Below are 72089 nucleotides of genomic sequence, written 5' to 3'. Positions count from 1 at the left end.
TTACCTTCAATTTTTAAACTCTGGGTGGTGTTTTTTTTTTTGTTGTTGTTTTGTTTTGTTTTTGTTTGGGGTTTTTTGTATTTTTAACCGATTATTAAATTATCATTGACTGGGAAATTTATTAATAATAAATAAGATAATCTTTAACTTGTAGGGTTTGATTTCCACCCAGCTCAGCAGGAACTAAAAGCTGTTCTTATCTAATTAATTTCAGTGGTTTATACATCAGAGATTTCCAGTTTGAGCTCCAGTGTTACAACCTCACCACCACACTTTCCCTAATTGCCAGACTCAAACAGAAAGAGCTTTAAAAACTCACTTAAACTGAACTCTCTACTATCTACCTCTTATATAAGGGTCAAGTCTGCCTAAGAAGGCACACGTGGTGAGCAATTTTTGTTACAGACCTGTGAGAACACAAAGAAACAAATTTTCTGAAGCTGTCAGTATGAAATCTCTGAGCCTCACTGGCTCTACGTCATACTTTGAAGTTAATCCAATAGGTAGGTTGTAAGTAACTTAGCTGAGGAGAATTTTCCTAAGCATATTGAGAAAAATAGGCTGTCACTTAAAACACAGCATTTCTATGTCCATTCCCAGCACAGAGGACACCAAAAGCATTGATTCTCTGCAACCCCTGAAGCTCTTCTTCTCTGGGTCTTTTTTCTTCGTGTACCTTTACCACACACAGAAATACTCTCAAACAGGAAACTTAAGAATTATTTATTAACACAGCAATTATTTGTTGGCAAGTATATATACTACGTAGCTAGGAATAGTGTGGTATTAAGCTAGTATGATATGAATATGCTCAGCACTCTGGATGAGACAGGTCTCTGCTTGCCAGGTATGTGCCAGTTTGGTGAGATATGATTGCTCCCTTAGAAAAGGCTGATCCTTGATGCTGTTGTGTTGCTATTTTATTTTTCCTAGGTTGTATATCCTCTCATGGCAGCAAGACTTTTCTTTCAACTTTGAGACTATTATTTATATCTACTTAATAACATTCTGAGCAAAACTGAGTTTACAAAGCTAGATTGCACCAAATTAGGCTTCAGGTCTCAGGATTATACCTTGCCCATTCTCTCACACTCTTCTGTTATCCAAACTGTATAGCCGAATTCTCAGTGGATAAGGTCTTCTGTCCACTAAAATCCTGAAATATTAATGGGGAGTGTTTGGAAAAATTATGGGTGGCCCAGGCTTAGGTAATGTAGGGAATTACTCCAATATTTTAGCCATATAAACAATCAAGTACCAGTGGCTCTTACTGTTCAATTTGTAGCGCAGTCATAACAATCAGATTCTTGTTGCAGATGGAAGCCTCCGACATCTAATGTAGTGCAAATAATAGAAGTTTTAAATCAATAGGTAAGTTAACTGAATAGCATATTATTTTCAAAATCCTTCTATGGGCAAAGAGGAAGAGCAACACCCATTTATGTAAGTAAAGCTGAGATTTTACTGGTTAGTATAATTGAAATCATAATAGTCTAATTCAAAAATCACCATTAGTCTATATCAAATTACTTTAGAGAAACAAAAAATTGCAATGCTGATATAATAGCTATATGCAGAAAGGCTCTCAATAATAACAATAATACATTTAAAATAGTAATTTACACTCTTTCTACTCCTTTTTCTGCTGTTATATTTACCCTTTAACTGCTCCTCTGGGCCAACAACTTCATTATGGGTTTAGTGGTGATGGTCTGCTGTAGACAGTTGCTAGCATCTGGAATTGTTTTCAGGGAGGAATAGTATCATGTTGATGGTTTATTCTTTCTTTTTCCCATTTCTTGTCTTCTTCTATTCCCTTTTCTTTCTCTATGCTCCATCCTGTCTATTCGTGTCAAGGCCTTTATCAGACTAAACTTGTATTTCTCTACACTACATAATTTTGTTAGGCTTGTAAATATTTCCTTCTACCTAGAACAGCTGCTTGTTACCATTATCTATAGGAAACTACAGTTTTACACTGCAAAGATCAGCAAAAGTAAATGCAAAAAATGAAAAATAGATATAGACACCTGATCAATTAGAAAAAAAATGCTGTCAAAACTAAGCCAAGAAAAACAAAGTTACAGACAGGTCAAAATAAGCTCAGACAAACCTCAAGCCTGTAAAATCTCTGTCTTGAGACCTTGTAAGTTTAGTACAATAAGCAACATAGTGAGAAAAAAAAGAGGCAAGTTATTCCTAATGTTTTTCAGACTATTTTGAAAGACCATTTATTATTTCATCATTTACTCGCTGTTTATTGTTTTGGAGATGCACTAAAAGTTGAAGAGCAGGAAGTAAGAAAAAGCATATATAACTTAGGGGGATTTTGGAGAATAGGTGGGGGTTTTTTCTGTTTTCCACAAAAATTCTTTAAAATTACTGTTATCAGAATCAGATGAAGGGGTTCTATTACTTCCCTTAAGTTTAACCAAATACTTCTCTGTTAATTATCAATAACTCTCATTATGAGTTACCAAAGGGACTGGGATTGTCATTGATGCTGTAGGTTTAAAGGTCGAATTCTGTTCTTTGCTACATATCAGAAAAGTGGAGCAAGTACTTTTCTTAAGTTAGTTACTCTCCTTTACCTGAGCAAAATCTAGAACTATTCCCATGAATAATTCGGGTCTCATACAAAACAAACAGTACCATTATCTGTGCTTATGCAGTATATATATAATGATCATCAGTAACCATTTTGTTGAATCTGACTTACTATCTTTTTTACAAATAAAAGCTGCAGAAAATTACACCTAAGTTGTTAAGGTACCAAGAGGCATTATCTCATGAGCTGTACCAAACATTACTGTCATTCTACTCTAAGCCTGAAAAAAATGAAAAAGCCTTTTCAAAGCCTGGTGGATTCAGCCACTTCTTTTTCAAAAATAAAAGAAGAGAAAAAATAACAAAGGATAAAAGAGCAAAAATATTCCCAAAGTTACAAATTTTTTTATCAAGCAATAAAAACTGATTTTAGTCCCACATTACTTCTATTGGAGAGGTCCTGTACATTTGACAGTCTGCCCTTGAAGGCTACAATTTTGACTGCAAACTTTTCCATCTTGCATAATGTAATGATAACTTGCATGTACTCTCCTAGCTTGTGCTATGTTAATTTACTGGTGGAATTTAATTAGCCTTTTGCCACCAAGTGACTAAGATGCACCCTGTTTTTTCCACAAGTCATGTTCTGCTTTTAACACACTATCTGTCTAATTGCATTCTCATACCTGGTTTTTATAACTCTCTGTAAAACTGTCCTTTTAATAATAATACTTTAAAATTCAGGACCGTTCTGCTGCTCAGAAAAAAAACAAACCAAACCAAACCAAACCAAAAAAACCCACCCAGAAACAAAAAGCCACTTGTACAACAGCACATTTTATAGAGTAGCTTAACAGCTACAGCCAAAAGAAAATGAAGTTGCACATCTGATAATGCATAAAGGCAGACTGTGAGCTACAGGACTGATGTAGCTTTGCATTTTGATTAAAGAGAGAGATGGACAATATTTCTCTTGCCTTTCTCAAAAATCAGATTATATCTGCATTGGTTCTACTTATGCACATGACAAAAGTCCAATAATAACAAATATATTGATCACTGTGGTGCAAAACACTCTTCTATTATACGTTAGAGTAGCGGATCAGGCATAAACCCATTTATACCTCTCCAAATGAAAACTCAATATTTTAAAATTTTTTTAAATTTTTTTTAATTTTTTTTTTTTAATTTTTTTTTTATTTTCAAGGCAGTAATTTACATTTACTGGTCTTCTACTTGAAGCCATGACTATGAATTTCATATCCCAGAGTTAGTTCTTCAAGGTGGGTAAAACACTGCTCCCCAGATCTTTAAGTGGAATAATCTGAAGGAATATATACCATGATATATACAAGGTCTAATTTATCATGTTTCTTACTGTTTGAAGCTGCTATATTGATACAGTAACAATACATGTACATTGATAAGCAAACCCAACTTACATTGCATCTTGCATGTTTTGTATGTTACAAAACATACCTGCAAGAATCATTGTTTCCATGTTACACGATTACATCTTTCCAGTAAATGAGTAAAGCATATATTTTATACTAAGAATTTGTGCATATTTTTAGAACTAGAAATTGTTAACATTTTGCTACAAGTTTTTTATCCATTTGAAACGGTGTAGCTATCAGAATTCTTGATGTCTTCCATTTTGAGATTAGCTCAGTTTGTTAGAGCATGATGCTGGTAATGCCAAGGTCACAGGCTTACATGTATGAACATTCACTTAAGATTTGTACTTGATAATCATTGTGAGTTCCTCCCAACTCAAAATATTCTTTGATCCTAAAGGATTCCTGTTCCACCCCTCTGTTATCTTTTTAATGGATGTTCTGATCTGCTGGTATCAGAAATAAAGTCATTACTCTGATGGTTAACACTCATAAAATAAGAAAATACAAAGAATTGAGATGAATAAACAGATCTTTGATTATTTTACAAGGATGATAATGCAGAATTTTTGTTTCCTTAATTTAATGTTTTGCAGAGTTGTCATCCAGTATGAATATTAGATAAAAAAAGTCCAAACTTGTTCACCTGCAAAACAAGATGACAAAACCTTTCAGCAGCTTGCTAACAAACCAGGAAAATGACTAACCAACAAACATGCATAGTTTTGTACACGACTGTTTCCCAGATAAACTAACCTCATGGTCAAAACGTCCTTCATTTTCCATGTCTTAGCAGGTAGTAATCTGACTCACAAATACTACTGGCATTCATAAAGTAGTTTTTAATACCTTTCCTATATAGAAAGAGCAAAACTTGAAATAGGAATGACACTTACTCTATTTTCAATTGAACAGTCTTGGGTGACATACCCATATGCCAGTGATTCTGGAACAATGGGCATCTAGCTTGCCTTTACATCCAAAGATCCAAGGGAAGTAACAGTGACCCATGATGACTTGTAGGGAGAACAACAGTACCTCAGTCAGTCAGCAGCTCCTAGATTTTCACATTGCTTTTTCTTTCACATGACCCTCAGGAGTTCTTTGGAAAGACAAGATGTGAAACCTGTGCGGTAAACAGCCTCATTCAAACCTTGTACTTAAATGTATGTAAAGACAGTAAAAAAAACCAACAAAAAACCAAAAACATACCTTCAGGAATCAGTGCTTCCTTGTTTCACAATATCTCAGAGGCAGCACTTATTAAGGCCATTGAATATCCAATTTAAACTTTTGATGCAGTCACAGAGGATTTAGTTCTAAAATTCCTACTCTCAGAAGTGTGTTCTCTCCTAAGTTAAAACTTTGAGGTTACTAGTGAGAGAAGTTATTGATACCAGTCCATTTAATTGTGGAAAATTAACATATACTAAAAGGTAAACCAAATAATTTGCAGGACAGCAACTCAATTAGCAGAAGATATAGATGGAATTCAACTGCTGTTCAAGAGATACTTTCTACATTTTATGCCAAAGTAATCTGATAAAACAGTGAGTAGAACTTGATTCTGAAATTGAACATCTATGACTCTCCTATCCTAGATGTCTGACCTAATAATTAATCTTTAAAAACACATTTATTCCTTCAATATCTCTATCTAGCCACATTTTTATTTGTGCATTCATTTGAACACAAAGGAGAAACATCCTTTTAAAGTACCTTACTATATAATTACTGTCGGTGTGATCTACAATATGCAGTTAGGTAATTCTCTTGAAAGTTTAATGGTGCAATTTGAACCTGATTAGATAAATTCTAAAATCTGATGTAGATTTTCCATGATTTGGGTGAGAGTTTTGAAGATTTAATTGTTTAATAAAAGTTAAGGTTATGATACTGTTTACTTATCCTTATGTGCTTCAAATAAGAGTCAGAAAGGTTTATATCTCTTTGAAAAATAAATATTGGCATTTAAAACTTCAGAATAAGACATTTCTCCTAGTAGTATTGAGCAAAATTACCAAACCCCTCATGACAGCCAGTTTTGGTAGTTTCCCCTCAGTGAGTTTTCATTCTGGGTTCTGGATTTCAAGATAATCAGGGCAAATTAAACCAAAAAAATTTTGTGGGGAAAAACGTATAGCTTCTCCTTATGCTTAATAGCATAGGCTTAAGTCATAACTCAGTCATTCAGTCAGTTTTCAGGATGAAAGAGACCAGAAATTCAGTTATTCCTACAACTTCATGTAGATACATTTTAAGTCACTAATATATAGATGCATACTAAGACACATATTAAGCCATATTAAACAAAAGCATATTGAGTCAGCAAGATCTTTGAGGCAGATTTACTCATTTTGCTTTCAGGGAGCAGTCTTATTAAAAAAACAAAAACAAAAACAAAAACAAAAACAAAACAAAACAGATTATCTAAGAATTGGGGATCATTCAGATTATCTAATAAAAGGAGAAAGCTTTAAGTATGGAGGTAAAGTAGGAATACAAGTTAAATTATAGCAAGTTTTTCTTCTTTTTGTGTTGGGAATATGTAGAATGAGTCTCAGCTTTCAGGCCTGTTTTTAATTAACTCAAGGTATTTTATGATCTGATATTCCTTAAGATGCCAACCAAGTCTCTTTTTTCCAGTCTCTTGACCTGCTATTTCCTAGTTCCTTCCTGTGATTATCATATTTTCTGCTACAGGCACACACTGTACTCTAAAGTCTTCTTTCTTCTAGGTACATTTAGTTGCTTTTCAAGGGAGGAATAGCCTTCCTTTCTTCCTGAGCAAGTGACCTGTCTATGAGATATTTTAAAGAGAAATAAATGTGCAGTCAAAGAACAAATTAAATGCTCTGATACTGAAAGGAAGCATAGCATTTTTTGGAGATGGGTTCCTTGTGACAGAAGGCAAAATGTAGGTAAAACTATGCTAGGCAGTTTGGGGCTTCTTTTTTCTTAGGATTTGGCCCTCACATAGGTTACTTTCTGTTTTAAAACATTTATCTACAATTGTCTTTCAAAAATACTCTTAAACATTGGTGAAAAAAACATTTGATATCATACAGACAAAGAAAAATTGCAGGAATTCAATATGCTCAGCAAAGAAATTACAGGAAATCTTGTTTGTGTAGAGAAACGCTTATCCATTTATTATTACTGGAACTTATTGTAGTTCAATAAAAATCGTTTTACAAAAACAGTTCTTCTAACACTGGTGTTTTGGGGTATATTCTTCATTAAATGTTTAGCTATATGCTAATTACTTTGAGAGCAGAACCAGATTCTTACTAAAAATATATATATTATTTCACAGAAAAAAATTTATTCAGAAATATCTTTTTTTGCTAGAAATTAAAATATTTTTACATGACTGTCGAGTCACCTTTATTTACAGCTTTACTTGAAAGCATCTAAAACCAATTTTTTTTTTTTTCTGAATACTCCAATTTGATTCCTAACCATTTCTTCTAAGCTCTTTCCTTCACACATTAGGGTGAAGAGAGGCCTGTTGAAGTTATGCTGATAAAGACCATCACAAAAGGGATCCTGTTGATAGATTTTGATTAGCTTCATATTGTCTAAAGGTAAATTTAATCAAGCCTAGACACACACAAAAGTATTAGTAGCAGTAATAGTAGGATGATCTGCTGGATCTTTTGTTGCAGATAGAATGTACTTTTACCATCACAGAGATTTGACTAGCAATGTTATAAAAATGTGTGGCTGCAACATGGAGTATTAATATTCATTGATCCTTAGAACTTTTCCAATAAGTAAGATAGGTAATTATTGAGAATACTAAACTTGGAAAATGGCTTTAGAAGAAAGCCAGTACAAATAAAGCTCTATGTGCTTGTATAGCTCCTCCAGATGTATTCTGCCTGCTGTAAAATGTTACAGCACAGCACTAATTAAACGGCATACAGACACAACAGAGCTCTTCTGCCATTTCTACTGCACACACTCTGGGGCTCTACTCCTTCATTTCAAATCTCCAAACGTTCTTACAGCCCACAAGGGGTCCAAGACTCTCTGATAGTGACACACTTCTTATACCTAAGGATAGCAGTGGAAAGCCAATTATAAAAGCTTCCCTACTAGGTCCTGTGGTGTTTGAATCTTTGTAACCCTTGTGGGTTAGTTTTCTCTGAACTGGACTGTTAAATTTCTGAAGAGACCACCTTTAGAGGCAGTCACCATTTTCTGAATCAGAGCTGATGAAGAACACTGTGGAGGAGACATGCTGTGCTCTTTCAGGAGGATTTTTTTATAGTTACTTATGCTTTGTTAAGTTTAAACTTTTAAAATGAAGTTGAGGTGAAGGCAGTTGTGCTACACCATCACTTCTTATTGCCACTAACTTTATAAAAGAGAAGGTTTTTTAAAAGGTTGTATATATACCTGAAGTTCATCCTTGCCTCTACGTTACTACAAACTCAACTGTTAACATACTGTACTGTCAAGTCCAAGCATTTAAGATTTTGCACTGGATGAAACATAATATGTGCCCTGTAAATAATTAATTTTGACTTTTCTTGAAGTTTAATGACATGATTCAGGGTAAAAGCCAATTAAATCAAATTTCTTCTGACTAGCAGAGAAATTATTATTTCTCACACACAGTTGGCTTCTACATCAAATGAGAAGCAGCTTAAAAATTAAACACCAACTAAATTTAATGAGAGTGACCTTGAAAGGACAAAACATGGGTTTGGGAGGAAAAGTAGTCAGTAGCCGTAGGGAAAGAAAAAAAAAAAAACACTTCAGAGGTTTATATTCTGTAATTTTCTTTATTATTTGCTAGGGTAAAATCAGATCACAAAGATCTAACAAACTAATTTTACAAGAAGATTAAATTTTTAGTGACTGCAACTCTTTGTGAAATCAATGAATAGTTTCACACTGTCTCTCCATCTTGCTCTGGAGAACTATAGGTAAAAATATGAAACTTGGGAAGATTTTATTTCAGTATTTTCAGTATAAAATTTTCCATAAACCTCCACAAATTACTTATTTTTCAAACTCTGTCATACTAAAAAATCATATTCTCCACCAAAATCTGAGCAGAAATACAGCAGACTACAACCTTTTGATCACAATAGTATTTTAAAAAACTTTTGAACTTCTTTTCTCTCTGAAAATGTTAGAGAGAAGCAGAAGAGTAATTAAAGACCTTGGGCTTGTCTATTTTGGATATAAGGAGACTGAGGGTTGAGCTCATTGCTTTCAGGATCTTCCTGAGGAAGGGAAGTGTAGAGAAGTGCTTCTCTCTTCTCCCACTGTTCAGTGATGGGATACAGGGAAATGGTTCAAAACTGTGTCAGGAGAGGTTTACAGGCAAAATGAGGAAGCATTTCTTTGCCCAGTGGATGATCAAACACTGGAGGAGGCTTCCTTCCCAGGGAGGTGGTGTCTACCCCAGGCCTGTCAGAGTTTAAGAGGCATTTATTTAGGCAATGCTCTTAATAATATGATTTACATTTGGTCAGCCCTGAAGTGTTCAGACACTTGGACTAGAGCACTGTAGGTGATTACAAATAAAGGACCTGGGCAGTGAAGTGTTGCTACTTATTCTAGACTGACCTGAAATGGTTATTTTCTAACTTACAGTTTTGTTTACACAGTATTTATTTAAATTGTATTTTAACAATTTAGTTTCCTGAAGTCACAATTTATGAATGGCCATCACAGCCACTGTTTTGTTTCTGGGTGGTGCCAATGTTTATAAGGAAAGAAAATCTGAAATCACAAGATTTCTGCATATACGTCAGTCATATGTTTACATGAATAATGAGCTTTCCGGGGCATTTTCAAAGAGACCAAATGAACAAATGCAATATTTTTTTTCTGAAGAAATATATTCATGTTGTACACTTATTAATTTTTGAACATGAAGACCAAAGCAAATACATCCAATTTGCATGCCTTTCACCTGTCTCCAAATTTAATTATTCATTTCTACCAACTAAATCTCAAATTTATTTTAAAAATTAAATATTACATTTTTTGTAAAGATGCAGTAGAAACAAACCCCTGCTTTTTAAAAGAATTTTGATAGTGTTCTTCCTTCCACCCCCAAAATGACCTGCATTCCTCTGCTCAAGCCATAACAACCAATGACAATCATAATGGAGGCATTTGGCAATGATGGCTGAAAAGAGCTCAAAGTGGATTTGAGGGAAGCAGATAGCAACACAACAGCCAAGGGCTAATTTAAACAGTGAACCCAACCCAATCACAGTGCTGGTAGATGTCCAACTCAAGCCAAACTTGGAAGAAACTAACATGTCTAGTCAGTATGTAAATATGATGATGAGTCAATCATTTTACCCCAGAAGTAGTGAGCAGCCCTTTGAGCAACCCCCATGGCAGAGGACTGCACCACAGGTTCTTACTCTAAGTATGGACATCTCTCAAGTTTATGCTTGCCATGGTGATTCCTTACTCTTCAATACTGAGAAATTTCTTGCCTCAACAGGTCCTCTGTAAGGGACTAAGAGCTTGCTGGACTTTGTAAACTTTGATAAGATTATATCTTAGATTCAATGTGCACCTATAATTATTCAAACTTTTGGTTAAGTCTGGGACTAGGACTAAATTCAGGTGCACCCAGACTCTTCTGAGCAGAAGTTAGGAAAGCAAAAGTGTCATCTCTGAACCTTGTGACACAAAGGGAAGGTGCCTAATGTGTCTGGCTTACCCTGTCCTCTGTGTAATAAATAATCAACTGCACCTTGCCATGAAATTTTGTTAAACCATCAGCTCATTTATTATAAAACTTTCTTAAATGCTGATTCATATCAATAAACATACTGAAACTTCTTTCTTCCAAGTGAAATGCATTATTTCATCCACAACAGGAATGTCTGTGATCTGTGAAATGTAATTACATGTATTATTTTTGAGATGTTTGGCTGGTCCACAGAGGCATCTGGACATGACAAAACATATGAAAGAATAGGCAACTGTTGTGTCCTTTAGGTTATTAAAATTGAAAATCAAAACAGAAAAACAGAAAACAGAAGGGTTTTTTTTTTGTTTGTTTGTTTGTTCTTTGTTCCAGAATGGACACAAATAATTTAAAGAAAACATTGTGAATAGAGAAAAAAAAAATAAAATAAATGACCATGTCATCAATCTCAAAAATGTAATGTCTAATCTCACTCCAAAGATCAGAACATAAACAGGGGAAAAAAAATTAGTATGGGAGCTCAAGTAGGACCTAGGCAGAGCTATTGCTCTTAAGAGAAATGTTTGTCACTACATGTTAGGTAACTGCCATTTCATATACTTATACCTCACAGAAAATATAGGTTTCTACACTTATATTAAATTACTTGCTGATAGTTGTGCAAATTTTTAGAAATGTCACTACGATACATCAGTGAGATGATCAGAATTTGACTTTCAGGCCAACATTTGTAAATCTGGTATTGCCAAGCCTAAAGGTTTAAGCCAGTCAGAACTATTGCTCAATGATATGCAATACCATTTATGGAAAGCCATCTCATCAGAAGCAGCAAGAAAGTTGCTTGTGTGAATTTTATTTGGTTATCACACACCAAAATGCACTAACCTATAAGACAGTCTTCACAGAAATAATGTTCACTCACTTTTAATGAAATTCTTGGATCTTGAATTTTACAAGTCTTCCACTTTGGCCTTAAGTATGTAAACTCTCCTGCTGTACTGAGTGACTTCCCTTTGTTTTTAGATTGTTTCCCTTTGGTCTGCTCCAGCTTGTGTCACTAAAAGAAACTTTCTCCTCACTGATATTTACATAGTAAATTCTGTCTACACAGGGTATGTATTTGCTCATAATCTAATGTGAAGGTGGGCCTGTTCTTACACTTGTATTTACCTTGCAATTATACTGTTGGGAGTGACAGTGTTTGTACTGTTGGAAAGGTTTAAAGAATGTGAAGCTATAAGTTTATAATTGGAATGAGTATGTTTTTAATTGAAGTAGTGATATGCTACAGAGGGGTTGTCTCATTTAATTTTAGACAGCTAAAATACAGAAACCTACCTTTGACCTGGACACTTAAGTGTCTTTTTCTGTTCAGGAAGTTAAGACATAACCAGTGTATGTCAGATATGTGCTAAATGCATGTACACTCTGAAAGTGACTATTTTTCTACTTTAACTCAAACATACCTGATGGAAGGGAAGAAAGATGAGGGAACCAAGCTCTTTTCAGTGTTGCTCAGTGAAAGGACAGGAGTCAATATGTACAAACTGAAATCCATGACATTTTGTCTTCATAAAAGCAAAAAAAGAATTACTCAGAGTAGTAAACAGAGGTGGCCCAGAAGAGATACCCCTGGAGATATTCAGAACTTGACTTGATAAAACCATAAACAAGATCTGACTGACCCTGCTTGAACAAGAGTAGATGATCAAAAATGGTCCATTCCAATTTCAACAACTCTGCAATTCTGTAATTTTATTGCTCTTGGTTATCAAAAGATATATTATCTCAGCTGATGTCTCATGTCATGCTTGTAAATAATAGGTTCCTTTCTAATGATTATTCAGAACTTCCTGGTTCTTGAGAACAGCAAAAGCCACTAATTATTCCTCCAAACTGAATCATCAAAAACAAATAAAAGATTTCAAAGAGCTATTCAAGTTGTGATTAGAATAATCTGAGCTCAACAACAAAGTCATAAAAAATTAAAAATATAGCATGCAAAGCAAACAGAGGTAGATGTGCAATTATGTTAATAGTATGCAAAAATCTACAGGATATCTTTCAGGTTCACAGGAAACCATTCAAATCCTAACAATACCAATACACAATGAAGTAAACTGATGCACGAGTAGAGACAGATTAATTTAATTACATAATGTAAGGACTAAAAATGAAGTAAAATAGCTAGTGCTTGACTATTTCAAATTAAAACTTCTTTTTTGCTGATAACTTAAACTAAATAAGAAAAATGGATGTATTCTTACCTTTAAAAAAGCCCTTTGAAAATGTAACTCAGCAGTCTTAAGTTATCATGTCCACGAAAATTATTATCAGAACATCCAAGAAAACATATGAAGTAAAAATTGAAATAATTTATTTTCCCTAGATGCTTATAAGTGCTTTCGCCCCCAAGGTATCACTACACTAGTTCTACAAAGACTTAAATGTTCATTTAGTACTGTGTATCCTATTAAATCATCTTGTCTTTTGGTCTCTTTCCAGGAGGAAATAGAAAATTAAAAACACACCTCTATTTCATCTTCTTTCTCTTTTGAAATATTATCATACCACCAAAAATACCTATTTTTTATAAAAGAGAATTTCTGTTGTAGATAATTGGTCTTTAGTTTTTAAAATTTGTAAAATACATCTTGCAGGATCCAAGTTTTCAAGAAACTGATTTGGCTACTAATATAATATTTTTAGCTGCTGATAGAGGGGAAAATACTCAATCATCCCTTTGTATAACATCCTTCTCTCAAAATACAAAATAAAAGTATTTATTACACTTTTTCTTAATTAAATTAGTTTTTCTTAGTTAACAAATTTAGCTTTGCCATTTGTTAGTATTGCTGTGCAACCCACAGGATTTATCTGATTGATAATGTGTTCAAATACATTACCACATTTATTTACATTAGGCTTTTGCTTTTCTCCTTCTAAGAAGAAAGACTGCCTAATAGTATTAATAATGCTATTTAATTTTGATTTAATCAGTAAAAAAAATTAATAATTATTTGATCATAATTCAATATATATATAATAGTTTAAAAGCAGGAGCTGTGGAAAATATGTACCTTTCTGTCATGGGTTTTGTAAAGAGCATATTATTCTATTCCATCTGGGTGGAGCAGAATTGCTTATCTTTGCTCAAATGGGTCAGTGTCACTTATCAGATGGTGGAGTGCTACTTCTCTCTCTTCATTGTTTCACTACTTCCATGGGAATGTCTTCTGCTAATGGACCATTAAGAGCTCATCAATGACATGACACATTACACTGTACTATTGTAAGCTGCTCCACACAGGGAGGAGGAGCCAAACCATCTTAACCTAGATAAAAAGGAGCCACAGTCCCACTAGGTATCCAGTTTTTCCACCAGATCCCTGGAGGAAGACCGGACCCATCTCACCATTACTGGACCCTTTTTCTTCAACGGGACTGTCTCTACTCCAACAGAACCACATCTGCCACTCCAGGAGGGCTTACTTTGGACTGCTTCCAACATCCTGACCAACAGGGTGACAGGTTGTATTTCTGACTCTGTCAGGGTTTTTTTTCTAGGATTTCTTGTTTGTTTATTTGCTTGCTTATTCTTCTGTACTACAACATCTGTATTTTTATATCCTTAGTAAAGAACTGCTATACCTATTCCCAAAATCTTTGCCTGACAGCCTTTTAATTGTAAATTGATGATAATTTGGAAAAGGGGGGGAGGGGCTTACATTTTAAGGGAGACTCCAACCCTCCCTGCCAGATACCTGTCTATCTAAACCAAGACAGATTTTGGCGCCCAATGTGCAGCTAGAGGGCATTGAGAGGAAAAAGGAATAGCAGTTCTTTGGTGACCTAAGTTCTTGTGTATAGAAGCCTTGTTGGACAGCATCATGTGGTCCAGTTTTCCCTGGTTTGGGTGGCACGTGGTTGTGGCTGTATTTCTGCCATTTGCAAGCCCTTAACTAAATATGGGCCCCATAACTAAAGCTACTGTGACTGTCCCCCAGTTTATTTTATGGCTTAATAAGGTGAAGAACTCATGGATTTTTAATTTCCTCTGGAAGGCAGGCACATGGATTTAGGGCTATTGTACACTAACTGTGTGTTTTTGGAGTTACTTTAACAATGGTACCTACTGTGAGGAAATGACACCGGGGGAGGTTTTTTTCCCAACCCTTTACCCATCTCTTTGGGTCTGCCCCACCAGTTTTTGAAGGGTTTAAATCCTCTTTGAATGCTAATAATATCATACAATGGCTGGTGCTGCTAATAGGCATATTCTATTTAGCATTCAGAGATAAGGGAAGATAGACCTGGATAACCACCCTGATACCTACCCCACAGAATAGGGATGATACCCCAGAGCCTGACTCTGCCCCACAGCCTGCCTCAGAAAGGACCCACCCGGACTGGGTTGAGGTTCTGGTAAAAGAGATGCATGAGATGGGCCAGATGCTGAGGGAATACATTTCTCCAGCTCATGAAAAACCCTCCCCCTGCCCCGAGAAGGCAGAGACTGATGGTGCAACAGTGGAACCCACAGACGTTAGACACTTTCTGAACTTATTGTTGGAGATCAGGAAGGACAGACTAAAAACAGGGGAAAAAAAATAATAAAAAAACCAAGCTCACCTGAAACTTTTTAATGGGACATTAGATCTCAACTTAGCCTCTACTAATTGTGGAAGAAGTTGAAATATTTGGCTCAAAGCAGACCTTGACCTCTAAATGTAGGTTTCAGACTAAATCTCATCAAGTAACTGAAGACACTTAGAAGTCTTACAGGCTAAATTCCCTGTGGAAGACTGAATTTTCCTGTGGAAAAAAAAAAAAAAAAAAAAACCTTGATGTTGGAACTACATGTTCTGAACATGATGAAGTGAAATATATAACCCATTCTCTAATAAATAATGACTAAAATCACATCAATATGGAATCATTAAGATTGGAAAGGACTCAGAGAAAAACTTTGGTGCATCTTCCTTACACACATCCCCCCATATATACACACAGCCCATTTGCACACATCAGTAAGGTCTTTCTAAACATTCATTTTTTCCTGGCTGAGCACTTAAAGCTCTCACATTTTCCTCAAATGCCAAATGCTCCATTTCCTTAATCATCCCCCTGGTCCTTTATTAAACTTGTTGTTAGCATATCTACATACTACTTGTACTGGAGACCTCAGACCCTGGACCTGAAATTCCAGATAGTGCCTCTTTTCTTACTCTTTCCTAGGTAAGTACTCTGGACATCTGCCTGTGAGTAGTGTGGCAGCAAATATACATATGTTTTTAGGTATATAAGATTTTATGTATTTATGTCATCTTTACATTCGTTATGCATGTTCACGGTGGTAATACATCTTCAGGCTAGATCTGGAGACAAAGAAACAGCAGACTCACCTCTCATGGGCTGCTGAATCTGGCATGATATATTGTCCTCTAACAACTCTAAACATAGAAATATCCTTGATCAAAATCCCTCAGTTATGACTTTGACCAACTTTAAAAGACTGTGACAAGTGTATACTACATGCTACTAAACCCTAAATATTAGAGCATTATCTTCATAGTTGTGCATTATCTGTGATTTTTACTTTTTACTAATATTTAAAGAAAAAAATCACTTTTATTATGCTTATTCATTAGTGCATCTGCTTACAGAATTTTCTTCTAAAACTTCTAATCCTAAAATAGTAGATATCAGCCACTAATTTCTTTGTACCAATTAAGTAAATTTTGTATCCTTTTACCTATCAACTTCCAAAATTCTTGAGATCACAGTAATCTTGAAAACACACAATATTTTAAATAATGAATTGAAGTTAATAATTTAATTGGTATCTATGATAATTTAAGTGACACATGAGATCTTGGATATTGCAAAACCTTCTCTTACCAAACTTCTGATTGAACCAAAAACGTGTACTAGACTCTGTACAAAGTTCATATCATTTGAGCATAAAAACCTTTCTTCAAACACAGTACACCTATAGGTATAAACTTTTAGAGGCAGAGTATGGCATTAGGAGGCAAGATTAAGGCAATATATTAAATTATTCTGCAAAGAGAAACTATGAATTTTCCCTAAAAGTTATTATTAGAAGACCTATGTTTCACAGTACAATGTGCAAGCATAGATATATAAGAAAACTACACATTTCTCATGAAAGCAAAGGATATTGCCTCTAATATTCAAATATTTCATGTCTCCTACACGATTTATCCTGTTCTTTAGAGAAACATTGCAATCAAGATCTCAGTGAAGTTTAGAATTTTTAGCTGACAAATTAGGTCTTTTTTTGGCCACTTTCCCCCTCTTTTCTCTCCAAGGGACATCAGAATAATAGGTATTCTAACCTTCATCACAGTCCATTCACCCTCTAGCTATAACTAAATTACACAGTAAAATATAATTTTGATCATTCAAAATTTGTGTTAATATACTGTTCAGTGCACGATGAAATAGATACTTTAAAAAAGTAAATTTAAAGGTCATCTTATAAGGGTGAGAAGAAAGGTTCTTCCTTTTAGACCTATTTAAACATTGAATCAAATTCAGAAGTGTTTTAACTGTTGCCAGCCTTAGGTACTTAAATCTCAAATGCATAGACTAGACTTCAAATAATAATAAAATGCATAGAACTATTATAACACAGTATCATTTAAAGATTTATGAGTATTTGGTCTTAACTCTTGTCCTGCTTTAAGACTTTTCAAAATAAGATATTCAGATACATAATCTGATTTCTTTTACATAGTTTAAGTAGAAACTCAAATTCTCATTTTTTCTGTCTCTCAAAATATCAGAACTCTTATGCTATCAAGGACATGAAAAATCACCCTGTTTACAGTTATTTACCTTAGGTCACATAAAACATCATGAATTTTACTGTTGTCTATTCCAACTTATGATGTTTATTTTTCCAATAAATATATACTTTATTGATTACATGACAGAGAAAAAAAATTACACTGTAGAGATCAAAATAGATTTTAACTCAATTCCACATTCTTATTCTTGTGGGTTTTATCACAACTTTTAAAGACTACAACTTTATTAATACACTATTATGTTTTCTATTTTCTTTTTTAGCTGCTTTAGTCTAAAAGTCAGACATAAAACTTGATTATTCTTTCAATGAATGCTACTTTGTACTAGTAAGTAGAAAACAATTTCTCATCACGCCGGTTAGCAAGCAGGGGTTTTTTGGCTCTTTTAAAGTGATTAACATTATTCTCTGGTTTGATTAGCTAAAGCCAGATTTGTGTCATCTGCATAATGTGGCTTAAATGTACTTGTTAGTTTTAAGCAGATTTTGACAGAATGCAAGACAGAAAGACTCCAGAAAAAATAAACCAAACAAATATTCTTTTGTGTTTTTACCATGTTCAGCAGTTGAGCACCACACACCTTCTCAGTCACTTCCTGCCCTGTTGCAAGGGTGAAGAGAATCAGAAGAGTAAAAGTGAGAAAACTCAGGGACTGAGTTAAAGACATTTAATAAGAAAAAGCAATATCTTTGAACACAAGCAAAGCAAAACAAAGAATTAATTAATGGCTTTCCATGGGCAGGCAGGTGTTCAACCACCTTCAGGAGAGCAAGGCTCCATCACATGTAGTGGCTATTTGGGAAGACAAATGCCATCACTCAGAATGTCATTCCTTTCCTCTTTTTCCCCACAGATTTATATACTGAGCATGATACTATGGTGTGGAACATCCCTTGGGTCAGTTGTGGTCAGCTGTCACAGCTGCATCCCCTTCCCCTGCACCCCCAGCCTGCCTGTTGCTGGGAAGGGGTCTGACGGAGAAAAGGTCTTGATTCTGTGTAAACACTGCTCAGAAGTAAATAAATCTGTGTTACCAACTTTTCAGCACCAATGCAGAACTTGGACCCATACAAGCTGCTTTGAAGGAAAGTAACTCTATTCCAGCCAAAACCTGTACAGATCAGAAAGCAAGCAAGAAAGCAATTCACCAGTATTACAAAGAATGCAATTTTTCCTGTTTTCTTTCTTCAAATTTGAAAATTCATAAAGTTATTACTATTTTTTTAGAATAAAAAAGCATAAATTAGCTACAATATAAATATTATGAAACCCAAAGTATTACGCAAAACTGAAATAGCATTTTTTCCAACAGCCAGAATATACACAAAAACCCAGCATGAGTTTGGTAGAACAATAAGGTAAAAGTGAATACCATGGAGAATCTCTTTCAGAAAGAGTGCTTAAGCATATGATTATTTGTATTATGTTGTGTATGCTGTTTACTATATGATGACATTCTAAACACATTGTTTTGAAGAAAGTCCAAATTACAGGTCATTATGTTGTACAAGAATAAATTTTAAACTCAAAATATTTATGTTTCATCAGTTTATGATGGAGAAAAAATTAAATTAATTTATTCCAGGGAGGGTTAGATACACTTGTTTTTCTTACAGATTTATGGGAAAGCCAAAAGCCAGGGCTTCCTACTCCAGATCTTTTCCTTATGAGAAGGAATGCCATTTTTTCAGTAACACATGGTCCATGTGTGTTAGGTGTTTAAAATCAAAATAAGACCAAGACAGCAATATTTTCTGTGTTTTTCCCCGTGACTGGTTAAACTCACTGGCAGTCAAAAATATATAATTATTTCCTTATAATTACAAGGATTTCTCTGGAGCACCTGTCCTAGGACATTGGTATTGATCTGTATTAGGTAAAGTGAATAAAAGTCACCTTAAAGACCCTTCAAGCTTCCATGTCACACAGCTAATTTCCAAATTGGTGCTGGAGGTCCCTAGCTCTAATATTTAACCAGGAAAGGGTAATTTCTTAGTCCCAAAGGAGGCTAAACTATTGCAGCAGCCCTCTCATTACAGGTAGAGATGAGCTGAGGCACAGACTTCTTGTTTGTCACAGCATAAAAAGGGTCCGGGTTTATTCCTCTTTACAGCTTAACCATCCTGACTCTAACTATTCACTGACTCTGGCTGCAGCAAGCTCATACTTTAGGTTTCCTGTTGCAGCCTCTGACTGCTGGTTATTTCCTGCTAAACTATGACTACAGGTATTAGTTTGCAGACTCTGACTGCAGGCTTTTACCTGGATAGACTATGGCTGCAGGATCCAACAACAAGCTCGAGCTGTAGATGCAGACTGACCTCAGAGCAGTGACTCTCTCCCCATGATTCTTCTTCATGATTCCCCCACACTCTCTTCTTCAAGGTTCCTCCTGCTGGTAATCCACTCCTTTTTATCACACTTATCTTTATTGGATATAGCTGTGACTCATCAGTGGCGAGGCTGTATTGGGTAATTAACACAACTATTACTTACCAGGGACAAGGTCATCTGTATTCCCTTCTATACTAAACAAATTCATTAGCTAACAAAACAACAACCACTAAAGTAAAAAAAAAAAAAAAAAAAAAAAAAAAAAAAAAAAAAAAAAAAAAGATAAGTATTTAACTTCCCAGACTGGATCAAGCCTGTAGCATGTGAAAATCCTTAGATGACTGTTTTATACACTGACTATATCTCTGCAGATCTTCAGAACCACTAAAACCTTCTTAGTTGATACGATGAAGTAATCATACAAATTGCAATGATACCTATATCTGTGCCAAGTGTGTAATATTTTGATGAGGTAGCACCTAAGACATCCACCTATATTAATTCTAAAAGATATTATCTGAATTTCAAAACTTCTAGACTGGAAATATAAAGCTTATGTCCTTCCACTAAGGTGTAGCTAACTTACTGTCATTTAGATTTCAAAGAGTTACAACTTACAGAATGTTAGAAAGGGAAGACCTAACAATACCATGTGATAATTTATGACATCTTGTTCAAATCTTCACTTGGAAGACTATTTATTGGCAATCTTTGCAGTTCAAAGTATAGTAGAAGTTACCTTTTCTTCACACTTGTTTGTTGTATTTACAAATTCAGAAAAGGCAGTACCACCTTTATTAAATGCTGTCTGATTAAGACACCTTTCCAAATGAAGAGAGTCTTATTGTAGACAAGTGAATACCTTTTGCTCTTATATCCGCATAACAAGGTTTTCTGTATATATTTTAACTTGAATTGCAATTACATTGCAAAGTGAGATAATAAAACAGCAAACTGTTAGTATTGAGCTCCCATATTCCAAGGATCTGTTAATTAGGTTTTAGCAGAGAAAAGTGACACTACTGAAATAAATAGACACATGTAGACTAGCTGCTTGGAAGATGTAAATAATATTTAACATCTGAAACAACAGTTCTGCTGTTTCATCTCTTTTCATCCCTAACAGTAACCAACAGGGGGTATAGCGGTTTGCCACTTAATGAGTTATAAATTATCTAATTAAGTGTCTCCTTTAAACTGTCTTTACGCTTCTTTGGTGAGATAGTTGTTTAATAAGCTTGGAATTTTATTGTTGGTCTAATAATTCAGTCAGTTTTAGTTAAATTTAGTTTTAGCTGAATTCATAAAGTTTTGATGGCATTATTTGAATGTGGATATGACACACTAGTTTTTCTGGGTTTTTTTGTTTTGTTTTGTTTTGTTTTGTTTTTAAATTATTTATTCTTCAATAATAAATATTTTTTTTTCTTCATTGTATTGAAATATATGTGGAGGATACACATACAATATACATTTTACAGATTATTTTACCAATAAATCTTCTATTTCATCATATTACTTTGTCTCTATAATGGTTGAATGTGAAGAAAATGGCATTTCTTATAAAATATTTGCATCACTTAGTGAATCAACTGACCAAGAAGTCCGCCATAGGCGGAATGCAAATCATATGTTCAGTGGAATTGGATTATTAGATTGCAAAATTTTTGGTTCAAGTCATTATTTGGTTTATGTATTAGGACAGATATTAAAAAAAAGCCAAAAAACTCCTCCCAAAACCCAACCAAAAAAAAAAACCAAAAAACCACAGAAACTTAAAAGGTAGGTTGTGAGTAATCAAGTAAATAGCCATTGGAAACAGCCAAAAAGGGAAGGTATTAACAATGACTCACAATTCCTGTATATGGCGAGATCAGTCAGGAAGACAAAAGTAGCACAGCAATTAAATTTTATACGTTCCAGGTCAAAGATTTGCTATTTACAGATTCTATTTCAAAGATTTCCTTTGTTTTTGAGGCACCTGTTTTGTGATGCAGAACTAACAAATGAAGTTTGTGACATTCAGCACATACTCCACTGAACCTAGACAAGACAAAGCCCATTTCTAAACTTATCCTTGAATAGTCAGCATCCTATTTTGCTGAATGTAGGATCATTGCAAGGTCGGCTTACAGACTGTTGTTTTTCAATAATGATGGATAAAGATCATAGGCTTGTCTCTGTTCCATTGTCTTTTGTAAAAACCATAAAGAAATAAAATTAAAAGTTGGCATTTTTTTTCAAAAATTGGATTGATGCTTCAAAAATCAGTATTAAATCCAGCTATAGAGATGTGCTTCTTTTGAAAAAAAAAAAATCATGTTATTGTCAAATTGTCACTTTAATATATTCATAGCCCACATACATAGCATCCAAATAGAAAATTATATCAAAAATGTACCACTTCAAGTTTAAAAATACACATTAAAGAGTGTTGGAAACAATTGTCTTACATTAAACAGTAGAATTTGATGTGATGAAAAGTAAAAAAAAAAAAAAATATTTGCCTATCAGATATAGAAGTGTGTTAAGGAGAGAGAGAAGTGAATTTGTGATACCTTAATGAAATAGGTAAAAAGATGTTCTAAAAGGTACACTAAGCCCAAAGTGAATTAAGGGCTTACTAGTTACATGCTAAGAGTATACACTCATTAAGACTCAAGCCAAAATTCAGTATACACTTATATTTTGGATTTACCCTTTTTCTTTTTTTTTTTTTTTTTTTTTAATTTGCAAAACTAGATCTATATTTATTTCTTTCTCATGATCCTTTCTTCCCATGTGATTTCGGAGAGTATGGTCAGTTACTACTGTTTTGCACCATTTGAAGGCTATTATTTAACCAAGTCCCCGAGAAGAGAGAACCCAGCCGATAAAAGATTTATCTACAATCTGTCAATCAATATGGTATTGTGATAGAATACAAGCAAGGATTAATCTAGTTTAAATTAATTACTGTAAATGGAAATGAAAACATCTATATTTAGTCATAATTCAGTCATTATGGAAGAATTAATCCTTTGTACATGCTTGTATTGTAATGGAAAAACTTCCATTGTGAGAAATCTGTATATTCTTTTAATCTCATCTGAAGATGTAAACATATTTTCCTCCCTTCGGATTTGCTCTGTACCTGCATAAAGGCTCATCTTTTAACAGAAGCAAAGACGTATGCAAATAGAAAAGGACCTTCAGAAGTCACACAGTCCAAAGTCCTACACAAAACAGGTTACTTATAATCGTGGCCAGTCTGGATCTGAAAATCTTCATGAATATCACCAAGACAGCTCTTACTGAGTTTAATCACCCATACAGTGAAACACATTTTCTTCGGATCAAGTCAGAATTTCCCATTTAGACTTTTTTTCCACTGTGCTTTTTCAACATAATTTTTCATCCATAGTTTTTCTTGGAAAATTCTGGATCTATTTTTGTTTTGTTTTAATCATCTTTTGTTGGAGCTTGAAGGCAGCAGTAAGATCCCCATGGTGTCCTCCACTTTTCAAAGGTGAACAAAACAGGTCCTCTCATCCTCTCCCTGTATGTCATGTGGTGCAGCCCCTACACATTTTGATGGGCTTCTGCTATACTAACTCCTGATTGTGTCTTTTTTTGTTGTGGACTCCCAAATGGACACAGTCCTATGCATGCAGTCTTCAGGCCACAAAGAGAAGGAAATAATCACTTCCCTTTATCTGCTGGAAGTGGATTAAAGGATCAAAGTAACAGTTCTGGTGCAATAGCTTTCTTAAATTGTGCAGCATTTCTCCTTCAGATCATGAATAAGCACCTCACTTTCTGTTTTCTGTCTCCTAGTTCTGCAGTGTCACTGAATGGGTTGTCTCATCTGTCTTCTGAGATAACCTGAATAGCTAAACATAGGTCAGATAAATGAGAACCCCTTAGGGATATTTCAGCTCTCATTTCAGGAAAAACACACTTATGGAATACATGCAGAGTTTACATAATTGAAGACTTCAAGGAAATTTGAGTTAAAAAGAATGAGAGAGCACAGTGACTTTTTTTCTTTCTGAATCTATCTTCCACAAAGTTGTTAGGTGAGACAAAGACATAGTCAACTGAAAAATACAGGTACGTACTAAATTAATTATCAAAAAAGCTACTATAGAATGCGAGGAAAGTCCCAATATTACACAGTCATGACACAATGAAATATATCAGTGTAAGTACATGAAGGAATCAGAGGAAGTATAGGGGGAGACTTCTAGAGAAGTCACATAAAGAGAGCCTGCCAACCCCCTTACATGTACAAGTATTTGGGGACTGATGTAGTTCTATCTAATGATAGGGCTAAAGAGAAAAGGTACAGGTTCTCAAAATCAGGAGTGGCAGAATAAAGATGTTCCAAACATTGGTCACTGTATTGCCTCAGCCTTCCAAAGTTTCTTTGTACAAAGACTTCTAACCAGAGGTCAGAATAACTGAGTAGGAAAAAGAAAGGTCCGGAAGAAACGTCATTCAAAGTTGCTTAACCTCTTATGCTTCTCATGAGCAGAATTTCTAAACTATCCATCCTCAAACGGTACAAATACTAATAATTTTATATACTTGTTTAACTTTTAGATGGGAGAATCCAGTTTTGAAAAAATCCCAGTAAAAATACTATTAAATGTTGTTCAATACTAAATATTAAATAGTGCACAAAATACACCATTAACCAGAGGAACTGGTCTTGTGGTGTAATGCCAGTTGGAACTAAGCATCACAACCATTTACTCACTTGCCTTTGTTGCAATGGGGGAGAGGCTCAGAAGAGTAAAGGTGAGAAAACACATGGTTTGAGATAGTGACAACTTGACAGATAAAGAAAAAAAAACACACACACACAAGCAAAGAACAACAAGGAATTCATCCACCTCTTCCCATGGGCAAGAAGGTGTCCAGCCATCCCCAGGACAGCAGGACTCTATCATAAGTTAGGGTAACTTCAGAGGACAGATGCCAACATCCTAAACATCCGCTCCTTCCTCTTCCACCTGCTTTATATGCTGAGCATGTTGTCATATGGTATGGGATATTCATTTGGTCATTTGGGTCAGCTGTACTTGTGGGAAGACAGATAGTGATAGTGCTAAAGGCAATCCTGCCTCTGATATATTGCAGCTGTGTAATTACCAAGGAGTGGGAACAGCCTTGCCCTCACAGCTGGGTGTGATAAAAGGGGGAGTTAGTTAGTAGAGAGTTAGTTGGAGTCTGTTGGCTGTGCCGTGAGAAGGAAGGGACAGGAGGTTGTGTGAGGGACAGATAAGGTAAACCACTGTATGAGGGGCATACAGAGTTAGGTGGCTATGCTAGGGACTGGAAGCAGTGAGCTGGGACTCCAGAAGGAAGAGAGAAGAAGGAGAGAAAGATCCAGAGCTGTGTGGAGCTGCCCATGGGAGGCTACTTAGAAAAGGTATGGAAGACTTCTAGATAACAAGGTGCTGATACTTGAAGCCTTCTGAAGTTTTATCGAAGCATTCTGAGTGTCGTGGCCATCTCAACTTAGACAGTACTGGCTGTGTCTTCTCCCAAATTTTTGTGCAATGTGTGTCAACTGGCTGGGGGGGGTGGTGTGAGAGTCAGAAAAATTGTGGAAGCACGACTTAGCCGTAACTAAAGAATCTCTGTGTTATCCACACCATTTTCAGCACAAATTTAAAACATGGGACCATATAATCTGCTACCAAGAAAATTAACTCTATCCAACCTAAAACCAACAAAACCACTATTCAAGTATCTCTAAACATGAAAAATTAGAAAACAGACACACATCTGCAATGTGTTGGTTACCTTAACAGGTTAATTTCTCTTTGAGTAAATGTCATCCAATTTTTCTATTTACAGCTTTTTGTTTTCAGTATTTGTACCCTTCCAATATTTCAAATTGTTATTCTCATTAGCAGTTTCCTGTGACTAATATGTAATAGGCAGGCTTTTTATTCTTTAATATCTCATTAGTTCTTCCAAACTGTTAATTTGCCTTGAGTTTCTAAACATTTACAGTTTGTCACGCTACTCTTCATTATAATGTGTCACAGTCTTTTCAGTGTTCTAAAACCCAATTTCTAAGACCAAAGAGGAAGGTGTCGCTGAGTTTATTTTCCAACATCATATTTTCGCATTTCAATGTTTTGTGTTTTTTTTTTTATTTTATTGTTATCATACCTTCAAGTTCACATGAGGTTTTCTCTTCTTTTCACCCCTAGTTTATATTGCCCAAAAAATTTCCTCCATCCCTCAAATTGTCTTTGAGAATTTTTATTCCCCAGATGTACAGCTTGCATATTTCCCGAGACTAAATATCATTTTATTTCCAGCCAATAATTCAAACTTCTTTTGGTCTTGCTAGCATATTTCTTTATCCACAATGGTATTTGGAATACATTCCAATTTCATATTATCTGAAAATTTAATTAATGTGGTATTTGTTCATCCATCCAAAACAGAAATAAATTTGTTAAATAAAACTAGGTCTAACCCAAATCCTGGCTACACCTCTTTGGCCACTGAAATTTAACATAACTTTGTTGGTTGACCTTCAGCAGTTTTCCATCAGTGTGATGGGGCCTGTTTTTGTAAATAACTTTGGGGTTTTGTCATTAAAAGTATTCAGTGCAAGATAATATAGAAATATTAATTTTTCAGCCACATTTTATTTCCCACAGTGAACATTGCAGACCAATGTTAAGTGTCTTTTTTAGAAAGCTGAAGCCCTGAAATAGTAGAGGTTATTTGAGACCTCTGTGTATTACTAGCAGATACTTTGCAGGAAGCCACCCTGAGACTGGACAGGATACCACATAATGCCAAAAGCGACACTAACAAACAATATTTAAAGCCAAATCACCCCTTTATTTTCCATCCTTAGTCAGTGGAACCCAATAAGCAGGATGAAAATATTCTTGGCTTATAAGCATATATGTCTACTGTGTTGTCTTCCAGAAGAGTCCATTTTTTCCTCTTTGACTAATGAAAATTTATAAATGAGCTACTTACCCAAAGGATACTTTTCTGGTGACCCAATTGTTCTTCAGATCTGGGCACTGGAGAGAGGTTTCCCATTGGTTTTCTCTTTTCCTTTCTTTCTCTGCTGTATGTTTGGTAGCTTTAAATTCATGTATGCCATCAATTAAAGTCACTAAAAAGGAAGTTGTCTTAATTTAAGATTATTCCATCTTCTTGCAAGAGCTGTACCATCACATATAAAAGCAACCACACAAATGAAAAAGGGAGATGAAGCTGGTATGTCTGAATAGGCTTAAAACAAAACTGGGTAGTTGCTGATGGCTATCTCAGGATCAGTCATCACAAAAGATTTCAGGTTTTTCAGTCTGCGTGAATTTGAATTAGATTAGCTATCTTTTGGAATGTAACTACTGAAAAAACAGATGGTGATCAACAAAACCTTTTGTATTATTGAATCTGATTTTAAAAAAAAGGTATCATTTCCTTCTTTCTTTCCCCCAGTTTTATATTCATCAAATTTCCTTTTTGTAAAGTATCTGTACATTCTTTTTTTACTTACAGCATATAGGTGTTTAAAAATTAATCACAAAAAAATTAATTACCATGAATAAATCTCATAAATCACAAATCATATAAAGATTTTACTTTTTAGATAACAAATTCTCAAAGCTCCTGAGAATAAGCTAAATATAGTCTATAGCAATAGTCAAAGCTTTCTACTTGTTTGCTGTGCTTAGTTCTATAGTGTTACTTATATTCCTGCATCATTTATGTGGTGTGAAACTGCTGGATAAACAAGCATAAATAAATATGAATATATATCTCCAGAAAAGATGCTTACCAACACATAGTGAGAGGACACTTGAAAAGGAAGACAAGGCATCTCAAGTACATGTTTTAAAGGTCCATTGCAATATCCACTTCATTGCCTGAAAGTGAAGTAACGTTTATGAAATTATTAGTCTATTTTAAACAAAGAAATTCCTAAGAAAGTATTGGAAGCCAATGATATCATTCCAGTTTCCAAGGAGAAGAAGCTAGCTAGTTAACTGGTTATTTGGATTACTTTCAAAATAAATTTTTCGAATGTTTTACATAGTTCTTCTCAATACAATGTATCCTAAAAATAATATTTAAAATGTTAAAAATCATATTAAAAGTTATTGTAGGCATAATTATATACCCTTTTCTTCCCATCTGTGGAAAATAAATACACCAAATTAAAAAAAAAAATAATGCCAATATAAAACAGAGAATTGCCCTTTCAGGAGGTGTGCTGTAAGTTGTGTAAACCTTTGTAGCAGACATCTCGTCATGGTGTGCATTTTAAGCATGGGATAAGAGCAAAATGCTTGAATACCAATATCAACAGCTTAGTCGATCAACTGGTGGTGTAAAGGTTTCCCTGAGCCTCTCTGACCAGAATAGGAAGAGTAAACATTTGGCTCAGCCCAACAGAGATGACAAAAACTAGACAACTAGCAAAAGTATTTCCAAGACACCAATGGCCTTGAGCTGGCATCAATCCATGTACTCCTTTCTGGTGATCTGGGACACGAATATAGTGATGATGAGCATTTTATAAATACAAAGAAGGGGAATCACATTGGAAATGTCATTGAATGGTGCATTGCACTCACTTTGTTTTGCTAAGTGCCACTTAACATTGTCTTATGTTTTCAGGAATTTTGAATAACTTTTATACAAACATTGTATAATTGGAAAAACTTGTAATCTTGTGAAACATCATTAATCTTCAAATAAGTAAAATCATATTAAATATTTCACCCTCCATACGTGGAAAGTCTCAGAGAACCTGGTCAGAAATTATCATATTTTGACATATGGTCAAGAACTGAAATTCTTCAGCCTCAATCCTATCCTGCCTCAATGAGGAGCTCCCTAGGCTGGCCCACTGGGCCTTGATGGCTGACCATCAGTAACTGCAGCTACACTATTGCACACGCACAGGTAAAGCAGGATATGACTCTTAGGAACTGGCTGCTTTGAAAATGCACAGATAACATACACTGATAACATGCAAGAATAAGCGGTGTGATGCTAATTTCAGTCAAGTTTTGCAAGACTGACGTTCTTCAGAAATCTTCTAAATTATCTAATTAGATGTATGTCTAATTCCCTTATAATTTCTTATATGTATAGATACTCATCTGCAAGAGATGTTTCCAGAAAATATCCTTTCTTCACAGAAAACTGAGGCTGGGCTTATACAAAATTTGATTTGAAGAAACACTCTCAGTTGTTTTTATCTGGAGCCTTTGAGGGTCATAAGAGGAACACACCTGTCTTATGGCCCTGTTCCCTCCCTACTGCAACTCTTGTTCTCCTGGTGGAATCAGGTGTTGACCTGGGGAGCACAGTTGGCTGTGTGTATGGAACAGCCTGACAAACCTTGGGCACAAGTGGGAGCAATAGACCTTTGTATGAAGAGCTGGGGCAGGAGCGCTTGCCATCCTAACCTTCAGGGCCCCAGGGGAGAGTTGTCAGTGAGGGAGGGAAGAGAAACACATTCCCAGAGTCCTGAGTAGGGTCCTGTGACAAGAGGGCTACACTTGCCATCGGCATCCTGCTCTTTCTGGCCTGAGGCTTGAAGCACTGGTGAACTGTGGTCACACCCTGTGGCCCAGCAGCTGTGGGAATGACTGACAGGGACAACCTTTAGGCTTAGATGGAGTGTGGAAGGGTTATTTTGGCACCAGAACAAGGTGTGGAGACTCAGAAGAGTGCACAGTGGAAGTAGGTTTTGATGGGCTAAGAGCCAAGCTCTCACCCAGCTGCTCACTGATCCCCTCTTCTTTAGCGGTGGGAAATAGCTCATGGGCTGAAATAAAACAGAGATTGCTTACCAATTACTGACACAGGCAAAACAGACCTGAGAAAAATTAATTTGTGTCACTGCTAACTAAAATAGATTAGGATAGCAAGAAATAAAGTCAACTATGAAAACAAGATCAGCCTTTCCTTGTTTCCAAATTGGTGGAAGTGTAAGCTTAGTGTTAAAGTGGTAGATATTCCTAATGTATCAACATGTGGAAGTGTGGTTACCAATTTCTTCTGTATTATTATTGTTACTTTGTGTTACTTAGATAATTATAATTTGGATTTGCAAAACATTAACAGGTCTAGTATTCAAAGTTTTAGCTTTCAACATATGGTGTGTTCCCTTTTGCTTGTAAAATGATTCTGATTTTACCACTCAGATCTCCTCCTGCAGTAATTGAACCATTGCCACAGAGCATTAGCAAGATTTGGTGGTAGACATCCTTCTTTAAACAAGTTCCTGTATGAAGAAAGCCAGATGTGTAGACCTAACTCAAGCCCACACTCATGTCAACATGTAGTTATCTTGAGCTAACATGACAACACAGATGAAGCCTCTCCCTTTCTGTCAGGAACATTTGTTTACCCAGTATCTGATAAGACAGAAGTAGTACATTGCTAGCCCTCCTTCTGACATTTCACTTAACAGGCTGTTTTATTTAAGAGTAAGTAATAATTACATTTGTTTCCTGAAGTAGTTTTCCCAATCTTTATTTTATCTTCTTCCTCTAAATTCCTCACAGTGAAAAATGTCCCTGGCCATGGCAGCAGGATTAGCCATGGCTGTGTTTAAAGGTCTCTTTCTACCCAAACCTTTCTGTAACTTTATGATTCTAGGAACTGATCAGGAAACAGAGCAAAGACAGCTGACCCCAAATGACCAAATGAATTATCTGTATCATACGCCAGCATGCTCAGTAAAAAAAGGTGGAGCGGGAAGAAGGAAAGAGTAGGGGAGAGTTATATTTGTCTTTCCAAGTAACTTTTACACATGATGGAGTCCTGGAAGTGACAAAGCTGTGAATCAATCATTTTTGTTGCATCGCTTGCATATACTGCTTTTGCTATAAAACCATCTTTACCACAACCCACCTTTTTGTACTTTTACCTTAGCGTTACCTCCCAGGTTCCACTGCAGAGGAGTGAGTGAGTAGCTGTCCAAGGCTTGGTTTCCTGCCAAGGCTAGTCCACAAGAACTGGAAGCTGTGGAGTATTGCATTTTATCTTTTCTTATTAGACCTGAACATGCCTTTTCAAATTCTAATCATAACTTCTGTTTAACTGTAATACTGACTAGTGTTTGCTCATGAACACTGGGCAGTCCACTTTTTATGGTTAGTTAGACTCATAAGCAGTATCTTCTCGGAAGAATTCCAAACTAAACCAAGTGAGGCCTGCTGTAAGAAAGTAGGAAATACTCGTTGTAACTTTCTTCACATACTGGGATGACTGCAGATGAATTATCCAGAAAATGGACCCAACTAACTTGTCTGATCTTCCCAAGTTTATGTTTCCTTATTTTAAGGGAAGCTGTTAAAAATTGATTTTGCCAGTTTAATCTCTTAAAAGAATGAACAAAAGAAACATATTTTCTAGAGTCAACCCATGAGTAATTCCTTTCTAAAGAGCCAGACACACCTTGCCACATTTACTTTGCTGTTAAATAAGTTTTAGTTCTACTTCCTCATTTTTTTCCTGTGGTGAACACAATTATGCAAAAATCTCTCATAGACTAACTGTAGCAATTGTTGTAGTGTTTGAATCTGCAAGGTTTCAGACATCTTACTGGCAGATTATGTTGAACAACAGGAATTAAATGACAAAGTTAAAAATCTCATAGGCAGGTACACTGTAGTCATACATAGAATGCTAATATTTAAACTATGAGACAAAACATAGTATTGAATATTTCTTATCTTTCATGTTACCTAGTTCATAGACTTCTATAAATGCTGTTAAGGATATAATTCAGGCACATGTTGTTTTTATTTGTACTCTGTCCCTTTAATCAGTCTGGAAATTTTGATACTGATTTAAGGCTTCATCAGACAAGATTTTTTGTTCTGATTCTAATCTGCCCTATTTCCTTTTGTCTTTGTTTTAGGGAAGTCACTTTCATCTCCTGCTATGGCTCCTTCCAATCTTTTGACAACATTTCTATCCATTGTAGAGAGAAACAGAATTCCAATGAGCTGGTTTGTCAGAAGAAAAAAATACGAAATTAGCCTGAAAATGACATGAACTCTAGAATCCAGCTTCAGGGTTATGTTCTCTAGTTATCCTTCATATTGATCATATTTGAAAATAGAGGTTTACGTATGTTGGTATTATGATTTCTTATAGCATTATTTGGAAATAGAAATGCATAGTTTTTGATCTACTCGCTAGATATCATTGGTAATTCAGATACAAACCCAGCTGACAAAACCAGAACATGTGTAAGATGCAGTATTAAATTCAGCATACAATAGATGATGTTTATCAGAAAATTTGGTGTATTCCCTGGCACAGATTTGATCCATTTCAAGTAGCACTTGTCCTAGTATTTCCTGGACGTAGTTTAGCTCTGAAGCTGTACTTGTCCAGTATGCAGTGCTTGGGTGCCTAGGGCACTTTGCTAACATAGAAACAGGCTGGATCATGGAGTTGCCTTCAGTGCCCAGGGACAGTTCAGAGCAATTTTAGTGCCCACTTAGAACTACTAAGATTGATAAACCTTTATGATCTTGCTTAATTTTTTTCTTATTTCTGAGGATCTTCAAACTGAGATCAAAGAATTGTACTTAAAAATCAATATGTACACAAGATTAAGAAAAATATTTTAAGTCCTGATAACCTGCCAGATAATATTTACTCTTCATATGAACTAAAATGAATGTATTTACTCACAGGCACAGAATTTTCTTATGTCAAATATGGAAAAAAGGAAAAGTCATTTGCTTGCGTATTTGAATGATCAAGAGTCAATCAATCAACTTCCTTTGCTGTGGTCACAAATTTTTCTGTTCAAGCATATGAATTTAATTGTGTGCATGTCCAGTTATGATTTTAATTTCATCCTCATTTTTCAAGCCTATTTTTCTATTATCAAGAGAGAGATATTTGGAATTCATTACTTTCCTCTAGAAGGTAGTCCAGAGTGAATATACAAAACAGATGAATATTATCTGCTGCCAAAAGCCTTGAACCTTTAGATTTCATATCTTAGAAGTACCTTTTTTTATGTCTACACACCTTCTATTTCTGTGTGTTCTTTATAAGTACAAACATTGACATTTTCCTTAATACAGTCACCATACACCAATTTTGTAAAAAAAATTTGAAGTACATTTTGGTGAGATGATTAAATACAGGTTAAAGAAATCAAACACATTTGAGTGACTTGCTTGAAGTCACCAAAGTAGTCAGCAGGAAGACTGGTCTTCTGATCTAACTGAAAGAGTTTGTTCTCTCTGTAATGAGCAAAACTGAATATTAGATCTCACTGCAGATAAACAGAAAGCAGAGATCACTTTCAAAACTTCAAAATCTCTTCTTTTTCTTCTCTGAAATATGCCTGGAATATCATTCTTCATTTTATATACCACTGAGCTATTTCAAATTTTCTTATTCAATGGAGCATAGCTTTCATCACTTTCCCCCCTTTCATCACTATCATCAGCTTTTTCTCTGACTTTTAGGTAATGCTTTTCAAAAAGAACTTGCAAAACGAATACTTATTTCATGATCTTTTGATGCTGAAAGCTTAACTGTTCTTGGAAGCTCACTTATCTAACATTGTGTATTGCCATTGTTTGAAGTACCACCTGGACAGCCACATAGAACTTGTGCCTATAAATTTACACCTACCTCTAATATTGTAAGAAGGTAGACAAGTTTCAGTCAGTCATCTCTCTTTCTGCTTTTTTTTTAGAGAAGAGGTTGAAATAAAGCCAGTTTGCTGTTCAGTTATTCATCATATAATCAGTAATATGCTTCTTGCTTTGGGCTATGCATTAGCCCACTAGCAATAATAACTTGTACAGATGGTGTATGCGCTTATGTGCATGTTTTGCATATAGCTGTATGTGCTTGGGCCTTGTAATAGCATAATAAAAATAATAAATATTTAAAGGTGAGTGAGTGAGAACCTTTGTCTGAGGATTTTAATACTGGAGGAAGTAAAGAATCCCATGGAAGATTTAAATAGACAGCAGTTACAGGACAAAGCTGATAGTGCCTTGTAAATTATGTGTTAAGTTTTAATAAAAGTGTATGTTCAGTGTCTTTTTTTTTTTTTTTTTCATTGTCAAGAAGGGAGGGGATTGTCCCACTTTGCCCTGCACTGGTGCAGCCTCTTTGTCAAGTGCTGTATGCAGTTTTGGTCAACATGATATAAGAAAGATATTAAACTATTAAGGAGAGCTCCAAGGAAGGCAACAAAGATGGTGAAGGGCCTGAAGAGGAAGCTGTATTAGGAGCAGCTGAGGTCACTTGGTCTATTCGGCCTGGAGAAGAAGAGACTGAGGGGCTACCTCACGGCAGTTACAACTTCCTCATGAGGGTAAGGGGAGGGCCAGACACTGATCTCATCTCTGTGGTGACCAGCGACAGGACACAAGAAAATGGTCTGAAGTTGTGTCAAGGGAGGTTTAGTGCAGCGGTGCATGTCCTGCAAAGCTTGGCTAGCCCAGACACGCCCTCACAGTATCTACAGTGCGTGGGATCTTGGCTGCTGACCTGCTCTGCCGTGTTGTGAAGGTAGAGGAGGAAAGACGGGACTCTCAAAGGCTTAACTAGAACTTAGGTTTATTGGGCAGGAAGGAGGGAGCCCACACCCTAAGACCAGTGCCTCAGAGAGACCCTGAATCTCAAGAGGGGAGAGGGTTTTATACAGTGGGTGGAACTCAGGGTGGGTAGACATACAACCAATGGGGTGTAACTGGGGAGTGTCTGCTGACATAATGTGCATTGACATCAATCAAGGAACAGGAGGTGGGAGGGGAAAGCTTGCAATCCAGCCAGTCACCAGAGATCTCCCTTTGAAGCATCTGGACCTGGGGGACAGGCCCTGGAGTGACTGACAGGGTAGGAGGGCTTCCTAACATGTGATGGACAGGTAACCAAGGCAGGAAAGCCAAACCAATCAGGGGTTTTATCTGGGGAAGGTTGAGGGAGAAGCTTACAACTTGTAACAAAAGGGTAACTAAAAATAGAACTGCACTGAACCGGGGTACAAAGAACAACTGTCTTACAATAAAACTCATTATGAAAGTCACAACACCACAGTTTAGGGTGGGTATTAGGAAAAAGCTCTTCACCCAGAGAGTTTGGACACTGGAACAGGCTCCTCAGGGATGTGGTCACAGCACCAAGCCTGGCAGAGCTCAAGAAGTGTTTGGACAATATTCTCAGGCACATGGTGTGACTCTCGGGGATGGTGGTGTGCAGGGCTAGGAGTTGGATTCGATGATCCTTAGGTGTTCCTCCCAACTCAGCACATTCCGTGATTCTGTGAGATTAGAATCACATACAATTAGGATCCAATGTACAACTGGACAACTCAATGGAATAAGTTTTTAAAAACACTGTTGTCTGAATTGGTTTAGGAGTTGCCTATTATTCTCCACCAATGACTTTTTAAATATTAGGCAGTTAACCTTTTACTATATTGGTAGCTGTTGTTACTTATGAAGGATTTCCAGTGTTTTTTTCTTGTTCTGGGACCATTTTTTTCAGTATTTTTTTTCTACTAGAATTGTGTTTCACAGATGTATCAGTTTAAATCTTGATGCACAATGAACAGAAGAATCCTGAAAGTATTATTTCATTCTTTCTTTCCACTCTTTGCAAATGTTTAGGGCCTATAACACAACAGTGTTTTCAGATAAGGGTGTTAATAAATGTGAAATCCATAAATGCAATAACCACACAGGCAGAATTATATTAATCTGGCTTGAATTTCCATATCTAGAATATATGCATGGAAATAATCCAAAAATACAGAAAATATAGGTGTCTAATGTAGGTTTCTACCTAAATGTCATGTTATCTCTTAACTGTCAGATGCGATCTAGTGTGGGATTCAGTTGTCTAAACATATGTACCTAATGTTACTTAAGATATTCTATGGAATCCAGGGAGTCTACTTAGGATTGGAAAATATGTTGCAAAGTTTATAATAGTTGCATACATTTCTGGACATAATGCCTAATTTCATTGTTTCCCCTATGTGGGAAGCTAGTGGCATGAGATATTTTGCTGGAGGTCTTGGCTGGTCTTCAGTTGTTGCTCAAAAACATAGATCTGCCATTGGTGTTCAAACTGTGTACAAGGGTAATAGATCTACTAGAGGACCAAAAGAAGATTAGTTCCCGAGTTGGTAGCTGGACATCCGAAGAAATCCCAAATGGCACAAGATACTTGACCTTGATTTTTTAGACACTTAAATCTATAAGTCTTGAATCTGGAGCCGAATGATAGTTCAGAAAGTGTGGATGCCACCAGTCAGCTTTAGAGGGTCTGGCCAGAAAAACAGTTGACATGAATCACTCTGGTACAACTGTCCAGGGAGTCAAGAGTTAGATTAAGTAGCAATGCAGGTGTCATCTGATATTCTCCATTCATTATGCAAGAAGTCTACAGGATTAACTCAGCTGTATAAATGAGAAGCATAATTGTCCACATTTGACTTCATGAATACAGCTCAGAACAGTTTATATGGGACTATTCATTCCATTCAGATGACAGTCCTGAAACTTCTATTTATTCCTTCCAGCATGTAATTTCCTATGCACCCTTGTAAGTTTAAACAATCACTTGAAAGATCAGATGTCGACTACTTTGATCCATTTCAACATTTATAAAAGGTGATGTTTAACATGGCTTGCTGATAAAACAAACCCCATCATTTTTGTGAGAAACACTTGCTGTATCAACCTCTGGAACAGTAGTATTCCTGAATGGAGGTGACTTTAAAAGGCCAGTTTTAAACACATAGATGTATTCATCCCTAAATTATATATAGCTGATGGAATGTATTCTGTACACATAACTCAGTAGTAAGAAAACCTACTTCCAACAGCTAAGTGTGCTACTCCAAACAAATTCAGAAATCACCTCTGTTCCATAACAAAAAATCATGACTAAAAAATGCAAAGAAAATAGAAGTTGCAGCAACATTACTGTTAAAATGGAAAAAGTAATTTGGCAATCTACACTTCAGAAATGGAGAAACTATCGAAAAACAAGTTTTGAATGTTACATCCTATTTTAAGCTGTTGATTTTTATTCTTCAAATACAACTTATGAAATATTAGGTAGCAAAATATAATAGAAAATTTTTGCACATTCATAGTTGCATTTTTAAGTTGTAATTCTTACCTCAAGTAACTGTCTCAAATGACACTAAGTAAGAAAAATAAAGAAGCAATATTTTATCGGAATGTATTCTTTTTGTTCCACGTAAGTGCTTTTCTATTGCCAGTTACCTTATCTACCTAATATTCAAAATGGTGTTTATCCTTCCAGTTTAATTGCATATATTTCTGATTTCTGTAAAATGTTAAAGACATGAAATAATCAGTAATTGCTTGAAACTCATTTCTGCCTTCTTATTTACATTATTCCTATTTTGACAGATTCTCAGGCATGGCAGGTTCACCAGAATGACTGTGTCTGTGTTGTGTGGTAGTTCTGAGTGTTGATGCCCAAGTGTTTTTAGCAGAGAGCCTTCAGCAGTGGCCTCTGTGAGGAATGGCTGAGGCTGCCAGACACAGAGGGTTACAGCTGGCCCCAGCCAACCCACCTCAGGGCACAGCTGTGCCAAATTATGATGGTGGCACTGCCAGGAAACTAGAATTAAGAATGGGCAAAATGCTGCACAGGCAGTGAGGAATGAGTGAGGAAAAAGCAAAAGCATGAGGAAAAATCCTGCAGAAACTAAAGTGAAGTCATGAGAGGAAGTGCTGTAGGTGCTGAAGATGCCCCTCGAGAAGACAACACTAGAGCAGATATCTACACTGCAGTCTGTATCAGACTCTGTAATGCAAGAATTGGATACCCTTCTGATGTAATGGCAGCCCATGGAAGGAGCCATGTTGGTGAAGGGAAAATGAGGTGAAAGAAATGTCAGTGAGAAGTTGTTATGGACTGAAAATAACTCCCACGGTTCATCTGCATGTTTCTGGGTACATAGCCACAACATAATGGACACTTAACTTTTAAATTAAGAATATTGAGACAGACAGTGATACAGAGTTATTGAAATGCACCGACACATCATAAGAATTCTACTGAAATCTGAGTAGATAAGAGAATATAGAGTTTGGAGGAAAAAAATTATAACCGTTTGTGTGTTCAGCTCTGGTTCTAGTTCTAGATAACAATACAAAAAACACAGAAAATAAATATTTCAGGAATAAATGATGATGAGCCATTATTATCCAAATAAATATTCTGGATATTCTCTTGAAGACAAATGTTTGTTTTATTAATGTACCTGATAACAGAAGGCAAAGATTCAACATACCTTCCTAACTTCATGGCAGAGGTTCAAAATGTCATCTTCTACAGAATGTTTATATTAAAATTGTTTTCATTTAAACACAGATATCACTGAACATTGGAGGACAACTTTGTATCTTTTTTTGCGGTCATTTGTTAAATCTCCAGCTACATGAATGAATTGTCTCCTGTTTCTTGTGTGGTACTTCCAGAAGGTGAGTAACTCTAACAGCTGAGGTTGGCTGACACTCTCTGTAAGACAATCAAACACAATTCACTTTTAAATATACCTTTTTTGTTTGGGGCTTCTAAGTGGGAGAAGTGACAATCAGAAAAAAGTGAATGTGAGAGAGGTTTAAGAAAGTGTTATTCTTTCCTGTATTAATTAGTATTCGGAACAGGTTTTTGTTTCTTTTAGTTTGGTTTTGGTTTTTTGTTTTGTTTTGGGGGGGGGTTGGTTTGTTTTTTTGTTTTGGTTTGGGTTTTTGTTTGTTTTGTTTTGTTTTTTGTTTTATTTGTTTGAAAAAAACAAGCAAAAAGAAGTAAAGGCTGCCTTTTTTTTTTTTTTTTTTTTTTTGTTCCCCAAAAGGCTTTTGGTAAGCATCATGTTATATTGAGATCAGAAATAAGCCTCAAAATATGCTCAAAACCCTCCCCTATTTATACTAATGTTTTGTATCTTGAAAGCTATTCTTCATATATGATCACTATAAAATTACCCCATATTATCAGATAAAAACCCTAGCAATTACTTCTGGAATGTGATTTGGTTGTGGGAGATGAGTAGGATTTCTACTCTCACTTTCTCCAAATTTTTCAGCCTCTAAGAGGGCACAGAAAAAACAAAATAAAAGTTTCTCTGAATGATTAAATTTCTGCCTGCTTCTGAATCAGAAGCATGAGGGGGAAACAGGGAGGCTGTTTCATTCAGATTTCAAGTAGAATAATATGCAATGCTAAATATAATTCTGTAATAATTAAAAAAATTAATTTTAAAAAAATGGAGAGTTTGCCTTTTGTTATTCTCTGGACAAATTACCGAGCAATTCCATATGAGAAAAATGTAGACCATTCTTTGGGTATGCATTTATCTAAAGGATTTCCTCAGAATCAATAATTCTACCACAGGGCCAAGAATGGCTATTACTCATTGTATCAAATTTCAGTGAGTGAGTTGGTGTGTATAAAAGCAAAACAAACCAAACAAAAAAAGATGCTACACAAGGAATAGACTCTGTCCCTCCAGCATTCATTCAGTGCACTAATAAAGTGTTAACACAAAGCTGCCTATTGCTGCTCACAATTGCCTTACTTACTACAGCTGGTGTTTGTAGTGATTGGAAAGATCCAACCCTGCAAGCAACCACTGTAGAGGAGCTAAATGATTTCAAATAAAGGTATGTTTATTCTTTGGAAGGAATAGTTTTAAACCTCAAGGAAGGGGAAAAAAAAAAAGTTACATTGCTAATCTTGCCAAAGAAACATTAGAAACTGTGACAACACAAATGAAAATCCATTTTAGACTGTTGAAGCAGCATAGCTCTAAGTGCTATCAGTACCCAGTCTCTTTTTGTGTTGAAATTGCAAAGTGAATGAATACAACTCAGAAAGAAATGGCTGAGGAACCTGGATGTCAGCACTGAATGTTCAATTATTTCCTCGATTCCTCTGTAGATTTTTAATGTGATGCTGAACAAATTATTTCAATATAACTCTTCACAGGTGATCATTAACTGTGCATTTCTCATTCCCTGGTGCCTAAACTGAAAATCAGGGTTCCCACAAGCAAAACCACTAAGCATTTGAAATGCACTTTGAATGAGAAGTGTAATTGGAAAATATTGCAGTGTTAGAGTGCTAAGGCTCAGAAACAAACAAACAGAAAATATCAAAAAAAAAAAAAACTCCATAGTAAATCAGGGGCTAGGCTATCAAGTTTTTTCTTCATCACTCTATTTCAATGTTTTCTCTATAGCATGAAGATTTCTCTTTGTATAATTGCGGTGGGTTGACTACTAGGTGCCAACAAAGCCTTTCTATAATTTCTCTTCCTCAACTGGGTAAGGGGCAGAAAATCTGCCAAAAAGCTTGTGGCTCAAGATAATGACTGAGAGATTGTTAACAAATTACAGTCATGGGCAACATAGACTCAGCTAGGGGAAATTAATTTAATATTTCACCATCAAATAAAAGTAGGATAATATGAAATAAGAACAAACCATAAAAGCTGCACATTTCCCCCTTCCTGTCTTCCTGAGTTCAACTTTTGTGGTAAATTGTCAGAGATTTTCTATAGAGGGTCTCTAAGCTGGTGAATAATTTGAAGAATCGGTGAAGGCTGGTTGAAAAGAGAATGAGTTGGTCCCCTGGCTTGAGCAAGGTCCTAACAATTGAACAATATGTGATGTGAAGTGGAGGCTCAAAGAAAAGCACCCGCACATCTTTACCAGCCTTTGGCCTTATTCTTCTTTCACCCTGAAAAGCAAGCCTTGTTATAAACCTGATCATTTAAGGAGTTAAAGGTGCATGAAAAGACTGTCTGACAAAGGTCAGACAGTTTTTACTGCCACCTTTGTTGTAGGAGGACCGAAGAGTTTGTTCTACCTCTTCAATCAACAATAAATTCTGACTGAAAGAAACTGAGATCCTCATTAAGTTCTATTTGCATATTAACTTCCACATCCCTCATATGAAGGGAAAAGACAACATGCCTTTTATGTAAGACCACAATCCCCAAAACTCCGTCTATAACATGGGATTATTTCACCCCTTTGGGAAGGGACAAAAATTATAATATAGAAGAGGGTTTGGGGCAAAAAGAGAGAAAGGGAAAAACTTCTGATTGCTTAGGATCAGTCAACAGACATTTTGTCTCCTCCTCCCCTGAAGGTGAACTTTGTGCTTCCAACTGCATTGGAGAAGACTTGGTAATCTGTCTATATATCTGTCTATCTATCAATTGCTTCATTATTAGATCTCTATTACTATATATTCTGTCATGACACATATTAACACTCTGTAGTTAGTGAATTTATCACCAGCAATCCTGAACGTGCCTTCCTGTTGCTTCCATAAACTGCTGTTTGTGAATATGGGTCGTGTAAATTCTTATTGAACACAGCCAGACCTGTAGTATAGAGCTGGTGAACTGCACTATTTCTGATCTGTGATTGTGCAATTTCTTATTGGACTCAACCAGGCTCGCAGTACTAAATTGTCTATAATCAGAAATTAAGGCACCCAGACCCTCTGATCTCTGAGGACCAGCTGTAACGCAGCAGGCTTTATTCTCTCACCAGTTTCTATAGTGTTAATGCAATAACTTGACTCCCAAATTCTCTACCTCTTCCCATCGCATGGGCATAAGGAATGGATGTTGTGAGCACTTAACCAAAGTCTCTCTCTTCCAGTCTTTTCTCCTCATTTGCTTTTTCTGCTCCAGCATGGGATCCCAGCCATGGAAGATAATCTTTCATTAATTTCTCCAACATGGGTCCTTCCAGCAGACTGTAGTTCTTCTCAAATGGCTCCTGTTTTTCTTATCCTTCACAGACTGCTCCAGCATGGGTCACCTGTGGATAGAGTTCCTACCAGACAACCTCCTCCAGCACTGACTTTCTTCATGGGCCACTCTTTCTGTCATGAATATTATTCAGCAGAGGCTCCCCACAGGGTCATATCTTCTTTAAGGACACATCCAGAAAGACACCACCTGGTACTCCATGATCTGCAGGTGGATCTCTGCTCCCCTGTGGACCTCCATGGGCTGCAGGGGTACAGCTGCCTCATGATCTTCATCACTGACTGCAGGAGAATCTCAGCTCCAGCACTTGGAGCAGCTCCTCCCTCCCCTTCTTCACTGACCTTGTGACTGCAGTTGTTGCTCTCACATATCCTTGCTCTTCTGTCCCAGCTGCTGCAGTGCAACAGTTTTCCCTCCTTCTTAAACACTTAATCAAAAAGGCACTGTGAATGAGTTTAATTCTGTCTAATAGATATATTTTAAAGACAAATTCCTTTTTTTTTGGTGAAGAACTTATCTCTAAGAAACACCACAGAAAAGCTTATATCCTTTTTTAAATCTATATTTTGAAGTAATCTTTATATACTAAAAAAAAATAAATATATATTTCCACATATAAAAAAAGGTGAAGGACGACTGTGGAATTGTTTCTATATGAGGTGATGCAATTAAATACGTTCCCATTTATATATATACATAAACAAAATGAACTATTTGTGGCTTAATTTTCCTTTGTTTTCTGTGTATTAGATGCATGTTTAAATACACGTTATAACTTTTTAGGAAAGCTCAGCCTTATTCCTTTCATCTGATGAAATTTTACTGCACCAATTATTATCTGCAAGAAAATTCTGTAAGTTTAGAAGTCCTATTATTTTTTTTTATTTACTTACAAGACCACTGCACTATACTACATCTCAAATGGACTGTCAAATCATGTACTTTGTTTGCTCCCTTTGTTCTTCTAATTAAAGCTTCAGTTAAGGAAGGCTAGCAGTCAGTTTGGCATTAGTTGCAGTTCAGTAATTTGTTCTTAATCTAAAGCTCCAGTTCTTGCTCTCTTACTCTTGTTTATTGGTGCTTTTCTTCTGTGGTGCCTTTCAAACAACAGATTTCTTTTGGATTAAAATTACATACAACATGAAAAATGAAGAATGATTCAGTCAGTGAATTACTCACACTCTATGCCACTAAGCATAAATTATGCTACTATGACCAAAGTTGGAAACAAAAAATTGTTATATTGCTCCAGAAGCAGAACTGACAAGGGTAGAATCACAGATTCAGAGAACCATAGAATATTTTGGGATAGAAGGAATCATTAAAGGTTGTCTAGTTCAAACACCCTGCTGTGAGGAGGCTCATTTTTGATTAGATCAGATTGCTCAGAATGCCATTCAGCCAGATCTATCACCACTCCAGGCAAACTGTCTCAGTATTTCCACACCCTCCCAGTAAAGAATGTCTTGCCTATATCTGAATCTCACCTTTTTCCAATAAAACAATACTCTCTTGTCCTATCACTAGAAGCCCCTCCCAGCTCTTGTAGGTCCCTTTTAAGTGCTGGAAAAGCACAATGAGATCTCCATGAAACCTTTCCTTTGGGCAAAATATCAATTCTCACAACTTATCTTCACAGGAGAGGTGTTTTAGCCACCTGATTATCTTCATGACCCTCCTCTGGACTCTCTCCAACAGGCCCTTGTCTTTTTCGTGCTGGGGAGCACAGATCTGGACACATCACTCTAGGTGGGGTCTCACCAGAGCAGAGTAGAGGGGCAGAATGACCTCCCTAGATCTGCTGGCCACGCTGCTCTAGAGGCAAGTGCTGTTGGCTCATGTCCAGCCTCTCATCCACCAGAATCCCTAGGTGCTTCTCAGAAGGGATGCTTTCAATCTGTTCATCCTCCAGCAGTTATTAATACCAAGGGGCATAACTTTTCACTTGGATATGTGACTCTCAAACCACAGCTGCAGTGATTTCCCACTCATTTCTACTTCATGATATGAAATACGTATCAGTAGCATTTGAAAGTCCATTCCATGCATTGTTTCTTTACACTCAGCAGTCCAACAACATGTTGAAGGGCTTATGTATCCCCAGTTCTATAATCTGAATTCCACAGAATGAAAATTACACACTATATCTAGTTTGTGAATTTACTGTGCTGAATCTTTGACTACACATGGAAAGTAAGTATGAAAATAATTGCTGTCCACAGTACTTGTTCATTGCCAACCAATTTCTAAGCCTTACCACTTTGTTGTGATGGTGGGAAAGAAAGTGTGGCTCAGCTACAGAATTCAGTTCTTTGTGTTTTCTTTCTATCTGGTTCAGCCCTGACCAATGCATTTCTGTGTAGTATTCTTGGAGTGTGAAGATCTATATTTAGAAGCTCTTGCTGCTTATATGGATACTAAGTTAGAGGGGAGGCAAAGTTTTTGCAAGATTTATGGTTTTGTTTGTTTGTTTGTTTGTTTGTTTGTTTTCGGGTTTTTCTGTTTGGTTTGTTTTTTTCATTGTTGGTTTGGGTTTTTTTTTTTTTGTTTTTTTTTTTTTGGTTTTTTTTTTTTTCTTCCCTAGGAGAGTGTTAATAAATGCCTTTTGGGACAGGACAAAACAGCCAAGAAAAAGTAGAACGTGACAACAGAAAAAAATAGTCTGAAGTTCAAGTAGTGACCAAAGTCAATATTGACATTAGAGGAAAGATATTCATTTTAACAGTGTTTGGCTGCAATTACCTCCCTGAATTTGCTTGCTGAAATTATGGAACAACTATACAGATTTAAAATACTTGCTGAAATGTCAGCATATAAAGAAAATTTTATTCATATGTAATAAGTTTTTCATGCTTTTTTGGCAAACTTTCTTTTCATATACACAATTTATTTCTAGTGTTCATGACATGCATACCACATTTATTGTTTTAAAAATTCTTCTCCTTTTTAATATACTGGGGAACTGAATGGATACTAGGCGGTACATTTTAAATTAAAAAATTCCCCTGAAAAATTAAATTAGAGCATGAAATATTGGTTTATCCCTGAAGTAAAACCTCCAGAATATAAAAACTGTCATACTTAATTGAGAAAGTGATCCATCTAGTCTTGTATCCAGTCACTGACTTTAGTAGTAGTAGTTGCAATATGAATTTATACATTAATTTGCAGCAGGAAAATTTTCTTATACCTCCATTAGGTGGATTTATATCATGGGCATATTTAAAGCAAAATAATAATATTTATAGTCCCTGTTAAATGTTAAGGAGTATAGATGTACCCCACCAACAGCACTGACTGCTAGTTGATGGGGTGAAGGAATTCTGCCCCAACTGAAGACGGAAAGGACCCTGCCAAGGGGCTGTACCTACAGTCACTCCACTCCTCCCAGCACACAATTCAAGATGCTGGTAAGGTGTGATCACATCCCCAAATCCTGCAACTTTGCAGGTGATTGACACTGTCAACCTTCAGGTGCAAAGTCAGAGTGGCAAAGTCAGGTGATTTCAGCACTGGAGAAATGATGAACATATTAAGAACTGCTGATGGGGGAGGCTGTATAATTTTCATCTGTACTACTACAAAATATTTTCTATATTCATTATATAATTTGGATGGGCAACAAATTAATTGGAATAACATTTGAGTGATATAGTTTGTTCATTTTGCCGGTAATGAGATTTTGAGAGTATCAGCCATTTATTTTTGTGACCTTCAGATTTTTAATCCCATCAAGTGGACCTCCTTCTCATGAAGAGAATGGAGATTTTTTTTTAATACTTTTTCTTCATTCCTATATGTTTTTTATAGAATCAGTCTTTATATATTTGCAACTAACTTATTCACTGTCTGACTTTCCTATTTCCTAATTTATTTTTTTTTTTTATTATTTTTTTTATTTTTTTTATTTTTTTTTTTGTGGTTGCGTTAGACTGAGAAGAATGACCTATTTAAAACTGGACTATATCAGGGACAGATTAGAAGAAAATCTCAGAGGACATTTCATTCTTTTCATCTGTGCTATATTAAAAAATATGAAAAACTGTAAAATTATGCAATTTTTCTTTGCACTTGAATCATAGCTCTTATCATCTAAGGATTTTTGCCCTGAACAAACTGTACCACCAGACTGAGGGAATTTTTCAGTTCACTCATTGGTTCCTTCAGAATACTGGCAAGGGACACACTGCAGTAAGGAAACAGCTTTTCTAGCATATCATACCTCACATTTAAAGCACTGACTCAGCAAGAAGTAGAGAGACACATCTCATCAGCTCAGTTTAACTCTGTGTCTATTAAATTGAGCTATGTTATGCTTAGTCATAACAAAGAAATTGTCAGTTGCATCTTCCACATTCCCACAGGGTGTTTAAAATCTAATGTTTTTTCTTGTGTTGTGGTTCTGTTCCTGGTTGCAGATATGCTAGGACCACTTAGCCTGTTGCTTTCTGCTACCACAGCACTCGCTCTTTGCAAGCTCTTTGTAAGCTCTTCTAGGGGTTGTACACAATTTAGGGCTTCTTTCTTATCACAGACCTTGTGGCATCCACCACAGACCATCAATGACAGATCATTCCCAAGCTAATGCCTTCAGCTGCATGCAAGCTAATGTAAAAGAAGAGTGGAATGGATATACAGGGGTCCAAACAGTGCTAATAAGTTGTCATGTGAGTTATGAGGACACTATCCCTCATATCTACATGTAGTAAGTCCAGATTAAAGATAATGGTTCAAAATCTCCTGTTATTTATCATTTTCGCATGTAGTGAATTCTGCTTCATTTTCTCACTACCTGATGCATATAAAACCAGCTCAGCTTGAATGTTACACTCAATTATTCTGAACACTTCATTAAATACAATGCTTGTTCTGCTGGAGTTTCTGGGGTGATGAATGTACTTTTCTGGCCCTTTGAAACTGCTACAGAAAATTCTGTTTAAGCACAGCCTTCCACATTTATCTTTGTCTGGAAATCTTCCCCTTGCTTATGGTCAGTGCTGCAGACCATATTACTGTGCTCTTCTCGTTTGGGGGAGAAATAAATTATGCTTTCCCCTGAATCAAGGGAATCATCAAAACAGGCTACCTTGCTACATTTTTTGTTTCTGGTATATGATCAGACAGAAGAACAGATTTCAAGATGTATAAATGGCAGATCATTGGAAGAGTCTGATCAGTTATTTGTCATATTATATATATTATTGTATATACAATTTGCAAAGTCACACAGTACATGCTTTTATCATGCTAGCTCTGCTTCTGCTTGCTAGAGGTCTGCTATGTTTTTTTCTTTTTTTTATACAGTCTAATTTTTATAGGATTTCCCAGAATCACAGAACTGCTGAGACTCTCGAGTTCACCTTTTCTAATGCCCTTGCAGAAAACAGGGCCTAAGACCAGTAGGGCTGTTCAGTGTCTTCTCCCAACAGGTTTTGAATACCTCCAAGGATGGAATATACGCAGCCTTCTTGGGCAAACTCTGTGTTTGATCACCATCATAGTAAAAATGTTTTCTGACCCTAAAAGTAATTTGTGCTATTTCAGTTTGTGTCCATTGAGTCTTGTCCTTTCACACAGCAGCACTGAAAAAATGGCAGCAGCAGTGGCTCTGGGTAGGTAACAGATTCAAATTTAGTTTGGACAAGCAGCTGCTGAAACATTTGGATAATCCAGTTACTGTTTTCCCACTGAGACTGCTAACTGAGTAATAATTATTATGAAAAGTTAGAGATGAAAATTGTGTGTTTTCAGAGATTTTAATTGAATTTCACTCCCCATTCAAAACTCAACCCTTGCTTTTTCTCCAGTGAGCCAAAAGGAGGTAAATAGATAGCAAATGTTATAGATGAGAGGTAGATATAGATAACTGCTTATATTTACTAAAAGGTAAAAAAATCTTACAGTGTTATGATATCTGACAAAGATAAAAAGTAAAATATATGATCTGTGCAGTGCCATATGATCACAATGAAATTAGTCTCTGACTTACTTCAGTATTTAAACAGGGTTCTATCTAAATGGGCTGGAGAGTTATATAATAAAACTTTTCATGCTGAATGGCTCACAGGATTGCTCCAGTGATTTTGTTTCTTGTGTTTCTTGTAACTATTTATTTATTTATTTATTTATTTATTTATTTTTAATGTATCTACTGCTATATTAGCTATTAGGGATTTTTTTTTTTTTAAACACATTCTAGTTTCTTCAGAAAAAAAAAAAAAAAAAAAAAACAAAAAACAAAACAAAAAAAAAAAAACAAACAAAACAAAACAAAACAAAAAAAACCAAAAAAACCCAACGAAACAAGGTGATACTAGGTGTGATAGTCTAGATATTTTCTGCCCAAACAAAACATCCTGTATTTGCACTTAAATAAGACTTGGGTTTGACTCTGTGAAGAAATGTCAACCATATAATTCCATATCCTCTTCACCAACAGGGCTGTATGGCCGTCTGTTAAAATTTTATAGCAACTGATATCTATTTGTGAGCTCTTAAAAAAAAAAAAAAAGTGCATTTATGAATGTGCTTGTGGGTTTGAACAGAAGTGAATTGAGATGATCTGTACAGAAGCTGCTCAGTTAGTCCATTACACAGTATTTGCCCCTCATTTTTTAAAGTGATGAACACCAGCATGCTGTAGCCTCCTTCATCCTGACATCAAAGAAATTTTGGGTTGTTGTGTTCATTACATGGTTGCCTCCAGCTGGTGAAAATCACTGTGGAAGAGTGATACTCTACCCAAGTACAGGTCCTTTGAGAAAACTTGGCTGCCAAGTGTTTCAAAGAAATCCAGTTTGGTCCAGAGAAGATATTGGTAATTTTGACAGTTCCATTTTTCACTTAAGATCCTAGCACTGAAGACTGGCATTGGAAGTCATGGTCATATTTTAATTAGTTTGAAAATAATAATGGTCAACATAAAGAACACTGAAAATTAAAAATGCTAGTTCCAAGCTTTATTTAGTTGTATGAAGACATACATACAATTAAGTACCATTGTAGACATGTAATGGAGTCAGGATTCACGTCCATGAAATGGTAGCCACAATTTATCTACAGCAGTAGTGATCCTTCCAATAACCGTAATACACAGGGTAAAAAATGAACCACACCCTAGTGTCTAGTATATACTAATTTACACAGAGGCAAAAATCTAAATTAAAAGAAATGTTTAATCATTTTGATAGAGAGTTGGGATTTATCTTCCTTTAACATGAACAGCTTATAACTGAAGTGATGAAAAATATCCAGTTATTAAAAATATGCTCTTTGCTGCTTCTGTTTATGGTCTAATAATTCCAACACTGTAATAAGAGAATTAACAGGAGAACAATATTTTTCACCCATATTTTTTACCATTAACTTTATGGTAAAAAGAATAAGTCAAAATTATTCATTAAGTATATCTGATTGGGCAGGGTCTTCCAATATTCCTAGTTTTGGGATATTGTTTAAAATTTACCACAAACAGAAACAAAGCATTTACCTGTAGCACAACTGGATGATTTTCTACTGCTCTCGTCCACATTTCCTGATGTTAAACAACAGGTGTAAAGCTTTTGTCATAATTTTATATGTGGTAAAACGCCCATCTGAGCATCCTAGGATATAACTGGATCATTATTGTGCTTGATATTGACATTGAAGAGTGACCTTGGTACCCTCATTTTTTTGTGTGTGTGTATTATTCCAGTTGGCTTAAGTCTATAAATTGCTCTCTATGGTGTGCTGTAATTTAACTCTGTGAAAAGTGAACAAACAAAAACAACATAGGAAACAAGCCTGGAAAACATAATTTTATTTTAAAGTTGTTTAGAAATGAGGATAGCTCGAAAAGATGCAGGGGTTTATTCACAATACACTCTTGAAAGAGCTGGCTTCTGGCTCTGCTAGGCTTTCATTGCTTAAGGATGCAGTCACCTTTTACCTGAGATTATCCTATTGACATCACAAAGCATCTTAAAGATCTGTGTTTTGGACTACCCTTTGACACCCAGTAAGATTCATAAGTCTGTAGTATAAACAGCTTAGAAGTGGGTTTTTCTGTACTTTTCCCTTGCTACCCCATTATTTTTTTCCAGATCTTCCATCTTTGAAACTCCTTTTCAACAGGATGGAGCTTACTGTAATTACTGAATTACACCTGGGGAGTAGAGAGGGCATGACATTATAAAAAAAAAGAGTCCTAAACTTCAGTAAACTGGAGATCTATACTTTCTTACTTAGGGCCGTTTTTATAAGAGCTCAGCTGCAGAATTACTTTTTCTTTTAAGGCACCTGAATCTTTCCGTTGTTTAACTGCTTTAAACTTCATGGAAGGAAATCACTTTAGATACATGCCTCAGTTCAGTACAATTTCTCTCTCTTTAATGGGATGCTCAAAAATATTTCTTAATTTTTAAATGGATTGAGTCTCATGGGTGTAGAGAAAGGCCACAGGAGAAGTTGGTCAAGATCATCACGATGCAATAACACAAACAGTGACTTAGCAACACCTATGTATATTTCACCAGGTATGTTTATTTCCAATCAATAATTTCATCATCTCCCAGCAGAAAAGGACTTGGGGGTCCAAGTTGACAGGCCCATGGACATGACCCAGCAGTGACCCTAAGAGGCTAAGAAGGCTGGTGGCATCCTGACCTGTATCAGCAATAGTGTGGCCAGCAGGACCAGGGCAGTGATTGTCCCCCTGAAATCGACTCTGGTGAGGCCACACTTCGAGTTTTGTGCTCAGTTTTGGGACCCTCACTAGAGGAAAGGCACTGAAGTGGTGGACTATGTCCAGATAAGGGCAACAAAGCTGGTGAACCTTTTAAGTTGCAAATTGGATAATGGGAGTATGAGTGATCACACTCTGTCTTGAGAGGGAGACTGGTAGACAATTCCTGGGACAATCCCAACTGGGTCTTGCATGTAGTTAAATGAAATATTACACAGGAGTTCAGCAACTGGAATTTTAGAAATACTGCCCTAGCAACTTTTGCATGAGATAGGTAGATAGATACATACATACATAATACATACATACACACACAGATACATGTAGTGGTGTGGTTTCGGTTTTATCAGTTTTATATATGTATTTGTTCTTTGCTTTTATGCTGTTTTATATAAGTTATAATAATTTGTTCCATGTACTCCATGTTTTACCCCTTTATGGTTTACCCCAGTTATTGTTATTAATCAATCATCATTTATGTGACACCTGGGTCCAGTCAACCACTTTGAAGCCTCACTCTGGGTCTAGAAAGTTCCAGCGAGGGTGTCGAGTGATTGGGCAGGGCCCCCATTATTCCCTCCCTTGTGTTATTGATTTGTTATAATATTTGTCATTTACGTAGAGGGTCACACCCTTCACACCCTGGATTGGTTCCACACTGTACCCTACCCCCCGCACCTCCCCTGGTTATAAGGTGTTGTACAGAGAGGATCCCTGCTCTGGTGGGCAAACTCTCTGGAGGTGAGGTGGTCCCACGTGGACGTCAATAAACCCCAGCTGCTGTTCCCCATCAGAGTCCTTCCTTCTCTTCCTCGTCTCTGCTCACGCTTCTGCGGGTCAAAGACCCACAGGATAGGGGACGTATCCCAGGATACGGAACCGTACCTATTCTGCAGCTGGTGCCAGGGCTGGCCAGGCAACACAGGACACGGGTCCTGAGAGACACACTGGACCAATGCAGATACATACATACATACACACATAAAGAGGATTTGATACCTGATTCATATACACTCTGTTCCATCCTCTGAAAAACTGTATTTGACAGTAACCATAGCAGCAAAACTGATTAGGCATACTTGAAATACCAAATGACATAATTGAATTTTTATTTAGGGTTTCAATAAAGGAAACCTAATACTGTAAAAAAATATATTCAGCTCTATTCTAAAATATTTTGGTGGATGAAATGGCTGAAATAGTAAAATTTTTAACAGAATCAAAATATTACTTTTTTCATACAGTCTTAAGAAATTATAGTCAGCATTGTGTGGCTGAACTCAGGAAAGTAACCTTCAGTAGTGTCCGTAATTCCGTTTTTTTTGGTTTTTTTTTTTTTTTTTTTTTTTAGCTCTGTCTTATGGCCTACATGTTTTACATCTGTCCAAGCACCTTCTGCTTCTGCTGTGTTGTTTCTCAGAGCATGTGTTGTTTCAAGACAGATGCAAAGCAGTTATTATGGTGCTTCTGTTACTTGATGTACTGCTGAAAACTACTCAAAATGAGGGAATATCACACTCTGGGAATCTACAGATGAAGAATTTCTGGAGTCCCTCTTTGCTTACCTTAAGCAAAGAGTTATCTTTAAAATGCTAGGACTTCTCATACTTATCTCCAAATGGAAGATATTTAATGGCTATTGCAGTGTAGAAGACATCATTAGAGTGAATTAAATACATGGAAATTCATCTCATACCTTTGCTCTCTAAGAATTTATAAAGCAGATAGGATAATTTCTTTTTCCATATGACTTATACAGTCCTGCATACACACTCCTGGAAGCAGGAACTGAAACATACTACTATTCACACTTTAAATTAGCCTTGCTACATTTAGAATACAATTTTCACCTGTTTCTTCCTGGGTTTTTTGTGAGTTATTATCATATTTAATCAAAGAATCATTGTATGTCTATGTTCCAACTTGCTTTCAACTTTACTTCTTCAACATTACTACTTCTATTAGGTATAAGCCCAAAGCTGAGAAATGAGCATCAATATCTCAGTTTGTGGATTATTTCATTCACCTTACATGATAGGTTCTGGGAGTGTTTAAAATAGCAAAGAAAGGCAGTCATGCATTTCCAAATATATGAGTTAGGTAGGTTGAGTTGTAAGAAGGGATTTCCAGAGACTCCTCATCTGACATAAGCTGTGACCATTTAAAGAGGCACAGGGAGAATTCCTACTCTCTATTTCAGTTAACCAGACACAAGCCAGCAGAGAGAAAACAAAGATACTATTTAATTTTGTATAAAATATAAGTTATTCTTGGTGGCAGGACATACTGAAATTATACTACTGACATGGGTGAACCTCACTTTCTCTGAATTTCAGCCAAACTTTGGTCTGCAATCTTGTTTGTCAATATATCCTTAGGTATCTAGGGCAACCTAATACTTCCTAATTTTGTCTGATTTAACTTACCTAAGACAGTTTGTCTCAATTTAATTGCCCACACATAGGCATGCCATACCGTTTGGATGTTAAATTATTCCTCACAGCATTCACTTATTGCTTCAGAAAAAATAAACAAAAATCCAGGTTTCTAAACTATAGAGTATTGTCTTCTTGCTTGGGAAGTTTCTAATCCATGACTTCTGGAATCTGAAAGTCTGTGTGGTTTCATGGTATGCACTGACACGTTATTATTTATTATTGTTGAAGGTCTTAACATCATATCAAGCTTCCCTGGGTACTTCAGGAATTACTGTCCTTGAAAATTCTGCATGCTTAGCAGGTGTGATATGTCAGCATTACAGAAAAAAAAAGAAAAAGCAACAACATCAGAAAAATGTTACAACTGTTCTAGGAAAGCCTATCTACTAATAAATTAAACAGAACTCAAAAAAAAAAAAGCTCCAAAAGAGCTTTTGTAGTAACTTCACAGTTTTCATAGTTATTAATGAAACAAAGAAGATGTGTAACATATATTTTACAAATATTTGAATACAATGAATACTGCGAACTCATTTTTAATCAAGTGAGGCTGAAACAGATATAGGTCTAAAATAAGAAATAGTTTATGCTTTCTTTTTTATATTAATCTGTTATTAGAAAATAGACTTTATGAATTTTTTGAGAAAAGAGCTTTGAAATGCATTACAAGAAAGGAAAAATAATTGAACTTATCAATTACTATATAATCAGTATACTTTCCCATGTATAATCTACTCCTTGATGAATACATCCTATTTTAGAAGAAAAAAAAAAAATTGAAAATACATTCTCATATAATGAATACATACCCTCAGATGACTTAAGCAAAATCAGAGGTAGTGGCAGAAGAGGATCAAAAGCAGAGATGTCAGTAGCAGAAATAAAATTGTTTGAGAAAATGCACTGATACTTATATGCATCTCAAGCATGTGTGTTTAACTGCTGCTGAATTATGAAGATGAGGAATTATTAGGGTTTATGTTCATACAATCACACCAAAAATTTACCATTTTGAACAATTGTACCTATTTAATCTTAGAATGTGGAGTTATAAGCTTTGGAGACAGTCATAAAAATATTTAAAAGCAAAAACTGAACTGTAGCTGAATTATGCCTTGATTTAACACATTTATTGACTTATATCAACATTTTACCTAGCACTGATTAATCCTGCTTCCACAGGTGGTTTGAAGAGATCCTTGTGGAAACAGAACTCTTCAAACCTGTCTGGAGTCATCTCTTGACTGTTCAAATAAAATTGATCATTCTGGGCTTTCTTCACTTACGGAAATTAAAAGCATTATTATGTTAGAGAGGTGCAAGCCACTTTTTAACCCTCTGCAGGGACAGTAATCTTCCCACCCTGAAGCAGAGATGTTTCACTACCAGAAACAGAAAACCAATCCAAACCAAACCAAACCAAACCAAAAAAAAAAAAAAAACCAACCCAAAATACAAAACAAAAATGCATGCGCACACATACACACGCACACACACGCACACACATACACACACAAAAAAAAAGGGTTTGGATCCATGATAAAATGAAGGTGTTAATTAATTTTTTTCATAAGAAACATGCTCAAACCACACACTTTTAATGCATCATTGTGTTCCATCAATGGACAGATGTTTCTTCTGTTCCCAGAAAAAATTCCTTAACAAGTATTTGAATGAACAATAAAAATAGTTTGAAGAAAGGTAGCAAATATTTTATTTAAAAAATATATAACTAATTAAAACAATTTCTTAAAAAAGTTACTGCACAAAAACTAGTTAAAAGCCAACTTATAATGGACTATTGTATTTTAACTCTTTTAGGCAGTTAAAAGCAAAGCAATGTTTCACTGTGTTCCAGTACAATTAGGGAAAGAATTGGAAGACCAAAAGTAGGAAAACTCATTGATTGAGTTATAGACAGTTTGATAAGTAAAGCAAAATCTGAACTTTGAAGCAAATGAAAATAACTAATTCATTCACTATTTCCCAACCACAGGCTGGTGTCCAGGGTTCTCCAAAAATAGGATTCCATCCCATGATCACCTGGGAACACAAATGACAGTGCTACCTTCTTCTTCCCTCAGATTTTATCATTTAACCTGATTCCATATGGTGTGGGATACCCTTTTTGTCAGTTAGGGTCAACTGCCCTGGCTGTGTTCCCTCCCAGATTTCCTGTGCACTCCTCACTGGTGGGGTGGTGTGAGGTGTGGAAAATGCCCTGACTCTGTATAAGCACTGCTCAGCAACAGCTAAAACATCTTGCTGTCATCAACAGTGTTTCCAGCAACTATTGTTGTAATTGCTACAAATCACTATATTTTTATTATATATATTCAATAAATTATATATATATATATGTGTGTATATATATATAAAAATCACTTGATATGTTTAGATTAACCTCTGGTAATGGAGCCCTATACATGTTCCCCCAAATGTGTTAGTATCTTGGTCTGTATCAAATTTCTTGACTGGTCTCTGAAAGAAAAGATGAGGTGGTGTATATCTTGGTCTCTGTCATGAAGTCATGAAGTGAACTTGTGCCACAGGATCTCTGGAGAAAATAATACAGTCTGCAATGTGAACATTTAATTTTTCACAAGCAGCCAAATAAAAAAGGTAAATTTATTGTTCTCAAATGACTATAAAATAAAGAGCTATCAAAACTAATTTATTTTCCTGGAGGAATTTGTAGAATATTTCTTAGTATGAATTTTTAAATATATACTATACTATTTGATACTTTAATTAAAACAGAATTTCAGGAAATCTTTGCAATAGAGGATATGTTTGTCCAAATTGTCCTCTGGGGTACAATTCCTCTCTAAGAGGACATAAATGAATAATGTCTTCATATTCTTAAAATCTGTAATCTTTTTAAAATACAAAAATATTATCTGTGCATAAAAACTGTCAAACTGGAATTATTAACTATTACAGTGAAGATAAGAAAGTTCTTTGATCTCAATTTAATCTTTCTCTATCTTTATTTTTCATAAGGAAATGAAAACAAAAATAAATATTTATCAGTTTAGGTAAAACACTATGTCAGAACTGACAAAGTATCAGTTTATTGGAAAAGAGAGAAAAATCTATTTTCCCTTAATTTTAAGTGTTGTTTTTAACAAATCCACGTGTACTATTAAAGTCAAAATCCATATGATAGAGAGATAAGAAATCCAAATACAATTTGTCATGTATGGTAGATTTGCAAATATTTTCAAGTATTTTCTAATGGTTTTGAGATTTATGAATTAATCTAATAGCTTAAGAATAAAAGACAGACATATTAACATGCATAAGGGTACAGAAAAGAGATGTACAACATACTTTTTCCTCATGTAACCCACCAGTTCCACAAAACAATAGACAAAAACAATACCTATATCTACAACAAAGTAAATGTACAGAAAATTTTGACTCTTTATCCTATTAAATTTTTATTTTGCTGCACTTCCCTGAGGAAATGTCTTGAATACAATCACAAGATGTTAATTTTTCCATCAGAATATCTTCTTGCATCCGCTCTTTTCCTTTTGCAGCAAATCTGGAGAGATAGGTTGTGACACTGGTAACCGTGTGTATGAATTAAATATTTCCTATCTCTGATTCAGCATTAGAACAAATGCAGGCTGAAAGATGACAACAGAGATGTGAGTAGCACTTCTTTTTCCTCAGAGAATCTTTCAGGAATGGTGGAAAGCAACTATTTCCTGAAAATCCCAAAAAATTTGAAAGTGTGTTTAAATCTGGTTCTTCTACTTTCATGTTGAGGAAGAACTGAGAATATCACAAATAAAGTGTTTGTTGGTGCTTTTGAGAGTTTTGTGGATTTTTTTTTTTTTTTTAATTTTTTTTTTTTTTTTGTGGAGTGTTTGTCTGGGATAGAATGGGTCTCATAACCATATAGATAGAATCAATGTGTAAAGTAATTTTTTCATCCTGCCCCATGATTTTATTATAAGTATAGCTATAAAGAAATCTTGAATAACTGAATAGTCAAAAAAGTGATGTCTTCCACTTTCCACCCACATCATAAGTGTGGCAATAAATGTGACAAGACCCTCTTAAGCAAGAGATTACAAAGTGGTTTTTAAGGTCAGAAATCAACTGACCTTAGAGTTAAAGGGACATCCTTTCGCCTCACATAAGGTTCTTATCTAAATAAAATTCTAACAGTATATCCTCTTGAGCTTTAGTGCGTGCTATATACTATAGAATATAAAATGAAGTTTTAGGAATCTCATCTTTTTCATCCTCACATCCTTTACAGAAACTTGTAAATAAATTTGCTGTACTAATAGTGAATAAACAGTCCTTAAACTGAACAAAAAATTTTAGTGAAGACTTGTTTCACCAATTCTTGATACAGAAAAAAAAAAAAAAAAGCCAACAATCAAACAACAACAAAAGTATTTTAAAGAAAATCAGAAATTCTGAAAATATATTTTATTTGAGGGAAAACAGAAGTTCTTACATAAAAATTCCAGAATTTTTTTCATGCAATTTATCTATTCACAACAGTCCAGGTAGGAAGATTTTGTAACATGTATCATTTTGAACTACCATAAAAATTAGATTACTAAATTATCTTAAAAGGCAAAACGAAACTATATCAGAAAGAGATGGCAAATAGTTTTCTCGGCTGAGTTTTGTTTGTTTGTTTGTTTTGTTTTGTTTTATGATGGCACGTAGTTTGCAATGATATATGTCCTGAGTAAGTCCCTAGAAATCTACCTATTTATTCTCTGGCCCAGCAATGAGTAGCAGATCCATCTTTCTGGCCTGCCCTCAGGCCATTAACAACTCTGCAGCTCACTGGCCAAACTTGGAAATTAGGCATCTGTGTGCAACCCTACACCATGCCAGATATCTTCTGCCATGGCCTCAGCTTCCAGATCCTAATGTTCATCCATCCCCATGTTACAGATATCTGATTAGTACAATGATATCCCACTTTTGATATCAACATCAGTTCTTGTGGTTTAATAACAAATTGACTGTGAAGGGAGTAAATGGACTTGAACACTAATGCACATTCCCTTACAGATATGTTTAATGTTGACAAACGATAAATGACCTCCTTTTCCCTTAGGGAAAAAAATTCAGTCTCAGAGAAAGCTCATGTAGGCCAGTGCAGAAGTCCTGTCAGTGCTCTGTGTGATACTGGCCTCCTTGAGGTTTCTCCCTGAGTTACTCCAGATCCTGTCAATTAAAAGGTTGTGCAGAGAATATCTATATCTGATCAGCCCATTCAGAGTTTTGAAGCGGCTGAAGAGGTTGTCACCATTGCAGGTGCTCTCAGTCAGTTCTTCTTAAAAGATTCTCTGTATCTCTCACAGTGACTGGATGTGTTTCTTGCCTTAAATTAAAATCCCACTCCTGTCTCAACCCCTATGATTGAATTTCAGCCCCTCCCAGGCTATGCCATTTGCCAAAGGGCCCCATGAAATATATGAAGAAGCTGAGACAATTGCTTTCTTCAGTCTGAAGAAGAAAATTCTACAGGGGACTTAATTGCTGTCTACACTGCCAAATGAGAGAACATGGAGAAAATGGAGCCAAAACCCCTCCTAGGTGTGGAGAGCAGGAAGTGGAGGAAAGAATGAGAGAGATGGATTTTGTAGACAACAAACAGAAAGTGAAAAAGACAGATCAATATCTACGAAAGGTAAAGAGAAAAAATGAAGACATCAACAACATTTAGAAGCTATCAAAAATCATAGTATTTTTTGTACCCTGTGTTTGCAAACCCAGTCACTAAGGGCTGCTTGCCTTTTGTTTTAGAGGAGTTACATGTTGACATTTAATGACCTTCAGTGGACTGCAGTGTTTTCACTTTTAAGATTAATTATCTCCATTATTATTTTCAACTGGTGCATTAACTGAAACTTATGCTTTTGAAAGAAATGGCAAAATTCTCCACAAGTGCTCAACATTGATGCGGTTATCTGAAAATAAGTTTATGAAGATGAAGACTTAAGGATCTGGCTCAGTTTTTGTGTGATCATAATCTCAAGCAACAAGTATAATGGGTTGGGTCATGTAAAGTAAACAAAAGTGACATATTTAATGTATTTAAAAATTGCAACACATTAAAAATTGTAATAAATCAATATAAGAAATTAAATTAGTGTAAAAGCCTATTGATACAGAAACTAAACTCTGAGTTTTGCATTGAAAAACAGGAAAAGCAGGAGCAATCTGTCTCACTTTCTTACCACCTCTAATAAAAAAAAAATTGCTGGATTAAAGTTTTGATTAAAACTAATTACAAGGAGTAAAAAAGTAATGGTATAAAATTATATTTTAATTAAAATAATTAAATTAATTAAATTTAAATGAATGTTTGAATGTAACTCTGTATCCTCAGGGTAATATGAATATGACTCCCACTTAGTGTTATATTTTTCTCACCAGGAAAGTACAGAATGGGTGTATTGGAAATAATAATGTGTTTTAGAAAAGCTCTAAGAATTTATTAAAAAAATAGAAATAAGAAAAAGTTCTTGGAAATATGACAGACTTTAGGGGAGTTATTCTGTGTTTCTTTTTTGTTTCTCACTGAAATTCAGCTTCTATATTAATCAGTGGTTTTGTATGTAGAATGTTCAGGTATAGTAGAATGCGACTTAGAACTGATCTTCATAACATACTTTGAGTTTCACAGGGACTAATTGTGTCTTTCTCAGGTGGCATGTAAGATTTATCTCTGAAAAATGTGTTTGGATCTGTGGGACTAAATATGACCTTCAGTTATCCCTCACATGAAGTTACCCTGAGTTCTCGATACAACTGTCATGTATGTGTGCATTATAGGGAGTATAAGACCTAACAGGTGTTAATACATGGCTAAAAACTATACTCCAGGATAATCTGGAGATTAGGAGGATGATGTGAATTTCAGGTCTTGTTAAATTGCATGGTCACTTCTGAGCAGGAATTTCTGCATCTGTACAGATGCAGACTGCATGCCAATATTGTATTTTCTTAGTTCTCATCTGATTCTTTTCAGGTTTTGAAAGATTTATGTTGAATTTCTTTGTAGCAAATAACAGGAGTAGGCTTATTAGCACTTCTTGGTGGGTGTTTTATCTCCTGACTCTTATGGATCTTCTGCAGAATGAGAAAAAACCAGCAAAAGAATACAGACTATCTTGTCCTTTTCCATTGAGATGAATGCTCTGGGGAAGTTATTGATAGAACCTGCTATTGAGAGAAAAAGAATCATTACATGATTTGTGATTATTTACTGCTTTATTGTAAAATAATTTAAATAATTTAAAATTAATTTAAAATAATGTTTTAAATTAAATATTTACTATCTGCATAGTACTTTCCATTTTTGAGGGGTACAGACTTATACAGAATTGTGAATTTAATTCCATTTAATTGTGGAAATTTTTATGCAAGAAGATGTTGTGAATGTAAAGAATATGATTAGTTTTAAAAATTGTCAGACAAATTAATAGTTTCCATAGTTAATAATTAACTTCTGTAATAGGAAGTGTCTAAATCACTGGCTGAAGGAAAATGAAAAGGAATGGGTAAGGAAAGATGCTTTTAAGACTGGTTGTTAACTACTGGCAGAAACAGGAGAGAGAACTTTCAGTGAAGTCAGATTTGATTTTGGTCCATGCCTAAGATCAGTGGTCATGTCCTCTGTTTAGTCACAGGCAGCTACCCGAAGAAAGTTTCTGTGCAAGTTTACTGCTGAGAGCAGTGATTTTCACTGCTCCAACTGCTATTAGCAATATGTAAAAGGTCTCATATCTATCATTTCTCTCTGTATTGGTCTCAAACTTGTTCAAAAAATAGAGATTTATTTTTTTTTTTGTTCTTTTTCTTTTTTCCTGTATTAGGAGCTCTAGCTCTATGAGTAGGGTCATCAACTTGTTGGACTTTGTTAGACAATTTAACCTCTTCCACATTTAAACTAGATCCTTCAGTTGCCCTGAAATATCTGTCTTTATCTTTTTTTAATATCATGATCCACCAAAAAAGAATTATGGAAATATTTAATGGTAAATTGCAATCCTCTTGTGATTTTTTGTTTTTTATGACCTGGAAAGTAAATAATAACCACAATATATTTCTACAAATAAATTCTCAGAAAATCAGCATCTGCCTTCCAGCATCTAAGAATATTTTTCTTGTCAACACATTCATCAGAAGTTATTCATATATCTTCATGTAAATTAAGCATATTTCATTGTGTTTTGTATATATCCCAGTGTGACTCTATCTTTTTAAAATACAATTTTCATTTCAATGCTTTCACAGTCAAATATTACAAAACAAGGAGAAAGAGAGAACTTTTGTTTTTATCTTCTATATGGATACTTCATTAGCTATAATTGAATGTGAAAGCTAATTAAATTTTTTTACATTAATTTTAAATTCTACTATAATTAGAGATCTATACTTTGTTCAAGAATCTATACTTTGTTCAGAGATCTGTGCATGTCTCTGTTCAAAAGCCTGTATATAGTTTCCTAAAATTAGTAAATACGCTACTTCTTAATGTTCCCCATTATTTGAACAATATCTTGCAAGAGGTTTGAGATTACAGTCTTAATTATAACAGAAAATTGGACAACTGTCAGGTGGGGTTAATTTGCATAATTCAATTCAAGCCCATGGAGCTGTGCTGATTTACATTGACTGAGGATATGGAATTTGTAATTCTATTATAATATTAATTTATATTTAACAAAAAATAGGCTTTTCTGAACACAAAATGGTGGATTCTGATTTCACAGTGTATTGGGTTTTCATGGCCAGGTTTTGCTAGTGGGGCAGGTTGCGGGGATTTGCCAGAGTGGCTTCTGTAAAAGAAGCTTTCACTATGTCTGACAGCCAATGCCAGCTGCTTTAAGACAGACCCAAATCTTGCCAAGGCCAAGCCCATCAAAGATGGAAGTATTGCCTCTGTGATAATATATTTAAGAAGGTAAATAAAAAAAGATTATGGCACAGAAATGATAGAGGTCAGACAAGAGTGAGAATATGTGAGAGCAGACAGACAGCAAGGCCAGGGAGAAAGGAAGGGAGAGAGGGGCTCCAGGTGCTGAGTTTCCCCTGCAGCCTGTGAAGAGGATCATGGTGAGGCAGCTGTCCCCATGCAGCCCATGGAGGACCACGGTGGATGACTGAAAGAAGACAGTGACACTGTGGGATGCCCACATTTTAGCAGGTTCCTGTCAAGACCCAGAGACCTGCAGAAAGAGAAGCCTACACTGGAGCAGGTGTCCTTGTAGGACTTGTGACCCCATGGGACTGGAAGAGTTAATGAAGAACTGCAGCCTGTGGAAAGGACTCACACTGCAAAAGTTCATGAAGGGCTGGACCCCTCACCAGAAGAGGGACTCCTCCCCTTGAGAAGGAAGCAACAAAAGAAACATGATCTGACTGTAACACTCATTCCCCATCTCCTGTGCCTCTCAGGAGGGTGTCCAGTAGAGCCTGTGAAGGAGGGAGAAGCGGGGGGAAGATATTTTTAAGATCTATATTACTTCTCATTACTCTACTCTGATTTGTTTGATTATTAATTAAATTAATTTCCAGAAGTTGAATCTGTTTCACCCATGACAGTAATGAGTGATCTCTCCCTGTCCTTATCTCAACTGTCAAGCCTTTCATTACATTTTTTCTCCCTTGTTCAGCTGCAGAAGGGAGTGATTGTGCAGGTTTGATGGGCATGTGGCACTCAGCCAGGGTCAACCCACCACCCTCTTATTCATCTAAAACTAGACTAATGTGAATTACTTCAGTCCTTATGTAACTGAACAAAATCTAACCATATGCATTGAACAGAATAACAAGACACACATGATATCATCCTTGGGAAATGATTATTAGTGTAATTTCTTTTTGATTGTTTAAATAAAAGCCACTACATGATTGTATGTTCTGCAGTGTGGGTTTATTCAGCTTTTGGCAAGCCAGCTGCATGGAGTCAACAGCTCCTTCAGAGAGCCCAAAGGAAGGAAAAAAGCAGCAACCTCTCAGTGAACGTGAGCGCCCATTGGCTAAAGGGTATATAGAATCTATTATCTGATAACTTTTTTTTAAATACAAATTAAACATGGAAATAAAACAAATGTGAATTTATTCATCAGGTATCTGGGAAAGTTTTCTAAACATCTAAATCTCCATATTTAGTTCATGGTAGAAGAAGTATGGACTGTCCTTTTTGATGATAATGCCACGGGAAACAAAACCAAGCTGAGAACCAATATAAATGCACTGTTGGAGTCTTGTTCAACATTATGTGTTATTTCTTAACTCAGAGAGTTGGAGGGTATGGAAATAAAAGCTTTCATCAGAACAGCCCATATGGTGATTTCATAATGTGTGATCAGGACAAAACAACTACTGTGACTAGTCCATGAGTGTACATTTCAGTGATTTTAATTAGAGATAAGAATATTTTCATACCCTCAGATGCATGTCATGATTTTTTGTCTTGCTGTCCCAAAATCTCCCCTTCTATTTCTATATGCAGTTACAGAATCACTGAATCAAAGTTATGAAGTGCGAACTAGTAAGGAGAGTAAACAGTTGCATGCTTTACATGTTCTTCCATTAACACTACCAAAGTTATTGCTCTTCTGATGAGAAACTCATGAAGTGACACAAGTACAGTCACAAGCTTCTATTAATATATGAAATAACTCCTGCAAAAGTCAGAAATAATTCCTTCAAGGTCTTTATCTATGCTTTTCCTGTGTCCTTGAACTTATTATCTGCAGAGATGTTTCAAAACAACCCAGGGATCTTGACCATTAATTGAGGAGATCAGATGTCTCTTAGAGCCCGAGTTCCTCTTTTTGAGGAAACAAGGATACATGGTAGTTTGCATTTAGTCCTAGCCATGTTGTGGAGGTTGAAAATCGATAAGGCTGGATTCAGAGGTGGCAAAAACACCTGCACTCTAGAAATGAGGTTTAGACAGAAAACAGAATCTGTATTGTAGATAACATTGGTGAAGGAGAGTTGTTCAGGCCAGCCCATCAGGAATAGTAATGAGATATAAACTGCAGAGACAGACAGTTGCTGCTTATTGTCAGTGATATATAGAAAGACATTATGTATCAAATAAAATCCCATAAATTGTGTGTGTGTTGCTATAAAAGTTCCAAGTCTGTACAGTATGCAAAGTCAGGGATTTCTGACACTGCAAAATTCATTAAGCAGCCTGTGCAGAACTGTAGCCACAGAGATGTTCAGAAGATCATCATTACCAGCAAGCCACCTTGTAGGGAAGAAAACAAAAACAAAAACAAAACAACAAAAAAAACCAAACACCACGACCCCCCAGACAAAAAACAAACCAAAAACTAAAACCAAAAAAAAAAAAAAAAAAAAAAAACAAAAAAAAACAAAAAAAAAAAAACCCACACACCTCCAAACTCCAACAACCAAAAAACCCCCAACTTGCACTAGGATATAAACAGTTTTCCTTGCCGTGCTGCTGTACTGATGAGATTTTAAGTAATGCATGGTCTGTGACTTGTAATAAAGTCACAGTCAGTTATAAATGTGCAACAATTTTTCAGTGAGCTCTTGATCATTTGTCTCAGATGATGCATTTTTAAAGATACTTAGTGTGGGTAGAAAGGATTGTAAATGAACATTTCACAATATAAATCTTGACTTACTACACAACAGCAATAAGAACTCAAGATGTTTGTACAAGATGGATACTAATAGTGTGTTCCCAGTGCATATATTTAGCCCTGAAATAAGACTACAAGAATTCACATCTACTGATTGTTAGAGCTCTGTCTTCTGTTTTCATGCTTCATATTTTGTTCCATTCCTTTTTTTTTTTTTTTTTACTTTTTCTCCTCTGATGGCTCTTGGTATCACAAATTCAATATGCATATGATCTCGTAATCTTTTTTCTGTTTCTGAGAAAAATGCAGCCCCCATCCCACACAAGAAATGCACTTGCAAAGAAAACAGACAAAATTAGGCAATGCCCTTGTTCCTACTGATTTTTTTTTTTTTTTTTTTTTTTTTTAATATATGGATCCCCATACAAATTATTTTGGAATGAGTGTGTTCTGCACACCTGTATAAAAAATGGGAAAAAATGTTTGCAGGGAAGCCCATGAGTTATTCTAGCTTAACTTCCCACTCGATATGGATCTAACTTCAGAGCTAGATGAGGTTGCTCTAGGTCTTGTTGTGTTCTGAGCAGCCTGAGGAATAAAGATTCTACAGAAATTTAATTTGACAATCATTTTGTGACATAATATCCAGTCTGGGCCACTATACTATTAACTTTTGTGTGAGTTATGTGTTGAAATTGTTTCTTAACAATCTACATGGTGTTATGACCTGCACCTGAAGGCAAGGGTAACTGAAGTTCTTGTTAATAGACCACTCAGGGAAAAATAGAGTGAAACAACACTGTGTTTTTATATATGTATATATGGTTTATTTCAGAACAATTTGATTGAAATGGAAAGCAGGTACATAATTGTTTTAGTTATTATCTATAGAACTATAACAACATAAAAGCATAAAAATACTCTTTAAGAAAGTATATAAGGAAAAGAAAGAAATAAAAAGATTAAATAGTGGAGAGGAAGGACATTACCACCCATGGATGCAGTGATGAGACTCAAATGTGACAATTTTGATGTCCATTGCTTGAAGTGGTGGGTGCAGACTTTATCCATTAGGGTGGGAGAAGCCCAGAAAATGCAAAGTTCAATGGCTTGACCTACATTCAGATTTGGGTGGGGATGCCCAGGTACACCCCTGAGCAGGTAAACTTTTACACTGCCTTTTACAACACTGTGGATTGTGCAAAGTCCTGTGGTGGAAGGCCCCAGAAATAATCCTGGGAGTGCTTCAGGGATCTCTGATGGTTTATGGCCCATTTTAATGACATGACTGCTGTTTGCTTCTCTCACTTCACCTGAGCTGGTGGTGCCTATCAGAGGGGAAATGGCATGACAGAAGCATTACACCACCTCTGCAGGATCTACATCTAATTGATCTTTATCTGGCCAGAATAACTTGCAGGTTATCAGGTACACAATAATTTCAGGGCTCAATCATTTTATATATAAAAAGTGAGTTTGTCATGCTCATCCTCTGGTAGTGGGTGCTCACCCCCTTTATTTCATGTGGATCAGAAATTTTCACTACCACAGAGCCAAACCTCTCCTCCTCCCCTTCAGTTTGGGGTGCAAACTTGGCCTTAGCAAAGTACTTTCTCCTTTTGCAAACAGCCAATTGTTTGAGCCATTAGCCTTTGACATTTCAGCTTCTCATATACAGTACATAGTTGTGTTTTTTTATCTAACATAACTATATTTCAGAGTTAAAATTATTTTTTCACTTTGATTGTACACATTAGTGTCAATTTCAATTGCTTCATACTAGAAACAGCTTTTGAACACTCCAGAGTTTTAACCTTTGCAATTTTGAAGATTTACGTAATTTGCCTCTATCCATGTCTATTTACTCTTTACTCAGTAATAACCTTGAAAACAAAGATGATAAAGATAGGAGTATTTTTTTACATGCTATGGCAAATTGTATACAGTATACCTTAATTATTCTTTCAGCATGCCTCCTACAAGGGCATCAACACTCTGGAAAAAGTATGAGGCCCTCCCCTTCCTCAGTGTCTCCAAAGACCTTCCTTTTGTCACTTCTGCTAGAGCATACAAGATCTGGAATGCTCTCCTGCTCATACTGCAGGAGGAATGCCGCCACTTGCAGAATCAATAGACTGGGAAAATATTTTGGGTACACTCTCTAGTCACTTTCTTCTGAAACTGGTCATAGGAATCCTACAGTAGCAACAAATAGGTGTTCTGACTTACCATAATACATATACAAATCACAACCTGTCACCTGTGGGGTTACTTCATAAAATATAGTGTGTCACTTTAGCTCCACATCTATTACGAAGGTATCACTTTATGGTTAAGAAGCTGTTGATTACATCGTTCTCATCCCCAGAAAGGAAGCTGAGGCCCAATGCGTCTTCCTGGCTCCTGGTACTTTTCTTAGATGATGTATGGCCAGGACTGCAGAGCTTGTTAATTTTATCTCTGCATTCTCCTTCCACAGCAATCATTCTTTGTGTAACCTGTCAAGGACTGTGCAAAAGTGGTTACTTTTTTTAATCACAGATGTCTGGTTGTCCACTGCAGATTGCAGTCATCTCTTGCTTCATATTCCTTTTCCCTTGTGATAATTTTCATAACATCCTAAATCTAGTTTAAATTATTGTTAAACTTGGTTAGAGATAAACAGTGCATTTGTGGATAAGAGATCAACTATCCAGCATTTCTTTACTTTTAATTTTAACTGGCCAGATGGCTTCACAAGATCCTCAATACTACTTGAGTTACAATACCTCCCACTGCTTCTGTAAAGTGTTTGTAATTCAACATGTGTTGCAAAATATTTTTTGTCTTCCTGTACAATCAATGCCCTAGATACTAAGGAACCAGGTTCAAAAGTGAATTGAGAAATCTAAAAACAAGTTTTACGTGGGCATTCAACCTAAATACAGATTCAGAATTAACCAAATTTTACATAGCCCTAACTTTATATTTTAAAATAATTCAATTTGATTTTTTTTTCTATTTTGTCTGCAAATTATCAACCAACATTTTTTGTGAGTTTTTCTCTTCTCTTCTCTTTATTCTTAAATCTACTCTAGCTGAAGAAGTGTCTGTTTTCAAAAATCTACCAAACTTCAAAAAATGCTGACGTTATTAAAAAACCCTGCCTAGAAAATATGCCTTGTGCAAACATAAACCATAAAAGAAATACTAGGTGCATTCTTACCTGTTTGCCTCCATTCTGGAACTAATACTGCCTTTTGTATTACAGCCTCCATACTGTACAATAAAGTGTAGGATGCCAGCTCTTTGTTGTTTAGTTGGGGGTTTTGGGGTTTTTTTGTTGGCTTTTGAGTTCGGATTTTTTTTTAAATCTGGCCATAAATTAAACGTCATACATCATTCTTTCTGAGTCTCTTTTATTTAGAATAGGGCATTTCTTTTTCCTGCACTATTTTAACTTGAATTTTATACTGCAATACTTAATGTATGGTCACAAAGATTATCCAGACGATAGAGAGTAATTTTTTTAAAATTAAATCTGAAACTACATATTGCGATCTTAAATGCTTTTTTAAATTAATTATTTTATTTACTACTTTGCATTAAGCATTTTAGCCCCCCAAATAAAATTTATTAATAATTGAAACACCAAAATTATGTCTCTCAAATTTATTTCTATAGTTTCCTATACTTATGTAACATATAAATTGATGCATTATAGTTGTAAAAAGCTGTAAAAAGTTGTTCAATCTCTTAATATTTGGAGCACGATTTGCTACAAGATAAAATTTCAGCAGTAGAGCAATTGCATCCATTAACGTTTTTTAGGAAGATGGAGCGTATTTGCAGAAAGAGATTAGTGACAGCAGAAGTAGAATCAGGCAACCAGAAATCCTGCAGAGTGCCAAGACTCCACAAGCAGAAGATTCCAAAGGTAGAGATACCAAGACAGAGGTAAATTTTAGATGAACAGAAAATGAGAATGGGAACATTTATGAAATCTCTAACCTGCTCAAGATTGCAGTTAATAAATTACGATAAGGAAAAGTAAACATGGGGGAAATGGCAGAATAACAGCAAACAAGCAAACACAGGTTACCTTTTTTTTTTTTTTTTAATTGCAACACTGGACCACAGAAATACATAGAAATACAGTAATACTTATTATTGTAAAAAAAACCCAATAAAAGTCCTTCTGCTAGATAGCAACTACAATTGGTGCTGATGAGATGGGTTAATAGAACTTAGAATTATGTCATTCTTTGCTTCTCAGCATCTCCTGGATGAGAATATAAGGTACTTTGAAGAAAAACAGAGAAACCCCAAAAAACACAGCTTATCCTTGCAATTTCTCTCTGATATTTCCGTTGGTACTATGGTCTCATTCTAGTATTGTCTCTTGTTCTTACAGTAGTAAATGTAATTCATAATGAGGAATGGCAGGGAAGAGACTCGTTTTAAGAAACTACAAATAGAGAGAACAGCTTTCCTTCCACCTCATTTTGTGAATAATACAAATATCTGGTATAAACTTTTGTTTCCAATATTTGTTGTAGTACTGAGGTTTTGAGCACCATCAAAGCAAATTTGGTTTAATTCCCTTCCATTTAGGACTACACACTACTATTTTTTTTTAAGTATCAACAAAAAGAGACCTAGATTATACTTGATAAATTTGGGCATCCAATAGGTAGATATGTGCATACTAAAGAAGTGATTTAAATGTGGACTTATTTCTCTATACTTATTAAAATTCACCTCTACCATTGCTCTTTCATATGGATCACTTTGACAATTACAATTTGAAATTACAGGGAGTTTAGAAGAATGAACAGTATACGAAGGCATAAATATCTTGTAAAGGATCCACTATGAAAGGACTTCAAAAATTAATAGGTAAGTGCTGTATATTTTCTGATAGGAAAGAACTGAGAAAAGAAACCAATATCTGAAAACACCACTATTTTCTCTCATGAACTTTTATTCCTGACTTCTAAATGAAGCAATAAAATATATAAAATGTGAATATATCTTACATAAAATAAAATACAGGTTTCTCAAGATGGGCTTTGTCCTGAGACCCACATACTAGAATTAATTATGTCTACAATCTAGCTGTTAATAACATTTTGTGAACTTTGTACTTTTGTTTTTTCGATTACAAATTGAACTTTTATTCAATCTTACATTTAAGTGGGATTGGTCATGACCTTCAAAATGTCAATTGATGTTTGTGCTGCAGTTTTAAGAAAGGCCATTTGAGGACTAAGTTGAAGACATTTAATGTTTCACTAGGTGGTGATGGAAGTGCATTGCACTGAGTACAAACACATAGAAATCACTTTAAAATGGAAAAAAAAAAAGGAAAAGAAAAAGAAGTCTTTGGCCAAGGATATATTTTATTGTAGGAGTTGTCTGTGTATGATTATGAAGTCACGATCCTACACATCATGATCTTATATACAGATTCTGAGTCAGCACGTCCTTTCAGAAATATATTTACCCTGCTCCTTCACAGCTACCCAGATTACTGTTATTTTAAGGATCATAGTTCAAGATAAAACATATACATAAATATATTATGAACTTGAAGCTATGTTTTTTGGAGCTGCATTATATTTCAGGATGATTTTCACAGAAAAACAGCAAAAATTTATCAGATACTGAGTATATTAGTATGAATCAAAAGAATGTTGAAACACTTTGTTTCAGCTGAGATCCTCATATGTGTTTGATAATTTTACACAGGTCTAAGGTTGCTCTAGTTAGAATAAATTAGCATAAATTAGCATAAGAACTTAAGTTAGATTTAGAAGTAATGGTATAGGGAAACACATGAAAAGGAAATAATCGTAAGATGAGAACACTTAAGAGGTGCTGAATGTTCCACAGCTGACATTTAGATGTATTTAAACACAGAATGATGAAGTTGGACAGGTTGGCACTAGTGTGACTTCAAATTATCAGAGTGAAGAGCATTTTCTTGAAATATTTATATTCAGATAGCTTCACATTAGGGATTTTATGATAAAAAATATGTCTGACATAGAACACTGAAATGTAGTATTTGGATCCCAGAACACAAGGCTGATCAAATCTAGGTTTTGAAAATCTTGTTTATTTGTAATTTCACCAAGATTTTTTAGTAAACATGCATATTAAACAAACTTATAATAATGGTGGAGTTTTTTGGTTTGGTTTGCTTTTTTGTTATACAGCTCACAAACTGATTACTTTTCACATTTCAGTTCCTTGAAATAGGTTATTATTGTTTAAACTTCTGGCTGTCTTCCCACCTCTGCATGATCAAATTCCTTCCTTTTCTTTCTATCAGTTTCATCTCTTCTAGCACTCAATTTTCTGTTTTCAGATTTGTAGTTGTTATTATCCTCTGAGATTTAACAGGGAATTTATTATCTCCAGTAGTGCATCTGTTGCATCTGGTTTTTTCTAGTGAAATCATCAGAATTTATATATTCTAATTCTCTTCTACATGGCTGATGACTTGAACCTTTGGTAAATAACACTGTGTTTAACACTACTGAGCAGCCACCAAAAGATAACATGGCCAACAAATTCTAAAACAGAAGGGCTTGAGTGGGAAGATGTAAGTAGAAACATTGTGAGTATTGTCTCTGAAATGAGCTGTAGACAAGATGTCTAATCAAGAGAGAAACTGGCTAAACTGTGAAAAAAAGAGAAAATAGAGCACTAACCTGAATTCAGACTCCTTACTACAAATGGTCTTTACACCCATGCTTGTTTAAAGTCCTTTACAACTGTCATCTAACTACAGTCTTGTTCCTATTCTGGAAAATCTAATTTATTTATGTTAGTTCTCATTAATATCTCCCTCAAATATCCTTTAGGTCAGAACTGACAATAGGAAAAAATGGGACTTAATTAGATATTTTTGTTTTAGTATTGGGAGTAAAAGGCTAAAAATCCAAATTGTACCTGAACCTCTTTTAAGTTTAGAGCTACTGCATATTTAAAATACATTTTTCCTCAGCAATTTAAAGAAAGTAGTGAGTAACAAAAAGAAACAGTGAAGCTTTCATGACAACTTTGCATGGGAAAAGCCAGAGGAAGAAGTCTGAAGTTGACTTCTGGATGCTGGTAAACTTGGAATATTTTGATTTTGTAACATGCAGCTGGGAGAGAGACTGTAATAAATGGTTAGTTTGCATTGGGAGTGGGAATCTCTAAGGAAATGAAACTCACTTTACCCTGCTCTCTTCAAATTTTAGGTATCTGAATCTGAGTAATAAGTAGCCTTCAAGATCAGTTTGTTATTAGCTTATGCAAGAGGTATTGTAGAGTAAAGGAACAGAGCATCCTCAGGGGTGGCAGAATAAGGTGTCTGTAGCAGTAATTTTGTAATTTTTCAAGTTGACTGCTGATTTTGTGGCACTAAACATGAACAAATAAATCTATTTGATGTTGAAGGGAAGAACTATTAGTCATAACTCATGCTGACAACAATAGAGTGGGGAAGCATAGGTGGGACATTTAGGGGTGAAATTCAGGTTGCTCAGGTTCTGACCAGCAGGGAGTCCAAGTCTCTTGTCAACAGCTTGTGTAATACTGCTGGCTGCATATGCAAAACCTAAAGGAACTGTATGGGACAGATGTGGTTCACATTAACTAGGAGAGAAGCAACCAGAATAGAAGTATGCATTTTCGGTAAAACCA

At 35.5% G+C, this 72089-nt stretch overlaps 1 long non-coding RNA gene across 1 annotated transcript; it reads left to right on the top strand.

Annotated features, from left to right (window-relative positions):
* The first annotated feature begins 25021 nt into the window (after positions 1-25021).
* On the top strand, positions 25022-42613 carry LOC136286000 (uncharacterized). The gene is made up of 3 exons (XR_010719667.1): positions 25022-25224; positions 38208-38317; positions 41655-42613. It is a non-coding gene; the product is annotated as an uncharacterized lncRNA (long non-coding RNA).
* Positions 42614-72089: the final 29476 nt, after the last annotated feature.

The sequence above is a fragment of the Chamaea fasciata genome, unplaced genomic scaffold (genome assembly GCF_029207755.1).
Source record: "Chamaea fasciata isolate MVZ Bird 193981 ecotype frontalis unplaced genomic scaffold, bChaFas1.0.hap1 SCAF_2, whole genome shotgun sequence".
In the NCBI taxonomy this organism is placed as follows: domain Eukaryota; kingdom Metazoa; phylum Chordata; class Aves; order Passeriformes; family Sylviidae; genus Chamaea; species Chamaea fasciata.
The sequence above is the reverse complement of the archived record's forward strand: the minus strand, read 5'-3'. Positions and strand labels throughout refer to the sequence as shown.